Source organism: Quercus lobata, chromosome 6 (assembly GCF_001633185.2).
Source record: "Quercus lobata isolate SW786 chromosome 6, ValleyOak3.0 Primary Assembly, whole genome shotgun sequence".
NCBI classification, from domain to species: Eukaryota; Viridiplantae; Streptophyta; class Magnoliopsida; order Fagales; family Fagaceae; genus Quercus; species Quercus lobata.
The window spans coordinates 11887799-11959887 of record NC_044909.1 but is presented as its reverse complement, the minus strand read 5'-3'; the positions used below and the strand labels follow the sequence as shown (position 1 = coordinate 11959887).

The 72089-nt window shown below is 36.5% G+C and overlaps 4 protein-coding genes across 9 annotated transcripts; 3 read left to right on the top strand and 1 right to left on the bottom strand.

Moving 5' to 3' along the window:
* Positions 1–16554: 16554 nt before the first annotated feature.
* Positions 16555–21855, top strand: LOC115993732 (peptidyl-prolyl cis-trans isomerase CYP21-4). Of its 4 annotated transcripts, none has more exons than XM_031117698.1 (10): positions 16555–16806; positions 16894–16940; positions 17463–17515; positions 17631–17835; positions 17978–18017; positions 18142–18198; positions 19827–19912; positions 20942–21079; positions 21163–21313; positions 21430–21855. In XM_031117698.1, the coding sequence occupies exons 4-10, from the start codon at positions 17684–17686 to the stop codon at positions 21514–21516; spliced, it is 711 nt and encodes a 236-aa protein (XP_030973558.1). In that variant the 5' UTR covers positions 16555–16806; positions 16894–16940; positions 17463–17515; positions 17631–17683; the 3' UTR covers positions 21517–21855. The 4 variants fall into 4 exon arrangements, with proteins under 4 accessions (XP_030973558.1, XP_030973557.1, XP_030973556.1 ...); XM_031117697.1 differs by having other exon boundaries at positions 17439–17515; XM_031117696.1 differs by lacking the exon at positions 16894–16940.
* A 985-nt stretch (positions 21856–22840) lies between these two features.
* LOC115993826 lies at positions 22841–33089 on the top strand. Of its 2 annotated transcripts, XR_004093086.1 has the most exons (14): positions 22841–23327; positions 23947–24133; positions 24297–24369; positions 26972–27119; positions 27322–27431; positions 27617–27757; positions 27831–27972; positions 28043–28186; positions 29657–29817; positions 29919–29993; positions 30155–30293; positions 31523–31792; positions 32473–32797; positions 32920–33089. XR_004093086.1 is itself a non-coding variant. In XM_031117804.1 (13 exons), exons 1-13 carry the CDS (start codon positions 23073–23075, stop codon positions 32626–32628), a joined length of 2001 nt encoding a protein of 666 aa, XP_030973664.1. In that variant the 5' UTR covers positions 22841–23072; the 3' UTR covers positions 32629–32808. The 2 variants fall into 2 exon arrangements, 1 of the variants encoding a protein (XP_030973664.1); XM_031117804.1 differs by lacking the exon at positions 32920–33089 and having other exon boundaries at positions 32473–32808.
* A 467-nt stretch (positions 33090–33556) lies between these two features.
* On the bottom strand, positions 33557–41016 carry LOC115995087 (aldehyde dehydrogenase 22A1). 2 transcript variants are annotated; one of them, XM_031119514.1, is made up of 15 exons: positions 40790–41016; positions 40651–40694; positions 39721–39825; positions 38746–38873; positions 38520–38642; positions 38022–38175; positions 37584–37687; positions 37421–37499; positions 36839–36934; positions 36526–36663; positions 35626–35841; positions 35002–35193; positions 34273–34416; positions 34015–34150; positions 33557–33818 (listed from the first exon to the last, which is right to left on the bottom strand). In XM_031119514.1, the coding sequence occupies exons 1-15, from the start codon at positions 40899–40901 to the stop codon at positions 33808–33810; spliced, it is 1782 nt and encodes a 593-aa protein (XP_030975374.1). In that variant the 5' UTR covers positions 40902–41016; the 3' UTR covers positions 33557–33807. The 2 variants fall into 2 exon arrangements, with proteins under 2 accessions (XP_030975374.1, XP_030975373.1); XM_031119513.1 differs by having other exon boundaries at positions 33557–34150.
* Positions 41017–47410: 6394 nt separating this feature from the next.
* LOC115993655 (UPF0481 protein At3g47200-like) lies at positions 47411–49824 on the top strand. Its single transcript, XM_031117600.1, has 2 exons — positions 47411–47539; positions 48371–49824. The coding sequence occupies exon 2, from the start codon at positions 48435–48437 to the stop codon at positions 49755–49757; it is 1323 nt and encodes a 440-aa protein (XP_030973460.1). The 5' UTR covers positions 47411–47539; positions 48371–48434; the 3' UTR covers positions 49758–49824.
* The last annotated feature ends 22265 nt before the right edge of the window (positions 49825–72089 follow it).

Here is a 72089-nt window from a genome sequence, read left to right as displayed (position 1 = left end):
TCCAATTTTACTTTCCAAAACTTCTGAATATGGTTCATCGTTGCAAGTGTAACAAGAATGATAACCCTTTGTCCTCCACCTAGACACATTACCAAATCCAGGATAGTCATGTATTGTCCACAACAAAGTTGCACACATTTAAAAATGCTCTTTACTATAAGCATCATAAGTTTCTATACCTTCTTCCCACAACTCCTTCAACTCGTCAACCAGTAGTTTCAAGTAAATATCAATCTCATTTCTTGGTTGATAAGGACCAGGAATAAGTAAGGACAACATAAAATATGACTCCTTCATAATCAACCAAGGTGGTAAGTTATAAGAGATAAGTATGATAGGCCACATACTATAGTTGTTGTTCATATTCTCAAAAGGGTTAAAGCTATTTGTAGCCAACCCAACCTTACATTGCAAGGTTTAAGGACAAAATGAGGATGTTACAAATCAAACTCCTTCCACTCCTTGCTATCAGCCGGATGCCTCATTATCCTATCATCCACACGTTTATCTATATACCATATCAGGTTCTTAACTCTTTGGCCTGACATGTACAATCTCCTCAGTCTCGGTGTCAACGGGAAGTAACGCAATACCTTATAAGAAATCTTCTTACCTTGGGCACGTGTATTCTTGTACCTAGGCACCTCACATACTGGACATTTATCAATGTTTTCATTTTCCTTCCAAAATAGTGCACAATTATTTTTACATGCATCTATATGATCGTATGACATGCCTAAGTCACGTAATATCTTATTTGGAACCAAGTTACCTTTCAGTAAAACCTTTGTCAACAATTCTAGCATCATATCAAGTTCCTTATTACTCAAGTTGGTCATTATCTTTACATTTAACATCTCAATAACAAACTTCAAAATACTATAATCTATGCAATCCGGATACAACTCACGCTTTGCATCTTCCTCAAGTTTGTCAAAATTACACACTTCCTCATCTTCAGTTACATTTCTTGATTCTCCTCTAATTCGGCCACCTACCAAAACATCGATACCATCTATATGATCATCATCCGACATTTCATTATCATGAATGTTCTCGTTTAATACACGGGGTTCTCCATGATTATACCAATTAATGTAAGATTGCATAATCCCTTAATGAAGCAAATGAATACGCACGGTATAAAGAAATTGTTGATAGCAATTCACACAGTGAATAAACGGGTATAGAATATTATCACTCAAGTCCACAACCGCTCTTGCAAAATTAATAAATGCATTGACCCTTTTAATATATAGATGACTTAATCTGTCATCAGGTGTCTTACCCATTGTCATCTAACTTTTATCCATATTTGACAGAATACATCTAAGTTTATAAGCTACTTAAATAAAGTTTTATCCCATTCATGAATTTACAAGTCTATATTAATATTTAAACAAATATACATTGCACAAGTATAGAGTGTTTATAAGTATTAAAATCAATTAAAGTACTATTCATCACATCTAATCAACAAGGTCCATTCACATTTGCAAGAAATTAAAAACACTTTCAATATGAATTTAAACCACCTTATAACACCATGCAAGCTACAAACTTGCTCCAACACAATAACCCACCACAAAACCATTTACAAACATCACAAGTACAATGCTTACAAGTATTGAAATCAAATAAAGTAATATTCACCACATTTAATTAACAAGTTCTATTTATATTTGCAAGAAACTAAAAACACTTCCAATATGAATTTAAACCACCTTATAATACCATGCAAACCACTCGCTTGCTTCAACACAACAACCCACTCGCTTGCTTCAACACAACAACCCACCACAAAACCAATCACAAACATCACAAGTATAGAGTGTTTACAAGTATTGAAATCAATTAAAATACTATTCATCACATCTAATCAACAAGGTCCATTCACATTTGCAAGAAATTAAAAACACTCTCAATATGAATTTAAACCAACTTATAACACCATGTAAGTCACCTGCTTACTTCAACACAACAATCCACCACAAAACCAATCACAAATATCACAAGTACAATGCTTACAAATATTAAAATCGAATAAAGTAATATTCATCACATCTAATTAACAAGTTCCATTCACATTTACAAGAAACTAAAAACACTTCCAATATGAATTTAAACCACCTTATAATACCATGCAAGCCACCCACTTGCTTCAACACAACAACTCACCATAAAACCAATCACAAACATCATAAGTATAGAGTGTTTACAAGTATTGAAATTAATTAAAGTACTATTCATCCCATTTAATCAACAATGTCCACTCACATTTGCAAGAAATTAAAAACACTCTCAATTTAAATTTAAACCACCTTATAACACCATGCAAGCCATCCGCTTGCTCCAGCATAACAACCTACCACAAAACCAATCACAAATATCACAAGTATAGAATTTTATATATATTTAAACAGATCTTACTTACTATGATCAAGCTAAGCGTATAAGTCTGATTTGTTGGCTAAGCTTTGGTCTTTGAATTTCATAGATCTAAACCTCTTTCTATTCCCCCAGAGCAACCCTAACAATCACTAACCTTGTTATCACATTCAACCAAAAACCATTAAATTTCTTCTACAATACATAAATAAAAAAACACAGTCCAATTATGGCTTAGTTAATACTTGGTTATGAAGCTAGAATTATTAAATATATCATAAAGCTTTAGCCTTTTTGTTCTATCAAACACTCCTAATTAGTATTTACTTTTGATCAATCAACTTTTTATTTGTGAGTATTCAAGATTTTTGGAACACTTGATTAATCTTTTGAATGTGTATAGTCTCTATCCAATCAAATGATTGATTAATCTATATTGAATAATGGTTGCAAATTTAGATAACTGGCTTGATGGGATTTTTAAGACCTAAATATGGGTGTACTACACTTCTATTATACATTACTCCTATAATCATATAGAGATAGGTTCAAGTTACACTTGGTGTAACTCTAAAAAGTTACACATTTTTTAAACCATTGAATTTAAGTAGATCCAACGGTAAAAAAAAGACCCTCATTAATATTAATATTCTAATTGATCTCATTTATTATCCCTTATTTAATACATTTCATACTTGTTTTTAAAGCCAAAAAAATTTATACGGTTCTCTCTCCACTGCAAGTCTCTCTCTCTCTTTCTCTTTGCACGACTCTTCCTCTATCTCCTCCATGGCCAGGTCCTTGGCAACAATACAAAATAAAAAGCACAGCCTGCCATAATTTTGCTTTTTCTACTAAGAACCTTAGCTATTAGTAGCAGTGTAGCCATAATTTTGGTTACAATTATTCATTTGCTTTTGCTTTAATTTTTGCATTCCTTTTGGCATCTCACTTATACCGCTTCCACTAACTTCAAGATAAAACAAGTTCTCAATATTCGACGTGTTTTCTGGCAATTTAGTAAGAGAATGACAATTTGACAATATCAATGATTGTAAATTGTAGAGTTCACAAACTGATTCAGGTAATCTCTTAATTGTAGTGTGAGAGAGATCAATGTACCGTAAAGGCTTCAAATTGCCAATTGAATCAGGCATCTCAGTGATATGGTAATGAGATAAAGATGGCACTTGTAAAAATTGTAGTTTAGACAACAAATTCTGCAGTTCAGTATCACATAAATGACATGATTCATGATCAAGTGCCAAAAAAGTTCTTAAAAACTTGGTTCTATCAATGGCCTCAAATATCACCAAATTTTCATATTTGCCTCCGACAAGTGACAAATACCTAGTATTTAAAGGGATATGAGAAGGATGATTGTCCTCTAATTTGAAACATTACCTCATAGACACATGAGCAGCCAAGTTATTCATACGCATCAGGAAACTTGACTCATTGTGACTTGATTCTTGAAAAAAAGACTTCAATTCATCAAAACTCTTACTAGCGTCTTCCATCAAACCATAGTGTTCATGCCGTTCCAAAAAACCTTCTGCTATCCATAAGAGGAGTAACTTATCTTTCACAAATTCATAATCTTGGGGAAATATAGAACAATATACAAGGCAAATGAGTAATTGTAACCAAAATTATGGCTGCACTGCTACTAATAGCTAAGGTTCTTAGTAGAAAAAAAAAATTTATGGCAGGCTGTGCTTTTTATTTTGTATTGCTGCCAGCAACTTGGCCATGGAGGAGATAGAGGAAGAGCCATGCAAAGAGAAAGAGAGAGAGAGAGACTTGCAGTGGAGAGAGAACGTAAAAAATTTTTTGGGTTTAAAAACAAGTATGGAATGTATTAAATAAGGGATAATAAATGAGATCAATTAAAATATTAACATTAATGAGGGTCTTTTTTTACTGTTGGATTTACTTAAATCCAATTATTTAAAAAAAGTGTAACTCTTTAGAGTTACACCAGGTGTAACTTGAACCCATCTCAATCATATAACTTTACATCTATTAATCATAAATTCTTGATTATATATATATATATATATATATCTTTATATTTATATTTATATTTATAGAAGTTTTGGCATTATTACACAAATGGTGTGTCCACTACACCTACCTAATGCACACTATTTAGAATTCTTAGCTTGAACTTAAAAGATGTGATGTATGGACAATACCAATTCCTTAATTCTTAAGACATATATGTTTGTTTTTTACCTGACAAAGTTGAAAGATTCACTCTTTAAACCTAACAATAGGCAAGGTACAATGTATCATATAGCATATTAGAAAAAAGTAAAATAAAATAAAAGATGCAAATTGTCATGAGTCATACTCTTTTTCTAAAACTTCTATATAAAGTCAATTTAGCATTATGAAAAACTCCAAAGGGTTGGTGACATGTTTTCAAGACTCATGATCAATAAGGTTAGTTTAAGTCTCTTAATCAAAATACCTTTGGATCACTTAAAAGAAATTCATTCTTATAATTATGTTTTTGAGATAATCCTTATAATAATTTAGTGTGAATGAAATGGAGATTATATTTATGAGCAGTGAACACTTCTATTAAAAAAAAGCATTATAAAATTCACATTAAAAAAAAGCTATAAAAACACTCCTAATAATATGAATTTAAACCACCTTATAACTCCATGGAAGGCACCTGCTTACTCCAACACAACAACCCACCACAAAAACAATAATCAACATCACGATATATAATGCTTATAAGTATTAAAAACAATTAAATAGTATCCATCACATATAAATCAACAATATTCATTCATAATTCAAAAAAAAAAAAAAACACTCCTAATATAAATTTAAACCACCTTATAACTCCATGCAAGTCACCCGCTTGCTCCAACACAATAACCCACCACAAAAACAATAATCAACATCATGAAATATAATGCTTACAAATATTAAAAACAATTACATAGTATCCATCACATATAAATCAACAATATTCATTCACAATTCCAAAAAATAAGACACTCCCAATATAAATTTAAACCACCATACAAGCCACCCACTTGCTCCAATACAACAATCCACCACAAAACCAATCATCAACATCACAAGTATAGAGTTTTTTAAGTATTTTAAAAAAATTTACTTACTATGCTCAAGCCAAGTGTACACCTTTAAGAAAATATCCAAAATTATTACAAATAAAAAAAATTTAACCTGTAAAAGAAAAGTCTAATTTATAAAGAGTTTATCAATATATACACTTACTAGCTATTATAGCATAATGCTCAACATCTCAAAAAAAAAAAAACAAAAAAAAAATATATATATATATATATATATATATGACCAAGAACTGCTAAAATCAAAGAATCCCAAGAAAAAATAAAATTACACACACCCAAAAGCTTAAAATTATAATGTTTAGAAGCTTCACTACCACAAAACAAAAACAAACAAAAATATACCTGCCAAGAACAATTAGAATCAAAGAATCCCCAAGAGAAAACCACTCTTTATCATCATCCAAACCCGACAAAACCAACAATAGAGAACTTAAATTTACAAAATTTAACAGATGCACTCTAAAATCACACAAAAACCAATTACAAGTAACTAACACAAAAATTCATTACAAGTAACTAACACAGCCCATTAATTCAGCACTCTAAAATCACACAAAAACCAATTACAAATACTAACACAAAAATCCATTACAAGTAACTAACACAAAACCCATTAACTCATACTCACACTTACAAGAAAAAAACTCAAAACCCATATCATTTAATCAAATACAAACCAAATATTACCCAAAAAAAAAAACTTTCAATGCTGAAATCAGTGGAAGGAGATGATAAGGGAAGGAGGGAGACAAAGGGAAGGAAGAGGGGAGGTAGTGGAGGAAAAGGGGGAGGGAAAGAAAGGAGAGAGGGAGGGTGAAGGAGATAATAAGGCGGCGGTGGCGATGGGGGGTTGGGTCAGCATCACCGATGAGGGGCTAGGTTTGCGTTGACATTGGCGTCGGCGGGTTGTGCTGTGAGGGAGAGATTGAATGAGAGAGAATCGACTGTGAAGTGAAAAAAAAAAATAGCTGAAAGTGTGAAGTGAAAAAAAAGAGCTAAAAGTGTGATATATATATATATATACATACTCTTTAGTGACGACTTGGATTTCGTCACTGTTGTATGTCTTTAGCGACGAACTCGGATTCGTCGCAAATAATAAAACTAATGCCCAAAGTTTTCCTTTCAGCAACAACTTATTTTCATCGCTAATTGTCACATTTAGCAACGAAACAAGTTTCGTCACTAATAGCATGACCAACACCACCTTTAGCGATGAACAAATTCATCGTTGTAGATCAATTTGGTTTTGCGCCTACGCTTTTGTTTGGCGCCCTTAATTCATCACAACCTATAGTGACGAAATCTAAGTTTCATCGCTAAATGTTACTAATTTTTGTTATAAATAGCGACGAAATATAAATTTTGTCACTATATGGTACTTTTTTGTGACGCAAAAATGTTTGTCACTATAGTTACATTTTGTTGTAGTGAATACCCAAACCTAAATCACCAAATCAGTAAATGTAAGAGAGAGAGAGAGAGGACTCACAAGCTACAATGAGAGATAGAAAGAGAGCTTTAATTCCTACAATGAGAGATAGAGAGAGCTTACCGTATGTGGGAGGCTGAAGGGCGTGAGAATGGAGGTTGAAGAGGTGTGAGACTAAGAAAGTGCTAGGTTTGGTTCTTTTACATAAATTTAAAAAAAAAATGCGAGTACTAAAAAAAATGAATATGTGCCTAAAATTTGGCATGGTGTGCTAGTATTTGTGTAACGAAAAATTATTTCGTCACCACAAACACTTAAATTTTAATGTTAGTTGACGGATTTATACTTTCATCACCTCTAGTAATTCTTTAGTGACGCAAATATTTCGTCAACCTAGATCTAAACTTTTGAGACGAAATATTTCATCACCGTAGACACCCTTAGGCCTAGTGACTTTTTTTTTCATCCCCTATAGTGACAAAAAATATATTTTGTCACCAATTTGAACATCTTTAGAGACGAAATATTGATTTCGTCACAATTTTAAATTTGCATAATATTTGCATAATATTTTTAGATTTTGTCACTAAATGTAGTCTTTTCCCTTTCTGAGTTAGTAGTCGGCATCATTGAGTTGGCGTGGTCAACGTTCTTGGCTGGGGTTGAGATCAGAGAGGCTGGGCCGCTGGGGTGGTGGTTATTTTTGTGGCTGGGGTGGGTTTTGGGTGTAGAAATTGATCTGGAGAATGGAAGAAGAAGGGAAGGAGCATCACATGTGGTGGCCACTTGAGCTGAATCCTAAAAACACATGCGTGATGGTAGTGGTTGGTGTTGCTCAATGGGTCTTGGTGTTGTTGCTTGATGGGTCTCACTAGGTTATTGGGTAACAATGGTGGGTTAGGTGGTTGGTGTGCCGTGGGTTGAGGCCAAGAGAGGATGAGAGGGAGAAAGCAATGGTTGTGCCATGGGTTGTACTGTGAGTTGAGGTTAGTTGTGTCGGTGGGTTAAGGTCGTTGGTTGTGTGGGTTTGTGGTGGCTTGGGTGGTGACATTAAGTGGGTGTTGAGAATAAAAAAGAATTAAAAATGATAAATTATAATGCCAAAATCATCAGCTACTATGTTCATCTAGACGAAATGCGTTGTTGGTATGTCAGGAATCCTGCACAAGATTAGAGATGGGACTTTGCTCGATTGGTCATCGGTGTGGTACCGGCCACCGAACCTTCGATGATAAAGTCAAATGGTGATGGGATAGAATGAGCAAAATAATGATAGTATGTAGGTTTTTAGGTATCTGAGTATGTGTGTTCCTTTTCTTGAAACTTGGTGCAGTTTATATAGGGTTTTACCCTCCTAGCCATTGGCGACATTCAATGGTGGCTTGAATGCCTTCTTGTGACGTTTTTCTGGTGATTTAATGAGGTATCATGAAGGCTCCTCCCAAAAGTCATGTCTTTCGTTTTTATTCGTTTGTAATGGCTTTGCATTAAATGCTCGTTTTATGGTGCTTATGGTCATCCATCATCATTGTCTAGACAATGAGAATTATTTGGACAAACAATAAATAAATAATATTTTAATGAAGTGGTTAAAAAAAAAAAAAAAAACCTTTGATGTTGGGTGTATTATAAAATGAAGTGTTAAAATAGATAAAATAATGTTTTAAGATGCTAATCTCAAATCTTTGCTAAAGGGTTAAGCATTTTCGAGTCTATAGTGGAGGGTGATGCTGAAGTAATTATGAAAGCTCTTTTGATTAAAGATGGAAGTCACCCAGAGTATGGGCATGTGCTCAATGATGCTTTGTCTTCAGCTGTAGAATTTCGTTTTTGTATGTTCACTCATGTTAAGCGTTTAGGCAACTTAATTGTCCATTTTCTGGCCAGATGTGCTAAGTCTAGCAACGAGCTTCAAGTTTGGATTAAATTAATCCTTGATGATATAGCTCCTCCTGTATCATGTAACTGTGTGTAATTTTTTTTTTCTTTATGGAATAAAGAGAAATGATATGACATTTTTACAACAAATCCTAAGTGGCAGGTTGTTATTGGTTGTTATTGCTGGGGCAAAAAAGTAATCTTAGTGTTAGTTTCAAATTTGAACTAATAACAACTAACCACCTGTGATTTGTTGTAAAAATCATTGTTATTAATACCGTTCCGTTCCGACTGGAACGGCCGAAATTTTTTGTACCGGTATGCAAACCGGTACTGGAAACCCCCCGGTTCCACCTCGGGTCAGATTTCGGGCAGTTTCGGTCCATTCCAATCGTTCTGGTAAATTTCGGCCGGTACAGGATTTGGTCTATTATTAAAAAAAAAAAAAAAAAAAAAAAAAAAAAACTGTAAAGGTCCAAACGACATCGTTTTGGACTTTACTAAAAGACCTAATCTCAGATTCTTTTCTTTCATTCTTTCACTTTCACTCTCAAATCCCTCACTCACTGCCGTCGTGCTCGTGCTCACTGCTGTCATGCTCAGTGTGCTCACTGCTAGTGCTAATCCTTCACTGCTGTGCTCTCTCAATCTCTCGACTCTCTCATACTCATCTGTCTCTGACTCTCTCACAGCCTCACTCTCTCGGATTGAACAGCCAAATCAGGTATTCTTTCTCTACTCTCACTCTTTTGGATTCAAGCTTCAGCCAAATCATAATTTTTTTTTCTTATGATTTGTTTTGTGGTTAAGATTTAAGAACTTACTAAGATATTAGATATATGATTTGTTTGTTAAGATATGTGATTGAACAAATCAAGTAAACTTCATAAATTTTACTCTCACTCTCTCGGATTCAAGCTTCAGCCAAACCGTGTTTAGTTTTTTTCTTAACTTGATGTGTTAGTTCATTTACTGTATATGGCTGTTCATGCATTTGATTGAATTTCATTTCATTGAACAGTAAATTATGGCTCATCATAGTTCAGGGTATCCTGCATGGGCTCATGCCTATGCAGGTACTTCCTCTGCTTTTGTGGCCTCTGCCCCTGCAAGATCAAATGATCCCACATGGGCTCATGCCCGTGTAGTGCCTAATGCAAAAAATAACACTATATGTTTGCATTGTAATAAGTTGATTAAAGGGGGTGGTATTACTAGACTTAAGTATCATCTTGCTGGGATTAGGGGTCAAGTTGAACCATGTAAAAAGGTTTCATCTGATATTAGGTTTCAAATGAAACAAATGATTGAAGACTTGAAAAAATCTAAACAAACTAAAAAAAGGATTCAATTAGAAATTGGGAACCCATATGATGTTGATGAGGAGGAGGATGAGGTTAGGGTTGTTGAAAAGAGTCCCCCTCAAACATTAGGTAAACAAAAATCTAGGGGAAAGGATGTTGACACTGATATGGGTCAAATAAGAGGAAAGAAGAAAATTAAGAGTTATTTTGCTCCTAGAACAACCCTCGATAATGCAAAAATGAATGTGGCAAGATGGTGGTATCATTCTAATGTACCCTTTTATGCATCTCAATCACCCTATTATCAACCTATGATAGATTCCATTGCTGCTATTGGGCTGAGATTTAAGGGGCCTTCTTTTTATGAGTTGAGGGGACCCCTTTTGAAAAATGTTGTCCATGAAGTTAATGATTTTTTGTTAGATATAAAAAATGATTGGAAAGTATATGGCTGTTCAGTGATGTCTAATGGGTGGACAAATCAAAACAACAACCAATAATGAATTTTTTGGTGTATTGTCCAAGGGGAGCCATGTTCTTGAAATCTATTGACACTTCAGGCCTTACAAAGGATTCTGAAACTTTGTTCAATATATTTGATTATGTTGTTCAAGAAATTGGTGTGGAATATATTGTGCAATTGATTACAGATAATGCTTCTGCCTATAAAAAAGCTGGAAAAAAATTACAACAGAAGTATGGTACTTTATTTTGGTCTCCTTGTGCAGCTCATTGCATAGACTTGATGTTGGAGAATATTGCTAATCCTAGGTGGTTCCCTCTTGTTGATGAAGCAATTAAGAAGGCAAAAAAGATAATGAAGTTCATTTACAACCATGGAGTTGTTTTAGACTTGATGAGGCAAGATTTTACAAATGGAAGAAAGTTATGTCGTCCTGCAATTACAAGGTTTGCCACTAACTTCTTAAGTCTATAGAGCATGCTAAGGTTCAAAAAAGAGCTTAGACAAATGTTCACTTGTGATAAATGGCTTTCATGCCCCCATGCTAAGACTGTCGTTGGGAAGGAGATAAGTAAAATTGTTTTGGAAGATTATTTGTTTTAGTCTCAATGCAAGCATATAGTGAAAGTTAGTGAGCCTTTAGTTAGAGTACTTCGTCTTGTTGATGGGGATGAGAAACCTGCTATGGGGTACTTGTATGAAGCAATGGACAAAGCAATAGAGGAAATGAAAAGAAGGTTGAAGAACAAAGTTTCTTTGTATGGACATTATATTAGAGTTATTGATGCTAGATGGGACAAACAACTTCATAGTCCTCTACATGCAGCAGGTTGCTTTCTTAACCTTGCAATATACTTCAGGTCTTCATTTAAAAGGCAAAATGAAGTTCAAAGAGGGTTGCTAAGCACTCTAATGAGGTTGGTTCCCGATCTTGACATTCAAGACAAAATAAGTTCACAACTTAATGAGTACAAAAAATCAATTGGTGACTTTGGCACATCACTAGCAATCCGCCAACGAGAGAGACTAAATCCAGGTAAACATTAATAATTAATAGTATTTCCTTTCAATATGTCTATTTATCCTTTATAGTTGTTATTGTAAGATTACATGAGCAATGCTTTTTTTACATTTTTATTTGTTATTGTAGTTTCATGGTGGGAGCAATTTGGACTTGGAGCTCCAGACTTACAATCATTTGCCATTCGTGTGCTAAGTCAATGTTGTAGTGCAACTGGTTGTGAGAGAAATTGGAGCACATTTGAATATGTTCACTCAAAGAAGAGAAATAGATTGGAACATAAATGAGTAAATGATTTGGTCTTTGTCCATTATAATTTGAGGCTTCGAGAACGGTAAATTTATAATCGTTACTCATATGTAAATGAAATGTACTTTCAAATAATTATAATTTATAAAATGTTACTAATGTTTAATATTCTCATTGGTAGGAACATTCAAAGGAATAAGTATGCATTGGATCCTATAAGCTTGGATAACATTGACTTGATGGGAGATTGGGTGGCTGAAGAACCTGCACTTCTTAATCCAGATGACATAAATTGGGATTGTCTTAATGAACCAGCACCCCTAGTGAATGTGGAAGAGGATGCTGAACTTGAAACTATTGATGTTGATGACGATGATGATGATGACAACAACAATGAACATGTCTTGACAAATCTTCCAATGGGTGCTAGTAGTTCTTGTGGGAGTTCTTTTGATGATGAATTTGATCCTTTTCTCATGGATGATGATGAGGAGGAGGAGTAATATTATGTTAAATTAATGTTAAATGTTCTTATTGTGTGATGTTAAATTGATGTTTAAGACTTAAGAGTTAAGACTAAGTGATGTTAAATTGATGTTATATTGATGTTTAAGACTTAAGAGTTAAGACTAAGTGATTTGTATTATTTGATATTTAGTTATTTATTTATTAGAATTGACAATTTTATGTTCTACAAGAATATTATAAATTATTTTTTAGGAACCTCGAAACATCCTGAAACGGTATGCCGAAATCGACCGGTACCGAAATATTCCGTTCCACTGGACAAACCGAAACAGGCTCCGAAACGGTATTAATAACATTGGTAAAAATATTGTAAATGTAGCATTTCTCTGGAATAAAACTTGGCCAATTGGTCTGGATTCTCAAAAAAAAAAAAAAAAAAAAAAAAGTAACGCAAGATGTTTTGTTTTTTTTTTTTTGGTTAAAAGGAACTATTATTAAACAACTAAGCCAAAATGGCTAAGTTAGAGGCAACAAGCCTACATACACTTTCCCCATTAGTATCAAAATACACAAAATTTGCTATTACATTAGATGGGGGAATATCCCAAACTACAAAAGGATCTTGCATCGCTCCTCCTAGCTTAGCCATAGCATCTGTAACTCTATTCGCTTCCCTGAATGCGTGCTGCACCCTGTAGTGCTGAAGCTTGCCCAGAAGCAACCTACAGTCAGCCAGCAAGGAAGAGTAAAATGCATTAGAGGGAGAGTAGGACTGCATCAGCTCAACTACCACCTTGGCATCTAATTCAATCACAAGCTTCTGCACTCCCATCCGGACAGCCAGCAATAAACCATGCCTTAGAGCCCAAAATTCTACTGTAATGCTGGTTGTGAAGCCAATAAACCGAGCAAAGCCTCTCACCCATCTACCCTCACTATCTCTAATCACTCCCCCACCTCCTGCCCTTCCCGGATTCCCAAATGCAGCCCCATCAATATTTAATTTACACCATCCTAAGGGAGGTTTTTCCCACCCGACATTATGAATCACCATATTCTTCTGGCACCTAGCCTTACCCACACAGTAGTAATATTCCAAGGCCTGATTTTTACTAACACTATGTAAGTTTTCATTGACAATTCTATTATTGAACACCACACCATTTCTATGTTTCCACAAGTTCCAAACAGCAAAGGAAAACACATAAGACCACGACATAGAAGAGAAATGCAATATCTTACTTTGGCAATTAACTTTTAGCCATTCAAGCCAATCCAAACCAGCAAAGGAACTAACCATATCATGGGGGACTCTAAGTTTAAACCAGAAATTTTTAGCCACCACACACTCTTTCAATAAATGACTAATAGTTTCCGGAAAATTTTTACATAAAGGGCAGTAACTCTCCCTTGTTATTCCCCTCATAGCCAAAACCGATCTAACAGGAAGACTTTCATGCATACACAGCCAAAGAAAATTAATAATCCTTGGCAACATATCAATCTTCCATATCCACTTCCCTTGGAAATTAGTCTCCTCTTGTTGAGAACCATTCAGCCAAGCATAGGCAGAATTAGTAGAAAACTCTCCATCCTTAGTATGCTTCCACATGATCACATCTTCTCCTCTTCCAACCAGTTGCCTTGGAATAGCTATAATCCTTTCTTTAATAAAAACCAGCAACTCAAAGGATATAGCATCCCACTTTCACCCCTGCTCTGAATCCAAAAAAGCTCAGACAACTTCATCTCCATCTCTCTTGAAGTCAACGACCCTTCTATCATTTCTCTCAATGAGCATCCCCTTATCCAACTATCCTCCCAAATCTTAATTCTTTCTCCATTCCCCACCCCCCAACAAATACCCTCCGCGAAGGTCTGAAATCTAGCTTTAATTGCTCTCCAATTTGGAGAACAAGGCAACTTATCCGGATCTCTAGCTCTCCTCCTATCCGTTGAACAATACTTCTTCAAAATAACCTTTGCCCATAGACTATCTTTTCCTGATTCAGCCTCCAATTTAGCTTTGCTAATAAAGCCAAGTTCTTGAATTTCGCAGCTTGGATTCCAAGTCCTCCCTCTTCCTTTGGCCTAATTATCTTACTCCACCCTACCAAATGAAGTCTGCTCTTTTCACTCGTTAAACCCCATAAGAAGTCCCTATTAATTTTATCCAACTTGTCAAAAAGGTGAGCAGGCAGGGCAGTGGCCTGCATAACATAATTCGGAATAGTAGACATGGCTGATTTCACTAACACTGATCTGCCTGCAAAGGAAAAGAATCTAGTCTTCCAACCAGCCAGCTTGCTCATAACTCTCTCAACTATAAAGTTCATTCTATTCCTTGGAACCCCTTTATGTTTGATTGGGAATCCAAGATAATTCCCAATATTCACCGTGGCTTGAATACCCAACCTTGAGCAGACTCTGCTCTTAATTTCAGCTTGCACATTAGGGGAAAAATAGATTCTTGACTTCTCCATACTAACTTTTTGACCCGACTCCTCGCAAAATTCATCCAATACTTCCGATATAGCTTCACAACCATCCTCATCTACTTTAGCGAAAAGAAGTAAATCATCCGCAAAAAAGAGGTGGGAGATACCAATATTTTCTCTCGAGGCTTTCAAAGGCTTCCACACTCCCTCCATACATTTCTTCTCAATTAAGTGGCCTAAGTACTCCATACACAAAATAAAGAGATACGGCGATAAAGGATCTCCTTGTTGAAGCCCTCTTGAAGGATTAAAGGCTTCCAACTTTCCTCCATTAAACAAAATAGACACCTTAGTGGAAGTGACACAACTCATTATCACCTTAATCAAATTTTGAGGGAAGTGGAAAGCATGTAGAGCTTTATGTATAAAACACCACTCCATTCTATCATATGCTTTCTCCAAATCAACTTTAATGGCCATATACCCCTCCTTGCCTTTTTTATTATCCAAAGCATAGAATAACTCTTGAGCGACTAAAATGTTATCTACTCCTTTCCTTCCTTGCACAAAAGCTGTTTGGATAGGGGAAACGAGCTTACTAAGAAACAGTTTTATCCTCTCCACTAGAATCTTAGAAACAATTTTATAAACCGAGTTGCAAAGGCTAATCGGTCTATAATTATTCAGGGACTCAGGACATTTACATTTCGGAATTAATGTCACAAGAGTCTCATTAAGCTGGTCTGGAACTTTACCATCCCTGAAAATCTTTTTCACCTCCTCACAAACTGAATGCCCCACCTCATGCCAAAAATGCTGATAAAAGCCAGCATGGATCCCATCCGGCCCTGGTGCTTTAAACGGCTTCAAAGCCCACAAACAACTCCTCACATCTTCGTCCACCACTTCCCTTCCCATCCAACTCCTATCTGCTTCAGAAAGAAAACTACCAGAGAACTCAGAAACAACAGAGCTTCTATAGGACAACTCCAAACCCGTGGCATAAAGCTTCATAAACCCCTTTAAAACATGTTCCTTCACCGCCTTTTCCTCAACTATCCATTCTCCCATACCATCCTTCAAACACCTAATTTTATTCCTATGCCTCCTCACTACCGTATTCATATGAAAATAAGATGTGTTCCGGTCTCCAAATGCAACAGCATTAATCCTAGACTTAAGGGCCCAAAACTCCTCTTCTTGAAGCAAAATCGAGGAGTACTCTTCAATAAGTTGGTCTTCTAGTCTCAAAAGAGATTCAGAAGGATTATTTGCCAAAGCCTTTTGTGTGCCATTCAACCTGGCTAGCACTCTTTTTTTCTTCGCAAAAATATTACCAAACACCTCAAAATTCCATTTCTTCGCCTTCCTAATAAAATCAGTAGTGGCCACTTCTAAATTAGCACCTTCCGGCCAGGCTTCTCTAACGATCCTAAAGAAATCCGGATGATGTAACCACATAGTCTGGAAGCGGAAAGGCCGCTCCAAACCATTAGTATTTGGTTTCCATAATTCTATCAAGACAGGATGATGATCCGAGAAGGTTCTAGGGTTTTGTTGCTACGATTGAATAAGTTGTAAAGTCGGAAGTATTGACCTTATTTATTTATTTATTTTTTTTATTTTTTTGGAGAAACTCGAAAGTATTGACCTAATAAATAAATATTGTAAAAAAATGGGGGTAGCGTTACTAATGCTTTTATTGAGACGGAAGGTTGAGTTATAAAGTCGACCATCAACAAAGCGGGTGTGCATACACTATCCAGTTTTAAAACATTACGTTTTTGTTTTTGAACACTCCCCATCGTACGATTCTAATCTCAGACAAGATCACAACCGTCCATACGCCAAAAAAGTCTTATGTGGGACCTACTCTTTTGAAACGACGAGTCCAAGAAGTACCAAACTACCAAACGAGAAAGTTCAAAAATCAGTACCTGATCTTATTCCGACAGTTGTTTGAGTTTTATATTCCTTCCCAACATAGAAACATTATTACTCCTATTATTATCTTCGCCGATTGAGTCAAAGAAAAGATTTAAGGTACATACTTTCTTGTGTTTGAATTGGTCACAGATCCATGGAGTTTTCTATGAATTAACCTTTTTTTTTTTTTTTTTGGTTTTTTAGAAGCCTGAATTTGATGGGTTGGTTTGTATTCGATTTTGGTGAAATGGGTTTGTATTAGATTCGCTTATTTTTCTTTCTATAATTATTGCTTGGTGCACTTTGCGTAGGGGACCATGTGAAATTGTAGAAAATTATGCCTTTGAATTTTTGCTGCCTAATTCAATTGGATTTATATTAAGTACCCACTCAAGAAAGTACTAAAATTTGATTATGAAAACTTGCTGATGGAGCTTGTGAAAATCTTTATTTTAAAATGAATCATGAAGTTTTTTTTTTTTTTTTGGATAGATTTCAAGGTTTTAGTCTATCAAGGATCATAGCAACCCTATAGTTTTGGGACTAATTTTCTGTTGTTGCTGTATATAATTTTTTAGAAAATATGGTACTTAAAGTTCACGTTTGGTTTTTAAGTTTCACTTAACATTGAACTAAACTTTTGAAGGTCCAAATTTGAAGTATTTATGTAAAGATTATAGAATTCTCGATGTGCTATTCATTTTTTCTGTCATCCTATAACTCATTTCTTTTTTGGTATCCTTTTTCAGCTGTTAACCTCTTTGCCTGTTCAGGTGATGAAACAAGGCTATGCAATAATTGAATCTTTATAATCAGTGAAATCCAGGTGGGTTTTTTTTTTTTTTTTTTTTTTTTTTTGATCTAAATTAAGTTTTAGTGCTTATTTTTATCTTGATAAATATGCTTTGCATGAGTGTTGAGCATGATTTCATAATTTGCAGGCAGTTGTTTTTGAAAAGAGTGTCTGCAAAAACTATAGTTGAAGTCACACCTAATGGCTAGGATAAAACCTCAGGCTCTACTACTCCAAAGCAAAAAGAAGAAGGGTCCTACTCGTATCGGTGCCAGCACAATAGTATTATGCAACTTAGTTGTTGCCTTGATTGTATTGTCCATAATGGCAACTTATCGGCACTGGTATAAAAGGTTTGTCTTTCTTCCTTGGTTATTTATACATTTGGTTTTTTGATGATATGTCATCTCTAGTTTCATATGGATTTGTCTGTGTCTTTCAATTATGCCAATGACTTATTCTATCATTTGATGAGTTGGTGCTAATTCGGTGTAGGTCAATGGACCAAACAGAGGATGGGAAGTCAACTTTTGAGGTATTTATTAGAAATGGAAACATGGGCACTCTCTCTCTCTTCTATCATGTGAAAGTCAGGAATTCCTCTCTTTCGGTTCTTAGTAAATGGATAAGTTGCTAACTTATTAATTTCTGTGGTCTAGGGCACTGACGTTCGCACGTTTGTAGATTTGAAGAAGTATGATCTTCCTGGTTATGCTGTAAGTTGCTTGGGACATTAGTTGCAAGAACCATTATAACCTACTTCCATGTTTAATAGTCTTTTGTGAATGTGCTTGTCACCATTGATAGATTTCAAGTATTGTGTTATTATCTACCAAAAGAAAAAGGGGGGGGGGGGGTGCATTGCTTTGATTGGAGGGTTTTTCTTTTTCCAACCTTATCCAAGCTTGTTGGGTTGAAAAACCCATTACATGCTTAAAAACCAACTCAACCAAACCCACATGGGTTTGGTTAGGTCGGTGGGTTGTGCTTGCATGTTTCATGCCTTGTAAAAAAAATTGACTTCATTAAAATTTAATTAATTTTTAAAATAAACTATTTGATGCAGGACAAAATAAAAGTAACAAGAAAAGTAAAGATAAACTTAAGAATCAGCACTTGAGTCGCTTGGAAATAGCACAAAGAAAAACTTAGGCATCAGCACTTAAGGTGTCAGGAATTAGCACCCAACTATTGGAAAATCTCCAATCTGATTATCATCAATTAATCAATCGTCTATTTTCGAAAATACAAATAAACCACACTCTTATATACAACTAGAGCTTCAAGAAATAAAGATAAAAGATAACAACTAATGAAAACAATCTGAACTGAACTCGAATACTAATCCGTATCTAATCTCAAATCTAATCCCTATCTGAATAAAAGTCTACAATTATCCAACTTCCTATGAGATAAATACAAAATATGAAAATATAAATTCTCAAATAAATTTGGTTTTGCTCCTGCATTATACTCCCCTTGTTGGAGAAAACTTGATCTCGAGTTTTAAAGCTTTGAAGGATAAAAACTCTAGCACATAACACTTGAGGAATCGTCTTTGGGAGCATTGAAAATGGATAAACCTTGTATTCCACCTCATGAAACTCTTTTGGAATCGCAAACTCATTTGCAACCCAACTCACCAACTCATAAAAACTAACTCGAGGCATTAGGCTGGGTTGGTTTCGTTGGGTTGGTGGGTTGGATGCACTCCTCTAAGGGGGAGGGGGGAATGTTAGTTGATGTAAGTTGGCTGTAAGCCTAGTGGCAGTTCAGTTAAAGAAATGGTTTTGATTATTCAATTGTAATGACTAGAATGAGTGAGGTGCCAAGAGCCTTGTAGCTCAATTGGTTGGCACCTCTTGGTGTTTCTAATGGAGACATTCAGGGTCCAAATTGCCCCTCCCCCTATTGTAACTATTGAATTATTTTATAAAAAAAAAAGAAAAAAGAAAAAAAGAGTGAGTGAGGTGAGAATTGTACATTGTGTATGATGGAATTTATCTTTTCCTTTTATAAACACAAAGCAAATAAGCCACCTGATATAATAAGAAATGAATCTTTTAGATGTTTATCTTTGATAAGGAACAGTTCTAGCAGTGAATTTAAGCAAGGGTTTGATGATTGCTTTTTGCATGCTTAGTTCTTATTTGTAATGTTGGCTTTGGTGATGCAGAAAGTTAGTAATGAATGATTTTCAATAAGTAATCTTAGAATAATTTACTCCATTTCTCTTCTTCTTCTTCTTCTTCTTTTAATTATTTTGTCTGGTAATAAGGTACGTCACACATGCTGATTGTTAGTTCTTAATCTTATTTTAAGCTGCTTTTTTCTTTTTGTGTAGATTTTGAATACATCAAAAGGTTATATTACGATAGAACTTTACAAGGAAAGCTCCCCTGAGATTGTTGACAGATTCCTTGACTTATGGTGAGCATTGACTTTCTATATTCTGCCTGCTGCATCATTTGATGCTGATGATTGGTGGTTGATGAAGCTAATATTGTTAATTAGCAAGAATAGAGAAAATGGGCTAGTGTCTTAGTGATTGTGCTTCCACATTACACATGGTTGAATACTTTTTTATTATTTTTTTTTTCTGGGTACCAAAAAAGAAATCTATTTGAAAGAAAACTCTAATATATGATTTTTTTATTAAGGAAAAATAATTTAATTCAAAGGGGGAGATAGTTCAAATAAACAATACGTGGATTGAACCACTTCTAAGTAATTACAGTATGAGATTTAAAAGATCTAAAATTTCCAAAAGGAAGATGAAAGCTTTGTTAAGATCCTTGTGTGATTGAATGCTCTAATTAAAAAGGATGTACCTAGTGCACAAAACTCCCACTTTCACTAGGGTTGGGAGAAGTGGTTGGTAGGTAGCCTTACCCCTAATATTTTTTCGGAGGGCCTATTCCCAAACTCGAACTAGGGACCTGTTGCTTTTGGTGGAAGGCACTTGCCATCGCATCTAGCCCCAAGACCCGACCTCTTTTGAATGCTCTGATTAATGATTGACAATCGTAAATTCCTATATTTTAGTTGAATAGATCTCTTCCCTCATTTTTTTTTTTTTTTTTGTTTGTTTCTCCCCATAGAATGAGAAGGGGCAGGTGTGTTGGGTGATTTTATTTTGGTTGGGGTGGGGTGGGGTGGTGGTGGGGGCTAAATCTGCACCAGTTCTTCATTGCCTTGATCATTCTAGGAAGAATTAGTTTTATGAGTTATGAGTTACTTATTTAGCTGTTTTCTCATTTTCTGATTGATTTTCATTTATCTCTCATTGTCATTCCTCTAGGTGTTATTTATGTGTTGATAAAATAATATTGCTTGATAGTTGCATGATATTGTCTTCGCGTTTGCATTTACAGGATAAATGACCCTCTTTGATTGCAGTTCATCTTATAATATCTGTTATCTTTAACTTTATTCTTGAACACCTAACTGATTTTGCAGCCAAAAAGGGTACTTCAAAGGGATGCCTTTTAATCATGTGATCAAAAACTATGTGATTCAAGGAGGCGAATACCAGGGGCTTGGGGCTGCTGAAGAGTTGATATCACATGCAAAGCTCCATCTTCAACTCGGCACAAGGTTCTCTTTCAATCTTGTCTAATACTGGTGGTAACTGGTCTTTCTTTTACTAAAAATGTGATTCTTACTTTTTTTGCACACAGTCCAAAACATGAGGCATTTATGCTGGGAACTTCAAAAACTAGGCTAGATAGCAAAGGATTTGATCTTTTCATTACAACTGCACCAATACCAGATATGAATGATAAACTTACAGTGTTTGGACGGGTCATCAAGGGAGAAGATGTGGTGCAGGTAACCATATTTGTGGTTCATGACTAAGCTGATGTCTGATTGCCTGGACTTGAACCTTTTTTTTTTTTAAATATATTTATAAATTTTGGACTTCTGTGCTGCAATGTGTCATTCAGGAAATTGAAGAGGTGGATACTGATGAACACTACCGGCCTAAATCTTCTGTAGGAATCATCAATGTTGCTCTGAAACGTGAAATTTGAGTGCTAAGTCAATCTAATGTTAAGTACTTCTAAATGGCGTGGTTCTCTCTTGACTAATTTGCTTGCTGATATTTGTCGCAAAGTTTGCTATTTTGCATAATTTTTCATTCAATTTTTTCATAATCCCCATGCTGCTAGTTTCTTTATGCTTTTTTTGTACATTGAGTATTGTTTTTTCTCTCTTTGGAAGCAGCGGCAATTTTTTTTATTGGGGTATATGTAACATAAAGGTTGATAGGAGTTCGTGAAGTAACAGTATTTGGTTAAATTTCATATGCTTGATAGAAAATTCTTTGCCTTTTAATGTGGTTGAAACAGTAGAAAATTGTATGTCGTTTATGTCATTTAAGTGCCATGAAACCGCATTCTATTTTTAGACTAAAACAACACACACAGTCAATCACAAACCATATTACTCATCAAATTGTTAGTCGAATTGGCAATTCTAATTATGCTGACCACAATTTTTTTACAATCAACTCAACTTCTAAATTCTTAATTACCAGATTTATAACTAGTTATTAAAAGGCCATCGAGAAGAGGCCATAATTTCAGCCACTATGTTGATTTATTATCAGTACTTATTATGAAAATCAAAAGCATGAATCAAGTTCCCACTAGTATTAAGTTTTTATTTCGTCCATGTATTAATTTTGTTCCAATTTCGTTATGCAAATTCTAAAATCAAGTTCCCATACATTTAGTTTCTCAAAAAAAAAAAAAAAAAAAAGAAAAAAAAAAAAAAAAAAAAAGAAAAAGTTCCCATACATTTAATTGAATTAGTTTTGTTCCAATTTCATTATTATACTTTTAAATCAAGTTAAATTTATCCTTAATCATGACAATTTCTAAAGATAGAATTGTATTAATTTTTGAAAGTTATGGACGAATTTGACTTTATTTTAAAAGTTGAGATATGAAATTGGTACAAGGACCTTTGATTTGAAACTTAAAGGATGAATTGACACAAATAAAATTTAATCTGTAACAAATTTATAGGACCAAATTAGTAGAATTGACTTGATTTTAAAAGTTAAAAGATGAAATCAATTAAAATTTGAAAGTTAGAAGGAATGGAATTGATACAATCAATTACGTGAGTTGAAGGAGGAAATTTGACATGGTAAAAAGCTGAAGTATGAAATTTGACATAATTAAGCATTAGTTTGTGCAAAAATTCCTATTTATTTTAGCATAATAATCTACTTTTTCTTATTTTACACACTCATTTTCAAAACACTTCACATTATCTATTTTACAATATATTTCATTAAAATATCAATTTTTATAAGTTGGATTTAAAAAAAAGAAAAAAGAAAAAAGAAAACCTTGGCCCAACTTGGATTTTGATTTGGGTTGAGTCTTTGAGAGGATAGTTGAAGAAACAAAACCAAGGTCTAGAATCTCTAGATATAAAACAACAGAGATTCCCTGTTTAAAAAGCGCGCCAAAACCTCAAATTTGTATATTTCCCTCCCCATTATAAATACAAAAACCCGCTTCTAATACTAAATACACCGAGTCTGCTAGGGTTTTTGAATACGAAGAGAGAGAAAATGAATGGCTCAGCCTCAGCTATGGAATTAGATCAACCACAAGAAGAGGAAGATCGTTTCCTTGCGTTCGTCGATTACGCGAGGTCTGTGCTCTCGCTTGAATCCGAAGAAGAAGATCGAGATCGAGATCCGAATGGAAACGGATCCGAGACCTCAGGGCCTGGTTGGAGCTGGATCGCGTCTCGGATCCTCAAGACTTGCGTTGCCTATTCCAGTGGCGTCACCACCGCGATTCTACTCTCTGATCTCTCTCAGGTTAGTCTTCTTTTTGCGCTCCGTTTGGTTGCTAAGAAAATGTGCGGGAAAATAAACTGTCATTTAAGATCTCATTTCACTACGAGTGTGTTTGTACTTTTGGTGTGTTCATTTTGATTGTGCTGTGCCTGTACCTAGCAAAATTAACCTAAAAAATGAACTGAGCCAAGCTCACACTAAACAAAAAAGTGTTACTAGCTTTAATTTATTTTTTATGCGCTCCGTTTGGTTGCTAAGAAAAATTAGGAAAAGAAACTTTCATTTAAGTTTTAAGATCTCATTTCAGTAAATTAATAGTTTTAATTGATTTTAAACGACGTGATACAGCTTTAGATGGAAAATGGAGCTATTTCCATTGAATAAAATAATATTCACTTTGATCTTTGTAGGTACCTCCTAAGTTGAAATATTAATTAATTTTATCCTCCGTTTGGTTGCTAAGAAAATGCAGGAAAAGAAACTGTCATTTAAAATCTCATTTTACTAAATAAGAAATTATAATTGATTTTGAATTATGTAACAATTTATACATCTAGATCTTCACTGTAAAAATGTCCAACGTCATTTTTGGTGTTTTTATTTTTATTTATTTTATTTTTTAGCTTTTGTCTTTTTGAAGGCATGGAATGAGCAACACAGGGCCAGGGCTCCGAGGAAAAGGCTGGAATGTATAAATCAATTGAAAAAGAAACATAGGAGAACAAAGCTTCCAAACACCGTTACAATTGACTCTATATATGAGAGAAATTTTCTATCCTTAGGTGGTGTATTGGAAGTTGTGATCGTCGATGCCTTCTCTCTCCCAGGTACTTTATATTTAGAAGTTTATATGATTATATATTATTGTCTTTTTTCTTTTCCTTAAAGCAGCTAATCAATTATTCTTCTTGGGAATGTTGTCATGAAACTTGATTTCTGATTTTTTTTCCTAATTAGCTATTGTTTTTGTTGTTGTATGATTTATTTCAGGTACAAATATCTACATGCTTACTTTGGGGGATTTTTGGAGCTCCAATACCATCGATCTTTATCTCCACCGAAGGTAAAACTACTGAATTCCATTGCATCTACCTTTATTCATGCACTTATTTTGTTGCTAATAAAAGAGGATGTGTGATCTCTCGGCCATTTGCTTTTCTATCAGAAATGTAGTAATGGGAGTACTTTGAGTTCCTGTTGTTCAGAGATTGTCTTTACTCTGCTGTCCTCTCTGAACTTTGGGTCACACAGTTGATAGCTTTTGCTCTAACAATGTTCTTCTATTCATTTTCATTTGGGTTTTCCCTTCTTACTGATTCCACATGGATTTGGTGGTAATGCAGCTGAATCGTTGGCATGTCAAGCCTTTAAGTGGGGAGTTGATGTTAGGTAGTCTCTAGATGCACCAGATTCACCCTGTACGTTAGAGTTTTTTGGTGCAATGATAAGGAGGGAAAAGAAGGGAGTCACAGTGTAAAAATATTACAAGTTCCCCATTTGGACTGATCAAGCATTTCCCAGTCATAATTGGTTAGATTTGGAAGGGAACTTTCTGGTGAAAGGTTAGGTCAACATTTTTAACAAGATAGAAGTACTTTATGATGGCTCAAAGACTTTCATCATTATGGGTGTGCTTGTTTGGAAGTGAAACAGGATGGATGAAAAACTTTGAAGTGAAAATGGGAAAGAACTTTTTTGGAATGTGTTTGGTTGGGTGGGGAGGAAGGAAAATAAATGGTGGGGCCTAGGTGTTTTCTCCTTGAGCCGACCAAAAAGTTTTCTCCCTAAAATGGAGAGAAAATTGAGTAGGGATGAATTTTTTCTTGATTGACAAAAATGCCCATATGCATGTGCACATAGGCTTCTTCAAGTTGCCTTTATTTTTTATTTTCTCTCTGGCAGTAACATTGCCTTATTGCCTTTTTTTTTTTTTTTTTTTTTTTTTTTTGATTTTCTAGAATTTGGGTGGTTGCTCTTTTTTTGTGGTTATTTGTCACTTTTTTGTTTTAATTGGGCATCATTCTTTAATAAGGGTATATGAGTAAATATATTCAAACTCATTTTTTCCATTTCTTCACTTTTTCATTCTTAACCAAATAAATAGGAGAGAAAATAAAATCTTTTCTATCCTTCCACTTTTTCATCGTCCCACCATTTTCTTTCTTCCCACTTTTCCACTCCTCCAACCAAACGGACCCATGTTCCACTTCTTTCTCTAATAGAAAACAAGTGAATCTTCTCTTGGGTTCAATCTAAGAATTTCAGATTTATTGCTGGGATAATCCAGACTATATTTTGCATTGACTAGGGGAGAAGTCTTCTGGTGATGGAAGTTTAAAGTTGATGAGTTACTGCTGAAATTAGTTGGGGGTAGTACTCATGGAATATTCTGATAAGAACACAATTGTACCGTTGTGGATTGGTATGGAAATTCAAGTAGAATCTTGAATAGGAAAGTTGAGAACTTAGGGTTTCTTGGACCTTGGTTTGGGTATGGGTGAATGTGGAAGTATGGATGTGAGTACATGATGGTTTGAGTGCTACGTTCAGATGTTTAAGACTAGGGGAATTCGGGTATGGCTTTGGGCAGGGGGTGGATGAAGTGTTTGGTGATGGTTCTTGAAGGAAACTGCACTAGAGTGGAAGGAAATGCAATTACAGTTTTGGAATTGGAAATGTGAGATTGATGGATGATGGATTTAATGGATTCAATGCATGAATGATTTGAGTGATAGAAAAGGTTGTGACTTCTTCAAGAGAGTCACCTTCTCCAATTAAGACTTCTTCTAGGGAGCTTGTTGGAATATTCATGTGTGAATAGTGTGATTGGTTAAATTGTGAAGTTCCAAATTGGATACTAATGAGAAGAGTGAATGGTTAATATAGCATAGCTGAGCTCATATCCATTGGGCTTAGGCCTGTTTTGTATGCTATATGTTATATTAACTACTCAATTGGAGTCTCTCCAAGGTGTTTCTCTCCCAAATAGAGACTACCTCCAAGCAAGACTATTCTCAAGTCTAAGAACACAAAAGAGTATACCTTATTCAATGAGAGAAATGGGAGTTACAAGCCCTTATTTATACAACAGTAGAACTAATCTAATTGGCCTATATGGCTCAATATTATTGGCTCTCATTCTCCATCTGGTCTTACTAATTCAGCATGTGTTTACAAGAATTAACACGTGATTAATGTACTTGAACCCTAACTAACTCTAGTTTATCTATCTAGTAACTAAATATCCCAATCTTGCGCAACCCTTGAAATTTTGTCCAACTGAGCTCCAAGCTACCCCCTCAAGGTTGAATCATGTGAATGGAAGCGAGGAAGCTGCCACCTGAGTGTCAGATCAATTAAGCAAGGGAGTGCTGATCGGCACTTAAGGAAGTGAGGAAGTGCTGATTGGCCTCTTCTAAAATTAGGTTTTTGTTTGTTTGTTTGTGTTTAGAGCCTTCTCATGCATTTCTAACATATTCATGAATTGGATGAAACATATTTCTCACCATTATTATGCAGGTCATGATATGCATGGATCTAGTTTTCTCTAGCACTATCAACTGTTACGTTGCCTTCGCTTTCATTTATGTTTGTTTGCATCCATTTATGTTGTTAATATTAAAAGCTCCCATGCAACTAAAAGCATGATTTTTTTCCTGTAGCAGATACTATGATTTGGTGGATCCTCAGAATGGGATTCTGAAGAAAGGAAGGGAGATTTTCCTCACAGGATGCTATCTTCGGACTGCCACTGAAGGATCTGGTTGTCCTCGACTTTTGCCAACAGAATATCTGGTGATATTGTTAGATGAGGTTGCTTTCAAATTCATTTCACCCATCATTTCCTCTTTTGGCTCCATTGAATTTTCCTAAATTAAAGTACGTCCAAAAATTTTGAAGGAGGCCCAGCTTGTGAAGACAAGTACTAGCTTTTGGCCTTTGTTTCATATAAGGAAAATTAGAAAATGGTCCAGGGATCTTTCTGGTTGTTACATTTTCATTATCTTTAATATAGGAGGAAGATGATGATGCAATGCTGCTAGGAGCTCAGTTTTGTTCAGATTCTTTCTCTTCCATTTCTCTTGATGCTGTCAACAAAGGGATTTCCTTTTCATTGTATGCCAGGTAAGATATAATTGTTCCATGCATTTTTTTCTTCTTCTTAGTGGGTCTTCTTTTGCAATGATTGAAAAATTTCAAAAACAAGGATAAGTCTATATCATGCTTTTGTGTGTTTACATCCTTCTCTGATAATGAGGTAAGTTATCTGTTTAGAAATTGCTTACTTTCTTTGGTTTTTTCATCTGTAGGATTGAATCTATTGGGTCACTGGAAATTCAGGGAAGGTTAAGTACCTTACAGGGGAAACAAATTACTCTTGTTGATAGCGATGGTGTCAAGTTAAATTTTCTACTCTGGGGTGAGCAGGTTATTCTTGCTAATCTTTGCAGGTTAGCTCTTGCACAGGATTTTGTTGGTATTGCCCTTTCCCAAAGTATGTTTATAACTGATTTTTTTTTTCAGTGTTGGAAGCATGCTTGCATTGGATAGACCATATATTGCAAGTTCCATAGAGAGTTCCATTGAAACAAGTGATGAGTTTTGCCTTGAATACGGCAGTGCAACACAATTATATTTGGTGCCTTTCATTCAACATGAGGAACAAGTAAGTCATCGACAATAATGTGACAAGATGTTATTATTTAGGATATTCAGTTAATTTTCATGTCACTCAGGTGTGTGTAACATTGACACAAAATCGGAACCAAGGACCTCGGCTGCTGAATACATTAGATTCTAGTCAGGAACCTAAAGTTTCTCAAGTTTCCTTGCCATGTGATTCTTTGGGTTCCATTGACTTCAGGGATTATCCTTTTCGAGTGAGTTCACCTTCCATTACTCTTCTAACTTACTCTTTTAGGTGCTTTTTAAATCGCATCTGTTTTCTCTTATTTATCTTCAAAAACTTTAATATGGTTGCATTTTTAAACTTTAAATGGAACTGGGACATTGACTTATGCTCTAGCTCTTCTACAATTGTCCAGTCTTACTCTACAAACCCAAAAAGGTTGAGGAAGAGTTGGAGGAAGGGTAATAGTTAGATAAGAAATAATGGGGAGAAGAAGAGTAAAAATAAAGGAAGGGGAATAGTTATGTAAAATTAAATGAATGGATTGCTAAAGTTGCTTATGGTTGGATTTGTAAAGTTAGTAACCAAATAGTTTCTAAAGGTAAATGATTGGATTTGCAAAGTTAATATTTTAAATCATTCTTTATATTTAATATTGGTTAAAAAATAAAACAAAAATTGATAGAAGAAAAAGAGGATGATGAGGTGGTGGAACAGGAGCTTCACAATTAAATGCAATGCTTTCATTATTATATATAGTGTAGAATTGTAGATGTAGTGCCGGCTCAATGGGTGAGCCAAATAGGCAACCGCCTAAGGCCCCCAATGAAAAAAGGCCCCTAAATTTTTACCAATAGAGATATTCTTGTACCAATAGAAGTATTAATTAAGCCCTAAATATTCACCAATAAAAAAAAATTGTTGTTTTTTATCAAAAAAAAACTAGTTAAAGATAAATATTTTCATTGGATGGGTCAATCATTTAATCTCTCACACATAAATGTTAAAAGAACTCATTAATCTTACACTAGTAAATAAACTTATACTGAAATTCTATTTAGAAATATCAAATATATAAATTTATTAAAATTTTCATTCATAATTTTTTACTATTTGGTTACTTCATTCAATAAATAGTGTTTATTTTAGTTGTATAGTCATTGAATAATGTGATGGGTTTGTTTTAATTTGTAATTTTTTTCTAAAAAAATAGATTTTAAATTAAAAAAAAAAAACCAAAAGTTAAATAAATATTTTATTAATATTCAAAGTATAAAAATAGACCTTACTTAATGTTGTTGCCTTAGGTCTCACAATACCTTGAGTCAGCCCTATGTAGATGTTTCTGGCTGCTCAATGTCTTTCCATTCCTTCTTCTGTAGACTTCATAATTGTCAATATCTGTTTGAATTTACTTCCATTTCTTATTTTCCAGCAAGCCTTTAGCATGCCAATCTAAGTACTGGAGCATCTTAGGTTCATCAAAGTTGCATTCTATTGGGATAAATAAAAAGGAAGCCCCTTATGCAATCATCTGAATCTTATCCTAGTTGTATCTATTTTCTAAGCAAACATATAAGTGTACATTAAATCGGCTACCTTTATCTTTCGTCTTGGTGGTATAGTTTAAGGTTGAATCTTGTGCTAGACTGCTAGTATTTTCCTTTCCATCTTTCTGTAATTTATAATTAACATTTTATACTTGTGTAAAGTTTTGCAGTCGTTTGTTATAGACCTTCGTGACAAGATGACTGGAATCAGCCTATATGGTGTTGTTACAGATATTATTAAAGAAAAACATGCTGAAGAAGCTATTTTCTCGCTTAGAATTGAAGATACCACTGGAGTAATATGGGCAAAGCTACATTTTGCAAAATCTTGGTAATCCTATTTCGTAAAACCATCATACATCCAGTTTCTTACCAGATTGTAAATCTTACATGTTCCAATTGTTTATTTCCCTCAATTCATGTCTTTCTTAGGTCACTGGGAAGAGTAAACCTTGGTCACACAGTGTATATTTCTGGTTTGACATGCTCTATGTCGAAGCGAAATTGGTGAGCCCAACCTTGGCAATCATCATTTGTAGTTACCGTTAACACAATATGTAGTTATTTTCTAGATTCTTGTGGTTTTCTAGCTTGATTTGATATTTATTGTATTTCTGACGAGTTTCATTAAAGCATCTAATCATGTGGTCGATTTATTTGCTTGACAGCCTGGAAGCATTATGGTTGGAGAATAATGTTGGATCTTCTTTCTTCAATCTCAGTTGCTTGCCCGCATTGCTAAACTCTTCTTGTCTTCATAAATTATCAAGCCTTTGTGATCTATCCAGCCAGACTAGCAGTACACAGGTATGGGCTTCTTGTGAATTTTGGTTTGGTTAGTAATTCATGAATTAACATATTATAAGTTTGTTTAAAAAGCGCTATATATTACTTTCGTATTTGTATGTTCTAATAAGTATTACTGTTTCCTTAAAAAAAAAACTTTCCATGTCTATTGTATTGTGTGCAGTGACTTTGTTATGCTGTTAATATATTATGTTTTTCACCTCTCCTGGTCAATCATGAACAGTGGTTAGCCGTTATGACGTGACCTTGTGCTTCATAATATTAATTAGAACTTTAGAAGAGATAGAGGCCTGAGTGTGCCCTGTACTAAATATTTTAGTTATATTAGCTCACTGAGTCTATTAACACACATCCAGCGACCAACATGCACTCTGCAAAGTGCAAACTAAGCCTGATTAGTGACTTGTATGTGCAAAAATCTGATGAATGGATTGCAAAAAAGGATTGATATCTGTTAGAGGTCTATTAGAAATTACTAAAGAAATAGAAGTGGATCAGTCTTTTTAGTGGGTTGGTGATCCTAAGTGCATAGAGTTTCATCTACATGCTTGATTTTGAAAATAAAGTATAGGAATTACTGCAGTAATTGGATAAGAATGGTGGAGATCAAACTTTATGTTGTGTTTATATATGTGGTGTTTTTATAAATCAAATTACATATGGGTAAAGTGGGTCCAAGTGGCTAAAGGATTAAGTTTCTTCAAATTGAATCTCTAGTAATTTGAAGATCAAGTCTTTCAGAAGTCTGTATATGTATGTATCCGTGTATGTGGTATGTACTGTAAGTATTGTTGGATAACGAAATTTCAAATTTTGATATATTCTTTTGTTTCCCTCCTATTTATTCCTTAAGGCCTTCTATTTTGAGCCCATGCTTCTGGATTTGAGCCAACTTGTTGAAAATGCAGATCATCTACGCAGTTTTGGCTTTTGAGCCCATTGTTTATGGATCCTTACTAAAGCTACATCACTCGCCTACACACAGTAGAAAATAATTTGTTAAACTACTGTAGGTTTATGCCACAGAGGCACTCGATCTTCCCACTACACTCCTTTTTTGTTACTTATTATTAAAACAATGATTTTGATTTGGCTCTTTCATTTATAGGTGTATAGCATTGTGTACATCTTCATTACTGTATATAGTTTCATTTTCAAGCATTTATCCTCAAAACATGATCTTTTATCAACTAATTTTTTTGTTTATTTCGTTCCAAACATTTGAACAGATATGTCGAGTGTGGCTTGATCAAGTTGCAAATTGTCACGTTAATACGAAATATTCACATGCTCTCTGCGGTCATTTTGTTAACAAGACACCAAGTGGGGTTATGGTATGCAGCTTCTGTCATCACAATTGTGATGCTGAAGTTACGCGCACTTTCCACCTGAAAATCACTCTTGCAGATGAGAGTGCGAAAGTTTTTGCATGGTGTACTGGTCAAACAGCTGCAGAGTTGCTGCAAATATCACCTGACGAATTCTATGAACTACCTGAGGTAATAACTGAAATCATGACCCTTAATAACTCAAATTGGTAACTAAGAGTGACAAGTTGTTTCCAAAAGAATGTAGTAATTAAAACTTGATAAATCAACGTTGACAAGCAGTAAAAATAAAATCATATACATTTTCTTTTTGCTTTTTTTACTTCTTGAGTTTTCCGAAGACATACACTATCTAAGAGGAGGGTATTGAAAAGCATACATGTTTCATAACTGATTCACAACAAACAAGGAGCAAAGTCAATTTCGGATTCTTGTAGCAGATTCCAATTTGTTGATTTGAGTCATGCTGACAGGGAGAGACAGATATGTCTGAAATTTTTTTGGTTAGGAAAGAGACTATTTGGAGTTCTATATATAATTTCTTTGAAAGAATTGCACCTTCATAAATAATTATGTCTCTATTAGATTATGGTATTCCAAGTATGAATAGACTTTTCAATTTATTTTGCATTAGCATAAGTATCTACTGTTAATATTTAATATGGATGTGAAATACAAAGCTTAAATATTGTAGCCTTGCAACGGTCTGATTATGAGGAACCCTCTTAAGCTGGATGAAATTTTTTCTAATCTTAAGAAATTGATTTTCTAGAATAGAAACTGCCTTTATTTTCTTTTTTTCTTATTATTATTATTATTTTTTTTAATTTTAAATATGGCTCTTTTAACAGGAAGAACAGGTGATGTATCCTTCTTCGCTAGAGAATGAGAGGTTTATGGTTGCATTAGTTAATTGCAAGAAGCAGGGTTATGGAGTCAGTGGTGGTCTTATCCAAGAAAATGATGATGTGTCATGGGAGATAACTCGTGCATTGAAGTTTGAATAATGTTATGTATGCGAAATTTTAGTTGTTTTTGACTAATCACCTTCACTTGAAAAAAAGGTGTAACAGGAATTCCATTCAGCACGACGACGATAAAGTTAGACGCTGGCCTCGTTTAAGTGTCATGTTGGGATGCAACATAAATTTGTAGCAAGGTAAGATATGTAACAAGGTTTTTTTTTTTTTTTTTTCTTTTCTGGGTAATTGTTTATTCGGGGGATCGAACCCTCAAAGCTTGAGGTTACTTGAGGAACCAGGTACCACTTGGACAACTAGGCCCGATGGTGTAACAAGGTTAATAATTATGCAAACTTAATTTGAAACCTTAAATACTCGTAAGCCTAAAACCTAAATCCATAGTTTGAGTATTCTATTCGGGAAGTGAAGTAGATAATTGAAGTCAATTTTACTTGATTAAAAAACTAGTACCAATTTTCATCGAAAAATGCGGTGCAAGATGCTATTTTATATCCCAGTTTCAATAGAAAATAAATAAATAAAATTCGTACATCATTATATATTGTGGCTTTATTATTATTATTATTATTATTTTGGGTACATCGTCTTAACTATCCTAGGCTTTTTTGCCTAGTATCAAATCGGCCATTTTGACAGTAATTTTATTTAATTTTGATAATTCGATAATTACCGTAAGAGATTTGAAACTTTGAACCCTTTACAATTGAGCTAAAAGACTATTAACAATAAATTTTGAATAATTACTAAATCATGTATGCCACAAGAAGTCTCAACAAGGGAAAAATTATTTCATATTCTTGGAACAATGTCTGAGACTCACGCTAATGGGGCATCAAAATTTTAATTAGTGGAATTTTTTATTACCTGAGAAGAGAGAACATTGCTTCTAGAATACTAATAATTACTTGTCAAAGTAAAATTGATTATCACGTCCAGACTCAACTTCCAAAAGTTATTACACGAACTAGCCATTTTATTTGGGGGAAGGAACATCTAAAGATGCCACAAACAACAGGTTAATTTACAAAATTGAAATTTAATGTGGTAAAAAAGCCTTAATCTTTTCTGATTAGCAGTCTTTACACCTTGCAATGTCAGAGCATGCAAACAGATTAACAGATGGGCAGGGATGTTTCATTCCAAACTTATAACCGCCTTTCTTTCTCTACTTTCCTTCAAGGATTTAACCACAGTATCAGCAGCTTAAGAACGTACTGCAGCATTTAATAGGGAAATGTCTCACACAAATTAAGAAAGAAAAGCATGAAAAGGTTAATTAAGATTACACCCAAAATTAACAGCGATAGACAGCAATGGGAAGTCAAAATTCCAAACATCCTAGGTCATAACTCAGTTAACCCATGAAAGTGTTTCCAGTACTCACACAACATGCTCAGTCATTTTTCTTACCCATAGCAGGAGAGTGTTGCTCAGTAAAGAACTTTATAACATTGACCAGTGCTCGCAAACGGTCCCAAATGTCCAGGCCATAGAACAATTCCACGAGTGACTCCTGAAACTCGAAACTATTCTCTGCGACAGGATACTATGGTTGGCAGAGAGAAAATAGTCAGTGTTTTTCCTTTGCTATACTATATATTCATGTGTGAGTGTGTGTTGTGGGGGGGGGGGGGGGGAGAAGTCATTATCAAAGTTTTCAAAGATGACCTGGATAGGCTTAGGTATCTTCGTTTTAATGAAAGGCCACCATCTATCCTCAACAACTGATTTTACAAGACAGCACGCTCTTAATCCTTCAACACCAGCAAATCGTCCAAATCCGCTGTCTTTTACACCTCCAAATGGCAGGGACTGGAAAAATAAACAAGGCATATTCTGTTCAGTATGAACTACCATAACTCAAGGCTGAGTCAGGCCAAAATAATAACTAAGGTTGACTCAGTTTAATCCTTAGATGGTTTGACATAGGGAAAGGTGACAAAATTCGAAACAAAAAAGTTTTAAAAGGGTAGGATTAGGGATGACCAACTCTTCCCAATTAAAACAATTACATCATTAAAATCAACGTTTAGTTCTGGCCCTAATGGATTCTCAAAAAAAATTAAATAAATATATGTAAAAACAATCCTCTAATGAAGGATGCTCATATCATATATACAATTCAAGTGGTATAGTTAATTATTTTATATGGAAACAAGATTCTTTTTATGTTCCTATAAGCTTCCTTCTTGATAATAACAGACCCTTTAAAACCAATGTTATGTACGTAAGTTTTGATCATTGAAGTAAACAATCTACTCAGTCACACCTTTAAATTTGAAGATAGTAAGATAAGTTTTTGATCTATTCTCTTAACCAGGAAACAAACTGTAGTCAACTCAAATTTAATCAACTCAGAATACAATATCAAACATCTAGCACTGAAATAATATTTACCTGACACAAGTAATTTGATGCGAAATCATTAATTGCAACAACTCCACAGTGTATCTGTGAAGCTATCTTTTTGGCACGGTGTTGACTGCCAGAAAAAACAGCACAGCCAAGCCCATATCTTGAGTCATTTGCAAGCCTCACGGCCTCTTCATCTGTGCTAAATTTCATTATTGGCAAGATTGGTCCAAATGCCTACATAACAGTAGCAAGCTGCTGTTCAAGTAACTAATAGAATATAAAGCATACTTTACATACATTTGTAATAAATTTTACATTGTTTTCCCAACCATATACGAAAAGCACAAATGCAACCTTGGTAATGGCATCAATGTAGAGAATAAAACCATCATCATAGAAAGTACATTAATTTAAACCCTTATTTCATGATTTTTATTTATTTATTTATTTTTTAAATTAGTAAGTTACAAACGCACTCAATGGGTTTTGAACCCACGACCTTACCATCCATCCCATTATTATGGGAGAAGGAACTGCCAAATGAGCTATAGCTCACTGCCCCATTTAATGATTATTTTAAAAGGGATACTCAACATCCATGACACAATGCACATTTTAAATGCAATGAGCTAAAGAGACCATAACAGAACATAATGAGTTTGCTACCTCCTCTTGCATCAACTTCATTGTGTGGTCCACATTTTCAATCACGGTGGGGGGGAAAAACTGATCCACTGCACCTTCACTTATATTGCCGAAACTTCCACGGACAACAATTTTTGCTCCTTTGTCTAAGGCATCATTTACAAGGGTCTCAAGCTTTTCAGAGTGCTCTTGTAAACATATGGCTCCCATATCATACTTTCCAGCAAGGGGTGGGCCCTGCAGAAATCATCAAATAATAATATGAATATGCTTAACATTCTTTATTATCAAAGAGCATAATCATGTACCCAAGAAACATACTAGGAAAAGTAGCATTTCACAACAGAGGTAAGGTAACAAAAAGATTGCAGGCCCTGCAATTTCAACGATTTACCTCAATGCCTCAGTAAGGCTGTAAACAGCTGGCTATTCCAGTTTAACAATGCTAGAGTTTGAGCTATAAATAATGGATTTCATCCCAACAATGCTTCATTAAGCCAAATAAATTTTAAAACCAGTGACTGGTCATTTAATGCACAGTCTGTCCATTGACTGGTCAAACAATTTCATAATGCCAATATGCAATTTGATGCAGATTTCACTAGTGTGTAAAATCCATGGATTTCATATCCAAGACCTCATGCGGACTTGCATAGGAAACAACAGAAGCAGACAAAGAAAAGGATTCATGACATGTACAAGGGTCCAAATATAGATATCTCAGTAATTGTACTTTTAAATTACAGTAAGGCTGTCAGACAATTCTTTCGAGTGCTGAATAGCAATCAAATGACCATTAAGTGCATGCAACTAGTAACTAATTAAAATCCAAAGTCAACACATTACATTACAACAACACAATTGCCAGACAACCAAAAGAATCATTTTACATATATAATGTGTAAGAAGGAATATACTTACAGCTGAAACGGATTTTACAATTTTGGCCACTTTACTGACAAATGAAGAATAAATATCCCTGTGTACATAAAATCTCTCAGCCCCAGCGCAGTTTTGTCCACTTGATTGGAGAGCAGCCCTCACAGCAATATGTGCAACCTTTATTGAATTAATCATCTCATGTCAGAACAAGTGTAAATTAAAGTCCAGCTCTCTCTATCTCCCTCTCTAAGTCAATTCCTATTTAAAAATATTATAATACACCAATTGGAGACTGGAGAGTCAACAAGAATGTCCAAGCCTGCTAGATATCAAATGTAAGGAGGAATCATACCCGATCCACATCTACATCTTCACACACGATAAATGCATCTTTTCCACCAAGCTCAAGCGTAACTGGTGTAAGTGTCTCAGAAGCATTTCTCATAATCTGCAGAAACAACCACCATGCCAACCTATAAGCAATTCAACAAATAAATTGAGTGTAGTGACTTCTTTATTATATTGACAGAAACAAGAACACAGGTACGCTTTCCTTCCAAGATTATACTATCCTAGAAAGAAAGGAAGAACTTACAAAAGTGTGGAAGAAATTTAAGTTCATCTCTAGAAAGTCATCTAAATATGAGACAACTCTTGTTGGTAAGAGGACTACCTCCAGAAAAATTTAACATCTTCTTCAGGTTGAGAAAATGAAGTATGAAATCACTGAATATAAATTAATGCCATCTATTTTTTTTTCCTTTTTTTAATGGTAACAACAAAATATAACCAATACTAATTGGTATTTGTTTTGAAGAACATCTATACATACTTAAGACATCAAGAGTTATTGCAAATGAAATAAAGTGACAATCCTCTTTAGAAATTGGAAATCAAAACCAAGTCCACACAACTGTCCAAAAAGATATCATACCATCTTACCCACACCGGGTGATCCAACAAAAATCATTTTGTCAACAGAAGACACCAATGCTTCTCCCGTTTCAGCAAACCTGGTGAGTAAGTCTGATTAATGATAATTAAAAAATAATAAAAGATCGTAAAGAGAGCAAAAGACCTAAACAAAAGATGCATACCCTGTTATAACTTCAACCAGATTTTCAGGAGCTCCAACTGCAGCAAGGGCTGATTGAATAATTTGAAAATAGAAACATCCAGACCAACTTGCATGTTCTGAGACCTATAATTACAATCATATGATTTTCTGTGATTGAAAATTAAACTTTAGTAAAAACACGTCATCCAAAAGAGAGATGCTATGTTTGAAGTAACCTCCTCAATTTTTAAGTTTGTTTGCCACAAAATATATCTAGTACCCTGTACCCCATAATATCATAAGAGCATTGCACAGGTAATATAACAATAAATAGCATGGAAATAGGACGTTAGAGATGCTTGAACTTAAATGCAACAGATAGTAATAGGTACAGAAACTGGTGAAGTGGTGTTGTTTTGTAAAAGTAAAATGCATCCAAGTGACAGAAAAGAAACGTAAGTAGTTGAACATTAGATACCTTAATCACAATGCTGTTTCCTGAAAATACTGCTGCTAGCATTGGATTAAAAATATTATGAAAAGGATAGTTCCACGAAACAATGGCACCAATAACACCAAGGGGGTGAAATTCCACTTTGGATTTCTTGTAAAACATTGATCTTCCAGAAGATCTACAAGTACAGTGATGAATTTATATAATTAAAGAATATATATATTACATACAACAATTAAGAAAGTGAATCCAGATAGCTTGCAGCTTACTTGAAAGATATTCAAAATTTTAAGAGTATAAAATGGCAAAATTGCAGTAGTAAAAGGTGCATCATGAATAACTGTGACGTCATACACTGTCAAAGAAAGAATATTTGAACAGGCAGATTTATGGAAAGAGTCCAAAGACTCAGATAAATCAAAGAACCTACACTTTAGGCTATAACAAGATGTACTCAGAATTCCAGTTGTGTCTTTAAGATCACATAAATTAAAATATTAATTAAAAGATGGAAAGAGATACCGGTATTCAGGCTTTAGCCACCGCTCACCCTCCGAAAGAAGCCAAGTAATCTTCTCACATGTTGTCATTATTTCTCCTAAAGAGGCATCTACCATTGTCTTTCCAGTATCACGTGAAGATGTCCTAATCAAAATGACAAATGAGTTAGGGATGCCAATCATTATCCAATACGATACAACAATAGTCAAAGTGATCCTCCTACTCCATGCAGGAATAGAGTCCTTACTCGCAAATAAGCTGTTGGTGCTTAACTATGTAGTTCAGAAGTATTCGCAAAAACTGGCGCCTTTGCTTGAAGCTGCTCTTTGCCCAGATTTTCTGTGCCTTCCTTGCTTGAGCCACACGCTCCTTAACCTGAGCATGTTAATTCAGGCAGTTGTTTTAATCGATAGTCACCTTCCTTCAATAAATGTATTTTTCACTAGGAAAGAAACTGGTAGTTGTGAAACACACATACAGAATAGTATGTATGTAGATTTGTTTATCTATTTAAGGATATATACTATGGATGAATGGAAAGATAGACATAATGGGTATTAACAACTTCAAGGAAGTGGCACTTTAAAATAATAATTATGCATACGTACACAAGGGAATATCGATAACTTGATCATCCAAACACAAATACATTCATATTTATGTATGTACAAAATGACGGATGTGTATATAATGACAAATACATTGTTGGACAGATAGACATCACATTTATCTCTACAAAATGCTATAAAAAACTACAGGTAAATGGCACTTTCATCAAAACAGCTATAAGCATCCATAAAATAATAGTTCACAACTAGTTAGCTCACTAATGGTTGAAAGTTAATTGCGTCCACAGGTACATACATTAGAAAAAAATAAATTGACTCCCTAACTTGCAAAATTAATTATAAAAACACCACAAACATATGCTCTCAAACACGTAGATATAACGATAATAAATTTTGAGAGGATAGCCAATCATTATTCATTACACTTCTTCAAATATACCGTTGATCTTAAAAGTAGGGGGAAAAGGAGAAAGATTCTCACCATCTCCATCCTCTCTCACTCTTCTCTAAATTTGATCCATAGTCCCTGTCTTTTTCTCTCGATATTTCCTATACTACCACTTTCCGAAGTGTGTGTACAAAGGCAGAGTAAACAAGCATAAAGCTACCTAGGCCCAACAAATCACATTCCCAACAATCATAACATCACTAACCTCTACAGGTGTCAATGCCGGGTAATACCCCAAGTATTTCATCGTCGCGGGCTCGTAACACTGAACTTTCCTATCCGCCTGCTGTGTCCTTCCCCTTGGAGGAATCTGCAACCGAATCACCAACAAAAGGTAAGCAACAGTTCAAGTACTCTCCTGCAAGCTTATTTCCTCTCTTGAATATCAGAAATGTACATTCCAAAAAATTAGTACTTACATTCTACAATCTTTGCTTTACGAAGCAAAAATTGCACATTAATTTTAGCTCTAACATAGCAATATAAACTACTTTAAAATTTTCATTTTAAACAATGGACCACCACTACAGTAAAACAATTCATGCGTTGTTGTCCAAATTTTACATCAATATTTCGAGTACATATTTGCGAACTCGTTCCCGTTACAGAAGTACATTACAGTGAATTCGTACTTCATTCTACCATTTTTTTGCTTTTCGAAACAAAAATTGCACATCGATTTTAACTCTTACAAGCAGTATAAACTACTTCGAAATTTCCATTTAAACAATGGACTAACACTAAAGTAAAAAAAATTTGCACATCATTATCCAATTTCACATCAACAATATAAACTACTTCAATTCTGAAATTAGTACTTTCATTCTACAATCTTTGCCTTTTGAACAAAAATTGCACATAAATCTTACCACAGATCAGATTAATATTTCAAAAATAATTTATGCGCATTGTCGTATTTGTGATCTCAACTTGAAACTAATCAGAAAGTGAGAGACCGATATGACAGTAAAATCGAACAGATATATCATTATCAATTCAAATACAAGACAAATTTACACACACACACACACACAAATCTAAGAAGTACAAAAAGAAAAACTCAAATAAATCACAAACCTGATCAAAATTAACCAAATTACAAAAAAAAAAAAAAAAAAAAAAAAAAAAAACTCACATATATGAAGCTGTTCTCCTGAGCCTGATTCCCATCGTCCAACACTGCAATTTTCAAAATCACACCAAAATTTTCACCAGGTTATATTTACAAAAATAAAATAAAATAAATGCACAGTGAGAGAGAGAGAGAGAGAGACCGTCAGAGGCGTCAACGTCGATGGAAGGAACATTGGGAGGAATGAGCATGAAAAGGAATCTACAAATGGCGTATGCGAATGCCAGAACAATCAAAGGCCACAAAAACGCCATTTTTTTCTCTTTTTTTTACCAACAAGATACAGATACTACTTTCTCTCTCTCTCTGTATCTCTCTGCGAATAAAGAAAAAAAATGAAAGAAGCAAAATGCAACGGAATCTTTTGATTTTTTTTTTTTTTTGAGAATCGAATCTTTGATATTTTTAAAGCTCGCTTTGCTTTACTTTACTTCTTTAAATTAAATGCGTCGTCTATGCTTTTTTTTGGGTTTCCTCCTTTGATTACAATTTTTCTGGGGGATTTAAACAGGTCCGGCCCAATATATTTAGAGGCCCAAGGCCCAATATTATACGCTATCCATCTAAGAGGCGAAAGGGCACGAGGGAGGGATGGATACCTCTTTTTTTTTTTTAATTATTTAATTACTTAATTAGTACTTATTTAAATTTGTTTTAATTTATTTAATAAGAAGAGTGACAAATAAAGACATGTACTCTGATGAGTCTTTGTGAATATCTATTTGGTAAATAGACGTTTTTGTTTTTGTTTTTGTTTTTTGTTTTTTTTTGGAGAATCAGGACCACGCCTACAAAGAAACTTTATTAACAACTTGGGTAATCTGCAGAAATAAAAGAGTCAATATCAGACGAAGCATCCTTCATCTAGACTAATAAAGGAAAAGATAAACAGGCTATCTGGGCTAAGGTATGTGCCACAACATTGCCTTGCCTTACAATATAAGAGAGAAAAATCCAAAAAAGAATTAACGATAGTTAAAGTGTCTCTAACTAAATGACCAAAAGGTGGAGATGACATATCCCCTATTTTAAGAGCCCTTTATGATAGTTTTTGAATCACCCTCGAAGTGACATTTTTGTAAACCAATCTCTTGTGCAAAAATCACCGCTCTTCTCGCTGCCATCATCTCTAAACAGTCCATGGAATGAGGCTTTTTTATTTTTTCAGCTAGTGCAGCAAGCACCTGACCCGAGGAGTCCCTCACAACCACTCCAATCCCTGCTTCCTCGCTTTCATTAAACCATGCTCCATCAAAGTTAGCTTTGAACTTTGTTGTTGCCAGAGGGAACCACTTACGCCTAAGTGGTTGTTTTACCACACTTCGAACCTCATGGACCTCACGAACAGCCTTCACTTGCTGCAGAAATTTTTTTGCAGCTTCTCCAATACTACTCAATGGCATAGTCTTCTCCCTCAACCTGACTTTGTTTCGATGAGTCCAAATGAGCCAAGCAGTGATCCCAAACAATTCACTTGCACCTGGTTTTGTCAAACACAGCTCCGCAAGATCAAGGAACGACCCGTAAGCTGTCATGCCTTCGGTCACCCAACTGAAGTCCACGCACCAGACCCTCTTCACAGCCTCACAACTCCACAATGCGTGCTTTTTATCTTCAAGCAGCCTTCCACACAGCTCTCAATGAGAATCATCCACGATTCTTCTTTTCATGAGATTTACCTTAGTAGGTAAACAATCTGCACAAGCCTTCCACAGAAAATGAAGTATCTTGCCAGGTACCTTCAATTTCCAAATCCTAGACCATAGCTAAACCATTCCTTCTCTACTTGAAACCGAAGCATCTTCCCTCCTTTCCTCTTCACAAAGCAACTTATAACCCAACTTCATAGAATAAATTCCATTCTTTTCTGCACTCCAATAGAGATAATCAGATTGAGGCACCAAACACAAGGGAATTGCTTTTATTTGTTGAGCTTCACGAGGGAGGAATAAAGAATCAACCAGCTGCTTATTCCAGCAAGCCTTATCCGATGACATCAATGCAACCACTTTCAGATTTCCATCCAAACCTGACTAAACAGAAGCTACTTTTCCACCTGAAAGACCTGGTAGCCATTTATCTTCAAAAACCTTTATTGATTGTCCATCCCCCACCCTCTATTTTGCCCCCATTATAATCACCTTTCTTGCCCTCAAGATACTCTTCCATACATAAGAACCAGATTTTTGTTTGGCATAAAAAATGGTACCATTGGTAAATAGACGTTTTTTGATGAATAAACACTAGAAAATTAATTGTTTGACATACTCATTGATAGGAGTATAAATAAGAAACTAAAAATTCATTGCATTTATTATTATTACGCTCTTGTTGAGCCATATTATTGTAGTATTACAATCCATTTTAGTCCATTGCGATACACTTCGATCCATTTCAGTCCAGTATGGTCCATTTTGATCCATTGGATCCATTGCAGTCCACTTCAGTTAATTGTGGTCTATTTTGGTCCATTAGGTCCATTTCAGTCTACTTCAATCAATTGCAGTCTATTTGGTACATTGTAGTCCATTTCTGTCCACTTCAGTCCATGTCCCTCCACTTGGATCTAGTTGATCCACTTTAGTCCATTGTGGTCCACTTCGATCTATTTTAGTCCTTTTGATCTTTTCATGTTGTTCCATGTATGCAATGGTCACATAAATCGCACGTGACATTTTTTTTTTTTTGGTTCAAGTTAGTAGCCCAATAAATGGTAGAGTGCAAAGTGAAACACAGGTTATAGTTTAGGCTGGTAATCGTGCATTCTAAAAGTTCACTTCAGTCCATTAGGTCCATTTTGATCCCCTTTAATACATTAAGTCCTATTCGGTCCATTTTGGTCTATTTTGATCCATTTTGGTCTATTTTGGTCCATTTGGTTCATTGCAGTCCAATTTGATCCATTGCATTCTCATTCAGTCCACTTAGGTCTATTTCAGTTCATTCGGTCTTTTCACGTATGCATAGGTGACATGCTTTTTTGTCCAAGTAAATAGCCCAATTGATTGTATAGTGTAAAGTGAAACACAAGTTATAATTTAGGGTGGTAATCGTGCATTCTAAAAGTTCAAAATGGTAAATGTAAACAAGAGTTTAGGTTAGGTTGATAGTGTGTAATTACCCAAGATTGAAAATAGAATAATGGGAAGACAAAACTAACCCACAGTTGGTACAAAATGAATTTCACACAAATTTGTTCAGAAGAATGATGTAAAATGAAAACCCATCACGCATTTCACCTGAAATGTGACCAACACCAACTAATGCAGCAGACTTAAACATCGATTAGAACCAATAATCCAAGTAAGTTAATTTTGTTAACTGTAAATATCAATTTTGGAATGATATTACCAATATCCTGCCATAATGCACATTGAAAAAAATAAATGTAAAAAAATTGAGCTAATCTCCTTATCTTTCTTTTTTTTTTTGGGTATAAAAGGAATATATTAAAAACTAAACAGAAAACAAAGATACAGGACAGAGCCTGTTTACAGCCATACCACAGGCATCATCCTTAAGAACATGCATAAGGTCCACAGGCGGACTAGGAAACTCAACATAATCACTAACAATGGACGTACCTAATTTAGCTAAAAGGTCCGCACATCTGTTAGCTTCTCTATAAATATGCCTAACTCTCAATTGGGAAATTTGGGTAGCTAAGTGCCTGCAATCGTCCATAATAGAGGATATAACAGTATTGGAATAGCTTTGCATGTTAAAAGCATCAACAACGGCTTTTGCATCTAACTCAACACATACAGCTTGTGCTTGAATTTGTAAGCAAAGAAGAAGACCATCTCGAAGAGCCCAAAGTTCCGCCATGAAACTAGTAGTTGTCTCGATCTTTCTTGCAAAACCTATTACCCAATCCCCATTGCCATCTCTGATTAAACCTCCTCCTCCTACCATCCCAAAAGCTCCTGCTGCCGAGCCATCTACATTCAAAGTCAGCCACCCCTCCTTCGGCTTCTCCCAGCAAATACTCTTCAAGACCAGCCTTTTAGTAATTAATTGATTACAAGCACAGTAAAAATATTCTGATGCTCGGTCCAATATTTCTTTTGCCAGGTTTGGATTCAGATTTTTATTTCTAAAAACGAGCTGGTTCCTATCCTTCCAAATCAACCAGATAGTGAAGAGAAATACCTGGCACCACGAGATTTGTCTTGACCCAAACTGATGGCCAGATTTGGCATTCAACCTGAGCCATTCTCGTAGGTTCTGGTTGGAAAAGAAAGCATCTGTAGCTTGCCTCCCCAGCTGCTGCCAGATTCTCTTGCTAACAGGACAGTCACGCAGAGCATGAAAAATAGATTTAGGTTCTCTATGACAGCGGGGACAATTGGTTTCAACGTTAACACCTCTAGACATAAGGCATTGATTAACTCCTATGCTATAATGCATACATTTCCAAACAAAAGTTTGAATTCTCGGCATGGTCTTCAACTTCCAAATCCAATTTCCCATGAAAGGAACATCACCTCTAGAAGCAGTGGTTAATAAATAAGCACTCTTAAGATCAAACTCTCCTCTCGGAGAATACTTCCAAGCAAGTCTGTCATTCATACTAGTGGTTAGAGGGATTGGCGTAGCTTTAAGCTCACTGATGATTTCACTTGGGAGGGTCATCTGCAGAATATTCCAATTCCAAGTGCCTGCACAATCTACAACATCCTTAAACTTCAGCTCCGAAGCTTGCCTTGACAAAGGACCATGAATAATCTTCCTAAGTGGGCCAAGAGTAGACCAACTTTCTTCCTAAAAATCTAGCTTGCTCTCAGAGCCAGGCAGCCATCTAATTCCCTTTTCAAAAATATCTTCACCATGCTTTAAGCCTTTCCAAGTTCTGGAACTTGGCAGCCGGCTAACATTTCTGGAGCTTAATCTTTGATGGTTACAATATTTCAACCTAAGAACTTTAGCCCAAGGGGCCTTAGTTTCAGTGTGAAATCTCCAATTCAACTTAGCCAAGAGAGCTGTGTTTCTTCCTTTTGAGGTTTGTAAACCCAACCCCACTTCTGCCTTCGGTCTGGTTACCTTCTACCACCCCACCCAATGCATTTTTTCCTTGCTCTCATCTGAACCCCATAGAAAATTTCGGTTCACCCTATCAATGCCTTTCAAAACTTTTGCAGGCAGCTGGTTGCATTGCATCACATAGGCGGGTATCGTAGAAGATGATGCTTGGATTAGCACTACCCTTCCCGCCATGGATAAGAGATTGGCCTTCCACCCCGCCAACTTGTTCTTCACTCTATCCAACACAAAATTGAAGTCCTGGTTGCTGCCCCCTTTATGCTTGATGGGAAAGCCTAAGTATTTCCCAAAACAATCCGTTTGTTGAAAGCCAAGGATATCACTAAGAGCCTCTTTATCACTTGGGTCGATATTAATCTCCTTATCTTTCGAATACTCGGAGTTTACTACAAAAATCAAGTGAAAATGTAATGCCCTAAAGGACCAATAGGAGGCAAGAGCAACTGAAGTTAGGTTTTTTTCATTAATGTTTAGTCAATTTTTCCTACCATTCTATAACGCCATCAACGAACAAAAGCAATGATTAAACGCAGAAAGTTTTACGTCTTTTTAAGTTCTAACCACAAAATACAGATATAATTCCAAAAGGTACTGAGAGTGAGAATTTTATCTTGTACAGGATTGGAAAAGTAAAAGAAAGAGAGTAAGAGAGAATCAAATAAACACCACCAAAGTTTCACTTTTTGTGATACCAAATTACTAAATTTTTGGCACCACCAATGCTGATGCTCTAAGAGAATCAAATAAACACCAACTTCATATCAGAAGGATTTTTGTCATTGAAATCGCACTGTCCTTGGATACAAATGCTTCACTTTCTCCCTTGAACAGCAACCTGATAAACCTGATGTCTAAAACAAAATTGGGCAAAATAATTAAAAAAAAAAAAAAAAAACACAGAGAATTACCAACTTGAATTGGAGATGTAAGCCCCAGAAGTTCATGTGAATGCGTGTTGAGCAGTTGTGGTTATTTTAAATCTTACATTAAAATGTTGCCTTAGTTGTGTAGTTCAAATTACTGATTCTATGACTGTTGTAAGCCCAACATGTTACCGAAGATGAGGCAGTCAAGTCAGCCGAGTATGTGTAAGTTATTCTAATTCACTTTATTGGTTTCGGCTCTAAGAATATTGGACTGCCTTGTAGTTGTAGCTGATTCTTATATTCTCACGTTTTCCTGATGATCAGTGTGTTGAAAGTTGCATCTAATAGCTACACCTTGATATGTTTCTGAGCAAAGCCATATATAAATCTTGACTTCACCTGCAAGTTCAAGCAAATTTTGGTACATTAACCACATTCATGATACACATTGTCTCCACAAGGGTCGCTGAGGCTTGATCAAATTGTAACCTTGTGTAGAGCTAAAAGAAGCAGACATCAGAGTCACTTTCTTGATCCATATTTCAAGTACAGTCAGTTTTAGTTTTTTACTATATTTAATACTTGAATTAACTTTTAAGTAATCAATTTTAGCTTTACTTTGTGCAAAGCTATGCTTTCTGTCAGAGTTTCAAAATTCTATTCAGATGGTGGAGTCTAGGCTTTTCTTTGCAATGCAAAACTCATTTTCCCTGCTTTCTATTCATTGTATTGTTTATAGGTTTCTCTTACCAAACTCTGCAAGTCACCTTTGATTCCCATCAATTCTCAGGTTGTTTTATTAAGTGCCAAGTTTTCTGAAGATATATTGATTCTTGAGTTCCCAATAGCCTGAAGCGGCCAATAAATATGTTGTGACATTAGTGCGGATGGATGCAAATCATTGGTATTGACTTATCAACACCAATCAGGAAGGCTTATATCTCTTTCAGTGATTCTTTGGAACATCAAAGCCTCCAACAAAGGTATGGTGGCTCTAAATCCCATTTCTTTAAGATTTTACTTAAATAGTGTTTTGATGTGTTAGTCATGAATGAGGATGTTTCTCGATGAACATCAGCTACAATATTTAACCCAAGGAATATGAATTCTATGCCATGAGTGTCATAGTAGTTTATTGGTACTCAAATCACATGAACTCAGTTCTGCAGGAGCCAGGGCCCAGGATGGTAATGGTTGTGTTTTGCTTGCAGTCCCTCACTTAGATTTTGATTAGTCACATACTCACACAAGAATTAATATGGCCAAAACAGCCTAGTTCTCTATATATATATAAGATCTTCTACTGCCACAAGAAAATCTCAAAAAAAAAAAAAAAATTCAGAACAAGCTGGAGTGTCAGCTCACCATAAGTCAAAATAAAATAAGGTTACACCCAGAACCACCACAACTCAAAACAAAGCTGTTGTGAAAATATTTTTTCCATAGATTTTCTTTTTATATATAAGATCAGATGTCATTTCATGATTTCATCCCCTTTTTTTCCTTCCCAAAACTTGTAATGAAAATAATTTTATATACTCCAATGCTCCTTTTTTTAATAAGAAGGAAAAATAAAGGATATTGAGTATGAACTAGTCACATAACTTTATCAAGTATAACGACTTATGTCAAAACCTTTATTTGTTATCAAGTTTCCCATTTTAGTATCTTTGGTAGGTCTGAATCAAAAGTGATGAAATTGTTACAATAAAAATGATAAAATTAGTCATCTGTTCAGAGGTATACTGGTAATTTGAATAAAGCACAAGACAGTTCAGTATTATAATGACCTTATTAGAAAGATGCAATTGCAGGTTATTTTGACTTCGTTTTTGTGTGATCCAATTGAGCGCCTTTGAGACATCTCTCCAATAAAAGATGGAAATTTCACAATCCAGAGACCATGTTTCTGTTGAAATCCAAGAGGATTCTCTTGTGCCTCCTATTATAATCCAAGAGGATTCTCTTGTGTCTCCTATTAAAAAACAGATGGAAACAAAATCTACTTCTGCTTGTATCTTCAGGGTCTCCAGTCAATTTCATAAGGGAAATGACAACGCATATATCCCTGGTAAAGTTTCCATTGGCCCTTTCCATCATGGGAATGACGCTCTAAAAGTCATGGAAGACAATAAGTGGCGCTATGTGCATGCACTCCTCAATCGAAAACCAAACCTTGAGGCAAGCTTGGATGGATGTGTGAAAGCACTTAGAAAGTTGGAGCACAGAGCAAGAAGATGTTATTCAGAAGAGATTAGTTTCACAAGTAATGAATTTATTGAAATTATGTTAATTGATGGCTGTTTCATCATAGAGTTATTCTTTAAGTATGCCTTCAAGAGTCTAAGACGCCGGAGTGATCCTATATTTAGCACACCTGGGATGTTCTTTGACTTGAGGGGTGACATGATGTTAATAGGAAACCAGATTCCCTATTTCATTCTCCAAAGGTTGTTTCAAATTGTACCAATTCCTACACAATGTAGTCTGTGCCTCCATGAGCTTGCCTTTCGTTTCTTCAAATCAATGATACCAGGAGATCAAAAAGCTCTGTGGGAGAAGATTGACCAAGAAGGGAATCACTTACTTGACTTTATCTTCCACTGTTTCCTCCCAACATACACAAGAGTACCATCAAAAAATGGAACAAACCAAGGCTTAAACTGTGCAACACTTCTCCAACAAGCAGGAATTAGGTTCAAGAAGGCTGCTACCAAAAGCTTATTAGACGTAAAGTTTGTTAATGGAGTCCTTGAAATCCCACCTCTAACATTTCATAAACGTACAGAAGCACTTTTTTGCAACCTCATTGCACTTGAGCAGCGTTACTGTGATGGCGTGCAGCACATTGCATCCTATGCTTTTCTAATGAGCAGCCTTGTAAGATCTGAGAAAGATGTGAAGTTACTAGGCAGACAGGAAATTCTCATCCATGATAAGAACCAGGAGAAAGAGGTTCCTGAACTATTAAGGAAACTCTGTGGCGATGAGATAGTGCAGGACTTCTATTACAGTGGGCTTTCGGAACAAGTGAAAGAATACAGAAGAGCCGGTCTGCGTGTATGGTGGCAAGAATTTAAGCGCGATAGTCTAAAAACTCCAGCTTCACGTTTGGTGTTCATCTTGATTATTCTGATCCTTGTTCTCTCAGTTGTAGGAGCCTTTTTTTCTGTATTCTCATTCTGTCTCCACAAAATGTAGGAAAGAAGATGAGGTTCTCATTCTTAAACAAAGGATGACACAAATAAAAGGAGGATTTTTTTTCCCCTTTCCCTTGGACCAATTTTAAATTGACTCTATGGTATGCTAAAAGTATCTATCAAATGTTGATTACAATTAGCATTCCAATGTAGCAATGATCATCTTTAATGGAAGTTTGATTGGTTCCTAAAAAAGTTTCAAAAATTATTGTTCAGGCACTGCTGTATCTATAATATTTTTGCCAACATGAATCATCACCCCTTTATTATCTCCAACACTAGAACCTCCTTACATCTTATTAAGCTTACTCAATGGTGATAAGGGTACTCGAATAAAGTTGAAGTAAAAAATTCTTCTTTTTGTTGGGAAAAGAAATATGGAATGAGGTGTGCCGCCATGCGTTTAGATTATTATTTTTTTGCTGAAATTGGACAAAGTAAGTTTTACCTAAAAAGAAGTAAGGTTTTAAAAAATGGTACATTAACAAATAACTTAGTGTTGATATCCATTTTCGCGACACATTTTATACAAGCTTAATTCAACCAAGCCTGACTTCTTTGTAGGCTTAATTCGTGTATTATATTTTATTTCATTCTTTTAAGCATGGTTCAAGCCCATGCAACTTATTAGAGAAATTGAGGAAGTGTGGTTTGGAGGGTATGGGTCGGTTTCTTTCGGACCTTTTGCATGAGCCTAGACCAAGCATGCTACCAAGTGGGCAAGGGACACTGGTAGCACCTTAGGCTCATGGAGGAGGTCTTGTACCCAAAATTTCCACCTTAAAAGAAATTTTATGCTCTGGGTGACTATGTCCCTAATTTTTAGTCTAGCTCCATTTTCCACACCAAAACACAGTTAACTCTAAGAAAAAGGCTAAACAACCTAGCCCACTCAGCCACCCAAATGTAATTTTCCAAGGCCTGCAAAGACCAGAAACAGTAGCCATGAAGAGGAAACAGCTTTGTTTCCAAAATCATGTAAAAAGCAACCAAACCTTTCTCTAAGCATAAAACATAATACACTAAGTCATATAAATAGCATTTGAAAGGTCCAAGCCCTTCCTCCCAACTAAAAAACTGGTCACAAGCATCCCCTAGAGCTTGATATAAATATTCATCATCAGCCCACAAGGGAGGGGGGACATTCTACCCACATACTTGAAACTTCAGAGTAAAAACTCATTCAGCCAGTCAACATTTTCACAATTTTGAACCTTAGGGATGGAAATATGGGTATAGGGTGAACTTTCCCTCCCTCACAACCTCTCTCAATTTTCTCTTCTCGGTGACTGTGGGTTGAAGTTTCAGACCTGTTGAACCATGTTTTCCCCATAGAGCCGAAACATTAGAGCCAAAACCCACTGAGCCAGGAAACATTCTCACAATTTTGAACCTTAGGGGTGGAAATATGGATACAAGGAAACCTTTCCTCTCTTCCTCACAACCTCTCTCAATTTCCTCTTCTTGGTGACTATGGGTCGAAGTTTCAGACCTGTTATGTTTTTATGTTTTTTTTGCACTTTTATTATTAGCATTTTGATTCTCTCTTGTCAAAGCACCATTAGCCTTTGTTTTTTATACATTGTGAATTTTGAGCTTGATTCTCCACAAATAAATACTTCTAAAGAACCCAAGGGGATATTCGGGTCGTTTTCACATTTTTGGCCCTTGTTGCAAAAACATCCCCGACACTTAGTAAATGAAAAATGTTAATAAAAATGCACCATATGAGTAAATAAGGCTGCCTATAAAAGAGAGAAGATTTCAAATAAAATCCAACCTAATGTACTTTCAATCGGTATGAAATTTCTTTTTGAACTTCTCTGTTCTCTCACATGATGATATCTAATCGGAAAACCCTTTCAATCAAATGACAGTATGAATTAAAAATCATGATCTATTTAAAATGAGTTACAATTGCTTTTTTTCTCATTTATATACATTCCATTTATCTTTTTAAATTGATTTGCAACTCTCCAGTCTCCTCAGTCATCCACCAAAGTTGTCAATGGGACTGCAAGTTGGCATTAATCCGTCATTATGTAACACTTAATCAGGATTTTAAGGGATAGCGTACATAAAAGCTAATAGTTGCATGCTTTCATGGACTCTCTAGCCCCTTATAAAACCTGTTTGACCAGATGCAATTCTGTCTGGTAAAGATGATACAAATGTAAAAGGAATGAAAAATGTAAAGGGGTTGATGAAAAAAAAGATAAATATTTTTTGTTATAAACCTTTGTACGAGCTATAAAAAAGTCTTGAGAAAACAAAATATCTTGTATTAATTTTTTATTATATTCTTGAATTGAATTATCTTTAATATATTAAATAATAAGATTGTAAAATCACTTATATAATAAAAAAAATCACATGAAAGATTAAGAAGAGCAATGTTACAAACACAAATCTATATATTACTAAAAACTGAAACGTAGCGTTTAATGTTACTGTGCTCACGTTGAGCTACATCAGCATCCATGTTATTATCATTTTTCTTTCAATTTTCCTATAATTGTTTTTTAACATTTACTTTTTTTTAATAATTGCACTTTCTCCAACCTTTCTCATGTCATTACCTTTTCATCTCCCCACTACCTTCAACCTTAATATCACTTTTCATATTTCTTTATTTTGTCTCGTCATCTTTCCCTTCCTTACCTTTTCATCTTTTCACTACCCTCAACCTTAATATCACTATTCATCTTTCCATTCATTTTCCTTTATTTTGTCTCTTCATATTCACACCATCTTCTATAAATTTGTTATTCTCTCTTTCATTTTTTGCATAGTTTTCCATCACAGAAAGGTTGTTCCTCTCTCTCTTTCTCTCTCTCTCTCTCTCTCCCTCCCTCTCTCTCTCTCTCTCTTACACACACACACAATTATTTTTGGAGTATTTTTTTTTCTTGCATCTCTGCTTAAGTTGATAAATTTTTGTGTGTGTTATAACTCTACGTTGGGTTGGTACAATTTAGTTTTGTGTTTTAAGTTTTTTTTTTTCTTTGATTGTTAAATATTATACTATTGCGTTATAAAAAAAAATTTTAAAAAGATAATATATATAAGAATATAATATATATTATTCTATTACATAACATTATTTGAGTAATTTGGTGTTTATTGTTATATATTGATATATATATATATAAATTATATTTTTACTTTTTTAATCTTTTCATCTTATTTTATTCAATATTTAAACTCAGTCACATCCTCCATATAATTAAATTATTTATATTTTCTTTTTTTAATTAAACATATAATATTTTATTTAAATTTAAATAAATTAAATTGTACTCATTTTTTTTAACATTTACACTTTCTCCAACCTTTCTCTTTCTCTTTACATTTTCATCTCCTCACTATCCACTCTTTTAATATCACTCTTCATCTTTCCCTTTATTTTGTTTCTTCTTATTGTTATCCTTTTAGTATAAATTTGGCATTCTCTTTTCCATTATATGCATAATTTTTCTTCACAAAAAAATGTATTTCTCTCTCTTTCTCTCTCAATTTTTGGTGATATATATAAAATTTGCATCTTTGCTTTAGGTTGAGAAATTTTTGTGTTTTTTAGAACTCTACTTTAGGTTGATCCAATTTAATTGTGTTTTAAGTTTTTTTATTTTATTTTATTTTATTTTATTTTATTTTTTAATTTTTTAATTTTATCATATTGCATTGTAAAGAATTAAAGATAGTATATAAAATGCAATATTTTAATATTACATAATATGATTTAAATAATTTGGTATTTATTTAGAGATAATTAATTTGGTGTTTATTGTTATATCTTTTATTTTTATTTTTTTCTTCTCATGTTATTTTATTCAACATTATTATTATTATTGTTGTTGAATTAATATATTAGATTGTATATTTTTTAAAAGTCAATATATTAAGTTGAAAGAGAATGAAAAACCAACTATTAACCAATAATAACTAAAACAATAATATTATCACGCGCAACGCGCGGGTTTGCGACTAGTTTTTTTAAAAATAATTAAGTTAGCAAACTTTTATTGATTCTTAACTTATTATCTAGACTCACCTCTAATATTACTTTTTTTTACCTACCACTAATAATTCGACACATCAGTCGAGTGTGAAAGTTTTTTTTTTTAAAAAAAAAATATTTGTGTCTCTAAACTTCCTCGATTAAAAATGAGGGTTCATATAGAATGTCATCTCTCTCTTCATCTTCTTCTTCTTTTTTTTTTTTTTTTTTTTTCACTTTCCCACTTTACCCAATGAGAAAATATCAAGTATCAATTATCAACCCATCTTCTATTTCCTCTCAAACTTCTTTTATACTCTCACGCACACGCTTTCACTCAATCTAACACACTTGTAAGTAATTATATATGATTTGGTGGTCCGAAGATTTCTGTTTATCAATTTTTTTCTTTTAATTTAATATATTTTTTTATAAACAGTTTTTAAAACCTTATTTTTTATGTGGTATATCATACTTAATGATGCCAAAGATCGTCAATTAAATCCTTCATCCAAATGAATTGGAAGACTAAACACGACCCGTAGAATAGGATAAACTACTTTGATGATAACATTGGAGTGATGTTTGTCAAGGACCCTCCAATGACTAAGTTAGATTATGATGTAGGGAGTATGGGTGTGTTTTTTTTAGTAAAAGTATTGTGTTTGTGTTTATGTAAGGACGATGTGCTCATCAATACTTATAAATTATAAAGTTATAAGTAACCTTTTGTAAATACTAAATAAACAATAGGTAAAAAAAATAAATAAATAAAAGTTATATGTCGATCAATTTGTCAAAGAAGTCCCACAACAATTTGTCTTAGGCTTATAGATTTATTATCCGTAAACCTAAGACATAAAAAAAACAAAGATTTATTTATTTTTAGGTACATACATATATTTATATATAAATATATATATATATATATATTATTTATTTATTGTTTTTTTTTTTAATAAAACAAACAAATTTCATGACAGATATTTAATAACTAAAATAGGAAAATTTAGTTATCAAAAAAAATATATAAATAACGACAATTTAACTTTCCGTATTTATTAATGTAAGACAAATTATTTAGTGCAAATATTAAACAAGTATTGTGGGGACCGGCCCAAAATAATAGGCTGGCTGGGCCCTAGGCCCGTCTGAGAAAGAAACTCGTCCGATGAGACATCGTGGCCCAAGCAATCCTTATTTAGGCCCACTGGGGCAAAGAGAACATGTCCGAGGAGTAATTTCTCCTTGGGCACTGCAAAATCCAGATTAAAGGCACGTCCAAGCCATTACAGTCCATCTTCCAAATACGTAAAAAGGAAGAAAACCCGAGATATCTCAGCAAAGGCTACCACCACCACATTAAATGCATTACAACTACTCTCCTGGCCGCATTAATGAAGAGAAGACTCCTGAACAGTGCTACCTTGGCTACCGCAACTCACAAAGAATTGATAGGAGTGTCTGATGGGACAGGTGCTCAAGTAGGGGTTTGGATGATCAACAAGTGTAAAGCCTAGATGATATGAAAGGGCCTATATAATATGTAAAAAGTCCCCCACGAGAAGGGACGAAGAAAAAAAAGAGAGGAGAGAACACTGTAGAGAAATCTTATTGCATTAATCTGTGTCCATTAATCAAGTTTTATGCCTCATCATTTGTGAGGGACCTCTCTTTACGGTGGCGTTTTTCATCCTCATTTCTGTATTCCCTTAACCCATGCAACAAACCGTTTAAGCTAACTGAAACTAAGTTCTTTAGCCCATACTCTACAAAAAAATTCATTGTGTGGGACTTTTTGGGCCAAGACTTGACCGACAAGGATTGGGCCATCAAAATTGTGCCCCTACAATTGGCGCCGTCTGTGGGGAGAACTTAGGTGTCAGTAGGCACAACGGTTAAGCATGGCAGGACTAGGTCCACACCAGGAGAATCCTCACCAGGCTAACCCTCAACAGACAGAACCCATTGAGTCTCAGCGGCAAAATAATCCTGCCAACCCAGGCAACAGAAGGAATCATGAAGGAAGCGTACATACTATCCAGACGAGCCAAAGTCATACCCAAATAAGTAGTCACGTATCCCAAAGGCGAAACAATCATCAGACCATGCAGCGAGAGATGGATGACCTGAAAAGAAAGTTGCGACGTGCGTAACGAAAGCGATCTCCCTCCAGCTCAGATGCATCCTCTAACGAGAAGGACGTGAGTTATCGACGGAGGTCGAGAACACCCCCAAGTGAGACCTTTTCTTACGAGAAGGAGTCTCACCATGTGCGAAGGTATGAGAGCCCGTCCAGCAAGGGTTTGGGAAATGACGCTATGAACAAGGCATTAGATCAGATCTCCAGATCACCTTTCGCGCACAGAATCGAAGGGGCTAAGTTACCTCGACGCTTTAATCAACCAACGTTTGCCATCTATAACGGCCGAGCAGACCCGGTGGAGCACGTAAGCCAGTTTAACTAAAGAATGACCATCTACTCCCAAAATGAGGCTCTGATGTGCAAAGTTTTCCCGTCGAGCTTGGGGCCAATGGCGATGAGATGGTTCAACAGCCTAAAGACAAATTCCATAGACTCCTATAAGCAGCTCACTCAGACTTTTTGTTCTCGCTTTATTACAAATAGCAGGGTCCCTCGACCCCTAAGTTCGTTATTGTCTTTATCCATGCGCGAATGAGAGACCCTAAAGGCGTACTCGGATAGATATTGGGAGATGTATAACGAGCTGGATGAGAACCACGATGATGTCGCTATTAGCACATTCAAAAGCGGTCTCCCCACCAAGCATGGCTTAAGGAAATCTCTCACTGGTAAACCCGTTGCCAACGTTCATCAGTTGATGGATAGGATTGACAAGTACAAAAGGATGGAAGAAGATCAGCTACAAGGAAGGGGAAAGGAGAAGATCATTCCCCCCAAAGGGCATGATTTCAGGTTGGAACGATATAACCATAATTAGCCGAGGAGAGATTTTTCGAGACAGGTTGGACAAAGCAACATGCAGACGATTAATGCCATGTTCAGAGAGCCAGTACAACAAGTTCTGGAGAAAGTGAAGAACGAACCCTTCTTCAGATGGCCGGGAAAAATGGCTAAGGACCCTTCGAAACGCAACTAGAGCCTGTATTGTCACTATCATCAAGACCATGGGCATGCCACTGAGGATTGCAGGAATCTATGGAACCACCTAGATCAGTTGGTCCGAGAAGGAAGGTTACGTCACCTTTGCACCCCTCCAGCGGTCATCTGAGCCAGGCAATGCAAGAACCTCGAAAAGATGTGTCATTACGGCCTCCCACGGGAACGATACATGTCATCCTCGCCGCCCTAGGAAGAACCGGCTCATTTCCTTCCAAGGTGCTGTCCGTAGCGCGACTCTCTGTCGAGGACAGGGAAAGAGAGTGTAAAAGGTTTAAAAAGGGAAGCCCTTTAATATTAGGATTCTCGGATGAAGATAAGAAGGGAACTATCCAACCTCACGACGATGCCTTAGTAGTTACACTAAGGATCGGAGGTTTCGATGTGAAGAGGGTACTGGTAGACCCAGGCAGCGCGGTAGAGGTAATGTACCCCGATCTATACAAGGGGCTGAACTTAAGGCCGGAGGATTTGACGGCTTATGACTCTCCCCTTATCAGCTTCGAGGGAAAGACAGTTGTACCAAAAGGGCAGATCAGATTACCCATCCAAACCGGGTCAGAGGTAGTGGAGGTGGACTTTATCGTGGTCGATGCCTACTCGCCCTACACGGCGATAGTGGCCAGGCCATGGATCCATGCCCTAGAGGCCGTGTCTTCCACACTTCACCAAAAGGTGAAATACCCGTCCGGAGGCCGAGTGGAAGAGATTCGTGGAGATCAGGCCATGGCTAGGCAATGTATGGTGGCCGCCATCTCACGTCGGTCCAGGGCCGAGTCCTTGGCTCCTGAAAACTTATAGCAACCAGCCACCTCGGCGGGGCATATTAGCGGGCCAGCCGAGGAGATAAAGTGTGAAAGTTTGGAAAAGTTTATCGTTGACAAGGACCTAAAAAGATTTTTCCAGGTTGGCTCGGAGTTGCCTTCTCAAGAGAAAGAGGAGCTGGTCGGGTTTCTGAGGAGAAATGTTGATGTGTTTGCATGGGACACTTATGATGCCCCGAGGGTTGACCCTAATCTCATTTGTCACCACTTGAATGTGAACCCATCCTCCATTCCGACGAAGCAACCACCCCGACGTCCCTCAAAAGAACATGCCAGTGTCATTAGAAACGAAGTGACAAAGCTAAAAAGGGCAGGGGCTATCAAAGAAGTCTTTTACCCCGAATGAATGGCAAATACGGTGGTGGTAAGAAAGAAAACGGGGAAGTGGCGAGTCTGCGTGGACTTCACAGATTTGAACAAGGCATGCCCGAAAGACCCATTCCCGTTACCTCGAATTGATTGACTGGTAGATGCGACTGTAGGCCACCCTCGAATGAGCTTCCTGGACGCCTTCCAAGGCTATCATCAGATACCACTGGCATTAGAGGATCAGGAGAAAACGGCGTTCATGACACCCGTCGAAAATTATCACTATAAGGTGATGCCTTTTGGACTAAAGAACACAGGGTCAACCTACCAAAGGATGATGACATAGATGATATGGTGGTAAAAAGCAAGATGGTGTCCGAGCACGTGAAAGACCTGGAGATCATCTTTGGCATCTTAAGGGAGCATAAGTTGCGGCTCAATGCTTCCAAGTATTCATTTGGGGTCGGATCTGGGAAATTCCTAGGCTATATGGTAACTTACAGAGGGATAGAGGTAAGCCCAGATCAAATTAAAGCGATTAATAGCCTACAGGCTCCTCGGAATCCGAAAGAGGTGCAGAAACTCACTGGCATGATCGCGGCATTGAACCGATTCATATCACAATCTGCAGACCGATGCCGACCTTTCTACCTCTTAATGAATAAGTGGAAAAGGTTTGAGTGGTCGGAGGATTGTGTCTTGGCCTTCCAACAACTTAAAGAATACTTGTCGCGACCACCCATTATGTCTAGCCCTGAGGCGGACAAGGTACTGTTTGCATACATAGTGGTAGCCCCTCATGTTGTAAGCCTGGTACTGGTACGGGATGATAACGGAGTACAGCGATCAGTGTATTACGTAAGTAAGTCGTTACATGAGGCTGAAGTGTGTTACTTACCATTGGAGAAGGCAATTCTAGCAGTGGTGCATGCCACATGAAAACTCCCCCATTACTTTTAGGCACACACGATCATTGTTCTAACCCAGCTTCCCCTTTGATCAGTGCTTCGAAGCGCCGACTACACAGGAAGGATCGCCATGTGGAGTGCACTTTTGGGGGTCTTTGATATTAAATGCATGCCTAGGTCCTCTGTCAAGGGTCAAGTCCTCACAGACTTAGTTGCAGAATTCGCTGAACCCTCCGTAGAAACAATAACTGAGAAGGAAGACATGGATGGAAAATCGGTTGGCACAATCTCAGCACGTGAGATCTTGCGTTGGAAAGTCTACGTGGACGGCGCGGCTAACCAAAGAGGATCTGGAATTGGGTTAGTTCTAATATCGCCCGAGGGTATTGCCATTGAAAAATTGCTAAGACTCGGGTTCTCGGCTACAAACAACGAGGCCGAGTACGAAGCTTTACTTCAAGGAATGATGATGGTTCAAAAATTGGGCGGAAAGGCAATGGAAGCGTTCTCGGACTCCAAATTGGTCGTTGGCCAAGTGATGGGTGAGTTGGAAGCTGGAGATGCTAGAATGCAAGAATATCTCGGTCGAGTCAAACGCTTGCAGTCAGACTTTGAATCCTTTAACCTGACGCATATTCCTAGAAGTGGGAACACACATGCGGATTCACTGGCCACTCTTGCCACGTCCTCTGCACATGATCTGCCACGAATAATCCTTGTTGAGGACTTATGCTAGACAAGTTCAACCGGTAGAGAGACAACTCGGATCCATCAGATTAGAAAGAATCCCAGCTGGATGGATCCTATAGTGAATTTCCTCAAAGACGATACATTGCTAGAAGGAAACCTGGAAGCCGAGAAGATACGGAGGAATGCTCCTCGGTTTTGGTTATCAGAAGGCCGCAGGCTATACCGGCGCTCCTATTCTAGGCCGTACCTGTTATGTATACACCCAGAGGGATCCGAGTCCTTGCTTGAAGGGCTACATGAGGGGATTTGTGGAAGTCACACAGGAAGGAGATTGCTGGCGCACAAGGCTCTCACCCAAGGATATTGGTGGCCGGACATGCAAAGAGAGGCCCAAGAATATGCGAAGAAGTGTGATCAATGCCAGAGATTCGCCCCAAATATTCACCAACCAGGAGGAGTCCTTAACCCCTTCTCCAACCCCTGGCCGTTTGCTCAGTGGGGTCTTGATATTGTCGGTCCTTTCCCTAAAGCAGCAGGGAATAAGCGATACATAATAGTCGGCACCGACTATTTCACCAAGTGGGTAGAGGCTGAACCTTTGGCCAACATCAGGGACGTGGATGCCAAGAAATTCATTTGGAAAAACATTATTACGCGTTTCGAAACTCCTCACACCCTCATCTCGGACAACGGTCTTCAATTTGATAGTAAGAACTTCAGGGAATACTGCAACGAGTTTAGCATCACGAACCGATATTCCACTCCCACCTACCCTTAAGGAAATGGGCAAGTCGAGGCCGTGAACAAAGTCATAGTGAGCGGTCTGAAAAAGAGATTGGATGATGCAAAGGGGAGATGGGTGGAAGAGCTCCTGCATGTTTTATGGACCTATTGAACGACGCTGCGACGGTCAACGGGCGAAACTCCCTTTTCAATGACTTATGGGGCCGAAGTCGTACTCCCGATCGAGAACAGCTTCCCCACATTGAGGTCTAGCACTTTTACCCCAGAAAACAATGACGAGTTACTGGGGAGAAGTCTAGACTTAGCTGAGGAAAAAATGGAAAAAGCGATGATCCATATGGCCTATTATCATCAGAAGTTAAAGCAAGGATATGATGCTAATGTAAAGCTGCGACCTTTAAGTCCAGCATGGCTCCTCGGACCACGGACTTACGGGAAATTAACAAATTGGGACACTTGTGCAATTTTAAGGTACGTGCGTAGTTTAGTATAAGGGCATCTATCGTTCTAAGTTCGCCGCACGACATTGCCTTTTCTCATTCGTTTATATTTTTTTATATTGTTGTGACCATTAAATAGAGGAACTGTATTAGCTTTGAACAAAATAATGGAATTATATCAACATCAATCACAAGTACCAAAAGAGAATGGAAAAAAGAACATTCTATATCAATAAGCCGAAGTCAATACAAAGAGAGGTCTTTACAAAAGAACAAAAAATAAGACAACTCCCGTTCTAAAAAAAAAAAAAAAATGAAATATAGTAATTAAAAACCCTACAGGCTAAGCCTCAGCAGGAGGATTCTCTTTCTGCTCTGGTTGAGGAGGGGGAACCACTTTGGCTTGGGAATCTGCTCTGGTTGAGGAGGGGGAACCACTTTGGCTTGGGAATCTGCTCCAAGACCCTCGGAGACGGACTCCTTGGCAAGATCCTTAGCATTATCAAGCAAAAGGATGGCATCAGGGATAACCGGGGCCTGCTCAGAAGCTTCAGGGGCGCCGTCCGGGATCTCTCGGATCTCAGGAGGGAAGAAGACCTTCTCGGGCAACCTCAAGGCCGAGTCTGCAGGAACCCCTGCAGCATCAAGAGCATGAGCCCATGAGATGCTACAGTAATCCCTGCATACCTCTAGAATCTCCTCAGAGAGCTTGGCTTCAGTCTCCTCTGCCCCAAGCTGATAAGAGGTCTTCTTTTCAGCCTCGGCCACTTCCCGAATTAGTTGAGCCTCTTCTTTAGCCAGCCGGATCTCCTCCTCAGCTTTTTGTAGCGCGGCCTTGAGATCCAACACTGTTTGATTCTCAGTGGCAAGGCTGGTCTCGGTCACGAACAATTTTTGGCGTTGGTCCTTGGCTTGGGTTTCAGCATTCTTTAGCCCGGCCAGGGCATTCTTGCGGGCTTTCTCTGACTCTTTGAACTTCTCCGAGAGTTCAAAATTCTCTTGCTTGAGGGACCCTAAAGATTTCTCAACCTCGACACGAGACTGTGCCTCAGCTTCAGCTAAGTTGTGGTTGTTGCAGCAGTACTCCTCGGCCACAAACACCTGCTGAGTGATCTACCCACAAAACAACAAGACAATGTGTTAGAATGCAACAAGGTCTAATGATTTAATGGAAGGATAGAAGAGTCACTTACCATTGCAAGGTCCCTCTTGAGGGATAGAAAGAGCTCGGGCTGGGAGAATTGCCTGTAGGCCTCCATGTCCCAAGGAAGGAGCACTGGTTGCTCCAGGGCCTCAGCTATATATCCTGCTCGGCCCCTGTTGTATTCTCGGACCGAGGCAGTATAAGGGATAGCGACCCCGTCTACCTCCAGCTTCGAGCTCCAAGTGCGCGGATTAACACGCACTTCGACCCGGTTCTCTTCCTCTCGGCTTTCTACGGAGGAAGCCCTTTTATTCTTCTGCCCCCGGGTGGTTTTTTGCTGCTTGACCGGGCGGGGGACCACCTCGCCTTCCTTAGGGGTGTCAACCGGCCTTTTCTTCTTTAGGTCCGGGTTAACCTTAAGGCTGAGATCAGACGGGAGCTGAGGAGCGACCGGAGGAAGAACAGGGGTCTGCGACTGAGCTGGTGCCTTGGATGATTGACCCTTGCCTCCGGTGGCCATCAACTCTTTAAGGCTTTTTCCTTTGCCAGAGGCCATATTATCTACCTCTTCATCTAAGGAGTCTTCCGAGCAGGCTATAACTATTGGCGCGCCGACCACTGAATTTCGGTCCTGCTCTTCCTCGGGATCAGAAAGCTCAATCAGAGGAGCTTTGGGAATATCTTCTTCGAAGTAGAACTCGTCTATCTCCTCCTCTAGAGAAAGACGAGATGATTCAGCTTCTTCTTCAGGTTGTGCAGCAACCTCAAGATTGTCTAGTGGAGGCAATTCGGCAACTGGTGGAGGATTCCAAACGCCAGGTAACACGACAGGCTTGAGATCTTGTTGGGCCAAAAACTTGGGCTTGTATACGTCAATCCAAGCTAACCTTGGACTACCAGCTCTTATGGCGTGGCCAATGGCTTGGAAAGAGCGGGTTAGGGGTTGGTAGCCCAAAACCAAATGAGCCGCACGTAGCTGCCCGTCCTCGGTAACGTAGATCTTTGACCTCAACAGATAGTTCAAGGCCTGAACGTTTACGTGGCTCAGCTTAGGAGCAACTTGAGCTCTATCTGCAAAATAGCCGAGAAGGAAATTAGAGTTAAGTTATAAAATTTTTTGATTATCAAGCAAAAAAGGAATGAATCCAAAGAGCTAAGCCCCCTCCCTAAAGGATTGGCCCTAAAGGCACCGCACCTGGAATTCCTGCCCGAGTTGGACAATGAAAACCATCGCTCCACTCTCCTGAGGCAATGAGGAAATCATCCTTCATAGTCTTATTGGATATGGGGAGGCAGGAGATTAGCTTAACGACCTCGGATCGAAATTTAAGATAATACCCCCCCTTCTCGATGTAATGGCACTCGTACAAATGAACCACATTGTGCCAGGTAAGGCTTGGACCCATCCGCTCATTCAGAACATCTACGCAGCCTAATACCCTGAACATGTTTGGAGCACACTGATGCAGTGTCAACCTATGATGGTACAAGTAGTCTCGGGTAATCCTACGCATGGGAAATGTCATTCCCACTTCTATGAAAGCAATCATGGGAATGACAACTTGACCCACATCTCTATCTGTTAATATTCCTTCTGGGGGACAACACCGCAAAACCACACCCGGTGGGATATGATATTTTGCCCTAAAGGCCTCCATGGCAGCCGGGGTATCTACTAGATCCTTGAATCTACCCATCTAAGCTAAACTGGGGGGACAGAAAGAAAACCGAGATGAAAATTGAGAGCCGAGGAGAAATTCGAAGCAACGAAACGAGCAGAACTTACGAGTATCTTCACAAACGATCAGCAAGATGCTCGTAAATCTCTGGGCGCTGGAGTTCTTTGGAGTTCTCTGGACTTCTAATATGCAGATAAAAAAGAAAAATGAACCTCTTTAGGGCTTTTTATAGCTAGGTGGAAAAAAGGAAATCATTCCCGCTCAAGAATTTAGGGAAGAATGTCAGCCGTTAGATCTACGCCTCGCCGTTGGATAAGGGAGACACAAAGCCACCTGGAGTAAATAGCCACGCCTCGTAAATTGTAGCGTGTCAAAAGTAGTTGCCCCCACACACGTGAACCAGGATCTAATTAATTCCATTCTTTGTAATGTTAAAACCTCGCTTTTCTCCTCGGAAGGAGATCAAAAATCGGAGTTTTGAGGGGCTATTGTAGGGACCAGCCCAAAATAATAGGCTGGCTGGGCCCTAGGCCCGTCCGAGAACGAAGCCCGTCCAAGGAGACATCGTAGCCCAAGCAATCCTTATTTAGGCCCACTGGGGCAAAGAGAACATGTCCGAGGAGTAATTTCTCCTCGGACACTGCAAAATCCAGATAAAAGGCGCGTCCAAGCCATTACAGTCCATCTTCCAAATACGTAAAAAGGAAGGAAACCTGAGATATCTCAGCAAAAGCTGCCACCACCACATTAAATGTATTACAACTACTCTCATGGTCGCATTAATGAAGAGAAGACTCCTGAACAGTGCTACATTGGCTACCGCAACTCACAAAGAATTGATAGGGGTGTCTGATGGGACAGGTGCTCAAATAGGGGTTTGGATGATCAACAAGTGTAAAGCCTAGATGATATGAAATGGCCTATATAATATGTAAAAAGTCCCCCAAGAGAAGGGACGGAGAAAAAAAGAGAGAGGAGAGAACACTGTAGAGAAATCTTACTGCATTAATCTGTGTCCATTAATCAAGTTTTATGTCTCATCATTTGTGAGGGACCTCTCTTTACGGTGGCGTTTTTCGTCCTCATTTCTGTATTCCCTTAACCTATGCAACAAACCGTTTAAGCTAACTGAAACTAAGTTCTTTAGCCCATACTTTACAAAAAAATTCATTGTGTGGGACTTCTTGGGCCAAGACTTGACCGACAAGGATTGGGCCATCAAAATTGTGCCCCTACAAGTATATTTATTGCAATAATTTTTTTTTGATTGATATACGGCAATAAAATTAGTATATGAATATTGAAAATTTAATTTAGAAATACATATAATGTGTTAAGACATTTAATATGCAAGTGTATTTAATGTTAAATATTACAAAACACATTTGTTAATGAATGCCAAAAAAAAAAAAAAAAATTTGCACTATCTGCCATTGATGTTTACTAAAATTACATTGACCTCCCCTGTATTTCTAATTGTGAAAAGATCTCTATTTTTAAAATAAGCTACAATCACATTTCTTGCAACTTAAAACCATTAAATCAATTAAAGGAATTTTTTTTTTAAAATTCTTTGTATTTATGCATTTATCATCCTACAAATGAGAAACCAATTTTTGTAAGATTTAAAAACAAGAAGTTTTTTTTTTTTTTTTTTAAATCAATATTCAATAGAAAAACCAAAATATGAAAATGTATCAATATTACAAAACTCAATATATCCCATCAAATAAATATAAGATATTTATTAATATAAATTTTTTGATTCATATATGGCAACAAATTTAGTATATAAATATTGAAAATTTAATTTAGAAATACATTTAATATGTTAAGACATTTATAAGCAAGTGTATTTAATTTTGAATATTTAATGCAATAATTTTTTTTATTAATATATTGCAATAAATTTAGTATATAAATATTGAAAATTTAATTTAGAAATACATTTAATGTGGTTAGATATTTAATAAGCAATTGTATTTGATGTGGGATATTTATCGCAATAATTTTTTTTATTGATATATGGCAATAAAATTAGTATATAAATATTGAAAATTTAATTTAGAAATACATTTAATGTATTAAGACATTTAATATGCAAGTGTATTTGATCTTGGATATCACAAAGCACATTTGTTAAGCATTTTTTGATGAATGCAAAAAATGAAAAATGAACAAATTGCCATGTCCGCCATTAATGTTTACTAAAATTACATTGACCTCCCCAATATTTCTAACTATAAAAAGACCCACGATTTTAAAAAAAATAAACTACAATCACATTTCTTGCAACTTAAAACCGTTAAATCAATTAAAGGAATTTTAAATATAATTTAGAGTTTTTTTTTTTTTTAATTTCTGCATTTATCCTCCTATACAAATGAAAATGTATCAATATTGCAAGATTCAATATATCCCATCAAATAAATATGAGCTATTGCAATGATTTTTTTTACTGATATATGGCAATAAATTAGTATATAAATATTGAAAATTTAATTTAAAAATACATTTAATGTGTTAAGACATTTAATAATCAAGTGTATTTAATGTTGGATATTTATCAAAATAATTTTTTTATTGATATATGGCAATAAATTTTGAATATAAATATTGAAAATTTAATTTATAAATACAATTTGATGATGCAAAGAAAATCAGTAGGCTGAATGCTCCGGGCTTCAATGAGCTGGTGGTTGCTTGGAAGGCCTGAAAAGAAAGAAACACAAGATCAAAGGTGACCGAGGTGAATTGGCCAAGAACCCTCTAATGCTTAAGTTAGTTTTACTCTCTAGAACTCAAGAATTCCAACTTTAGAGATAGTGGAAACTTACCTTCATTTAACGTGGATGAGTCCTTATATAGTAAGCTTTGAAGTGGTTACTTGTTTAGTAAATTCTTCAATGTGTACGGAAGTTAGAAGATTTAGACTTAACTCCTATAACTGCTATAGAAGTTAGAAGGTTCAATCTTATCTTCTACAACTGCCATAAAAAGTTAAGAACTTAGCGAGAAGTTATAGCGTTGAACAAGGATTTTGTTCATACTTCTAAATGGCAAAACGTGGTCCAAATTGCAAGCTTTTGTGTGTGAATCTATTCTGAAAATTTTCTAAGTGTTGTGAGATCGTCTAGCTGCTTCCCTGATGGACGACTTTCATACCCATGGACGACCTCCCCACGGAGGATTAGACTTCCTATGTTGAATTAACCTTCTTGATCCTGGATGACTCTATGGACAAATTGGAGATGGTTCAATTTTTGGTTCACCATTAGTTGTCCCCTTGTCCAAGGGTTGTCCAGAACACTGTAGTATAACTATTGGTTTTTGACACGCGTCAACATTTTTATGGTCAATTGTTGTACCATATGTCATCCTTACTTTGGGTGAATTTTATTGTTCCAAATTGTGCCACATGTCATAATCTCATTAGTTGGCTAGTCCATGTTGCTTCGTTGACCACCTCTAGGTGCTGTAAATATTCACATTCTCTCTCTTTCCCTTTTATTGTTCTGATAATTTCCTTTCTGCCATTTCTTCCAAGAGCCTCGCCTAGTCCTAGTCTTCTAGTCTCGTCAGGTACTTATTTTCCTTCATTCTTAGGTTTTCATCTTTGTTCATTCTTCTAACTATGTTTGCGTCTAGTAGTAGCCTAGAGAGAGAGATAGTCGAGTATCAGGACGGTAGTTATGAGAGTAGTGAGGGTAGTACAGGTTATAGTAGTGATAGTAGTTCCTCAGATGAGCATTATTTGTCTGGGGTTCCTGGTTTTTCTTTAGAGGAATTCCAGGAAATGCAATGTAGGATGGCTTCTGGGGTAAGGGCTAGCTCGTCCAGAAGATAGCCTAGTCCTCCTTAGGACAAAGAGGAGGAGGAAGAAGAAAATATAATTTATAGTTGTGCTTTTGAGGTAGCGTCTACTCTGGACGCGCCTAAGTTAAAAACCCTTGTAGGTAGATATCAAATTCCTAGTGAGTTTAGGCCTTGTCTACCTGAAGAGGGAGAATGGTGTTGTTCTCCTTTTTCTGGTTTTGGTGCATATGCCTCTTACCTTCTAGCAGGTCTTAGGTTTCCCTTAAACTCCTTTTGTAGAGACCTCTTCCATATGTTGGGTATTGGACCAAACCAGCTCAATCCCAACGGATGGAGGAAAATAGTTGCCATGCAAGTGCTATGGCGCGAGGCATTGGAAAGGAACCGTCCAATCACAGTCGACGAGTTCCTTTACTGTTATAAGCCCTCAGAGATAAAGCAATTTGCTGGTTTTACCAGTTTTCATCTAGTGGCCCTCAGTTTAGTTTGATAAAGGGTCGTAGTTCTTCTAACAGGCTTTGAAAGAAAAAATTCTTTTTTATTTCTGGAAATTGGGCCGGGGACCCAGTTGATGTAGATAGTGCCTTTTTCCCTCCTTTTACCATTCCCTTAGGTCGTCTTCGTCCTGAGGGTATGTCTTTCTTCCTTTCTTTTATTTATTTTATTTAACTTTTTTACTCGTCTAACCTTTTTTGGTATTGGTGCAGCTGTTACTCATCCACGTTTGGACAAATTTTATTTGGATCGTATTGACCAAGCACGTGCCTTCCCTGAGAGGTCATTCCACAATTTAGTGACTTTTAGTTGCCTGGCTGCTTAGGGGCTTGGTCCTGAGCCTACTACTTAGAACCTTACACACGAGGAGACTACTCGTCGAAGTAAGTATTGTCCATCATTTTTTTTTAACTAACTTTGTCCTCTTCAATATAGGGGTGGCCATTATGAAGGAAAATAAAGGGAAAGGTGTTGCAAGTGGAATTGAGGGTGAAGAGGATGTACAGGTCTTGGACGATGTCACTCCTGTGGTCGTCTAGAAGCCTGGTGTCTAGGCTGGAAAGAGGAAGGGTATATCCAGCTCTATGGACCTTGGTGACCTTCCTACTCGTCGAGGTTCTAAGAAACAGAAGTCTGACAAGACTCCTCCTCCCAAGGTTCCAAAGTTCCCTTCTGCAACGGTACACCTGGACGCCTCAGCAATGAACTTGGTATCCCAAACCACTCCATATGTCCAGACTACTCCACTTGTCCAGCCTGATGACCCTACTCCTCCTGCAGCCAAAACTCCTCACAGGGCCCACCCTTTAGAGAAAGGCAAACGTCCTCCTAACTTGGTATCAGATGAAGGTTATGCTTGGAACATGTTCAAAGGACTCAATACTAACAATGAGGTGAACTCATGTTACAACATGTTAGTAAGAGATTTTAAATGTTCTACCATCCATGACCTCTTCAAGGTATGTGGTTTTCATTATTTTCCTTTTGTTTTCTAAAAGATTCAAGGAAAATTTCTAACTCTCCTTCATCCATTCATAGGCCATGTCTAAGTTTTACACTGTGTCCACCCAAGCTAAGGACTTTTGCATTGTGGCTAAGGAAGCCAAGGAGAAGAACAAGGAGTTGAGCAATGAAGTTCTTCTAAAGAAGGGGGAGGTGATCAAATTAACTAAGGATCTCAATCGTCTATAGGAAATTAAGCAAAAACTAAAGAATAAAGTGGAGGAGCTCAAGGCAGACTCTATTGAGGAGGAAACTCGTATCACTCACCTCGAGGTGAAGGTTTAAGAGTTTACTTCGTCTATGGAGAAGGCTCAGAAGGAAGCTGTCACAGCCTTCATGAGGTCAACCGAGTTCAAGACTCGCCTAGATCGTCATTATGCTGCTGGCTATGAAGACTTCCGTGCTGATGCTAAGGAGGCCTACCCTGAGATGGATTTTGACTCCTTCATGATCCCCACTGCTACTGAGAGTTCCTTGCTTCCGACGAGCTCTGAGGACGTCAATGTTGAATATTTAAATAATGTGTAAAATACCTTGAACGTTTAGACCCCGAAATTACAAATTACCAATTCAAGCTTATTATCAAATAATGTATGTGCGGACTATGAAAATAAGCCAAAACAGAATTGATAAAATAATCTAAACCAAATAAAATCACAACCACAGTAGAAATTAAATAGCAAAAATTAAGGGAGAGAGATGCAAATACAAAGACAACACAGCAATGTGTTATCGAAGAAGAAACCGAAGTCCTCGGCGTAAAACCTCTCCACCACCTTCCAAACGGTTAATAATCCACTAGAGAATGAAGTTGGGATACATGAACAGCAGAAGACCCTCCAAGCCTAATCTACCCAGTGTACCTAAGCCCTTTAAGCTTCTTGCTCCAACAAGGTTATGCCGAACCTTTGTCTTCTCTAGCTTATCAGATTCCGCTATAGCCCATAGCATCAACCAATATCAATTGGTCCATTCCTAACTACTTCCCAAGCACCAAATAACCTTCTCATAGGTATGGGTATGGTGAGAAAATAATTTGGCTAAATGTACCTCTTAAGGATGTAACAATGGAGAGGGTGAGAGTAGAGGAATTTGGAGAATCAAAGGATGAAAATTGTGGATGAGTCAATCTTGTTTTTCTTTAGGGTTTCTCTCTCAAAATTCTCTCTCAAAATTCTCTTTGGAATCGCTCTACAATATGTGGGTATAACGGGTATTTATACTGGTGTGTGTTTGGAATGCCAAAGGTCAATTTTTCCTAAATAGAGTGGTCTGGCGACTTGACCTCGCGACTTGACTGAGTCGCGAGCTAACTACCTGGCAAGACTGGAAGTTTTGTCCTATAGTGCTCTAGCTAGCGCGACTCTTCAGCTCCTTTGCATGCTTCACACGTGTGCCTCCTTTGGCGACTTGCCAGTCGCGAGCCAGTTGCTTGATCCAGTCACAAGGCCTTGCTGAGTGCACACTCTTGAGCTTTTCTTCACACTCTCTCACATACTACTTTTACATGATTCCCTCCTAAATACAGAGTTTCTAAATGTTGAATTACAAGCAAATTGGACGGAATAAAGCCAACAAAATGGTTGATTAAATTCAACCTTATAAATGTAATGGACGATGCTTCGACTGAACCCGCCCAGGACGCCATTGATGTCAACAAAGACGATCTAAAGTCTGGGGGTAATGCCCCCAGTGGTTTATCCTAGTAAATTAATTTTTCCTTTAGAAAAAATTTATTATTTTTAGTTTATTGGAAATGCCTGTTGTTTTGGGCTTTACTCTTTTTAAAATTCATTCAAGTACAATTCTCTTGTCCAAGTTTATGGACGGGCAACAAATACAATTGCCATCATTGGCTTTAAAAACTCAAGGGTTTTTAGATGGTGGTTGTCTATCCTTTAATTTTATGAATGAATGTCTGCTTTTATTTTCATTTCTTACTTGGTGTTGAACATGTTATATGCTGTGTGAACGAATTTTATTTACATCGTCCATATTATTTTTATGGTTTTAAGTGTGGCCCATCCACTGATGAGAACATTTTATCTCGTTCTGACTATATGAATGAATTTTTATCTACATCGTCCATATTAAAATAAATTTTCCATGCTCAACACTTTTACCATTCTTTACATTTCACAAGTATGACTCGTCAATAAATGGTATCTTTTTTGCTAGCTTTATTTGTCCATGTATTTGACTTATAGCTGGCATCATCTTACGTCCTTAGGTTGGATGATCCTTTACTCGTCTTTTGTCAAGACGTTTCTAGTATTTACTCGTCCAAAGATTGGATTGTTTGGCTGGTTAAATTCATCCATGGACTTCGAAATATTCTTACGTGCACGTTTATCCTCATCCATTAATTAGATGAATATACCTTAGGTTTTACCTCGTCCACTGTTTAGACGAATATACCTTGTTTTATTTTTCTTTGTTATATCCTTATTTTAAGGAAAGCTTATAGACGTTACATCCCTGTGTCTAGAGATTTTACTCGTCTTGGGCTTTTAGCTTTCTTGTGGATTAGTTCAAATGATCACAAATTCGTCCATAGATAGCGTAGAAGTTAAAAACTAATGCACTTTTAGGGAATTAAAATATTTAAAAACATGCAGTATTAGTAATAAACATAAGTAAATACAAGGGAAACAACACATAACTTCAACTTAGTCCATGATACTCGTCCATAGTGATGCTCATCCAGGCTAACGCTTTATTGATAGTATCTTCTTAGATGCTCAATGTTCCAAAGGTGCTTTGGCTTCCGTCCATCTAGGGCTCCTAGGTAGTATGATCCTTGCCTTTTGCAGTTGATAATTCTATAAGGTCTTTCCCAATTAGGCTCTAGCTTTCCATGAGTCGAGTTTCTAGTTGCCAAGGAGACTCTTTTAAGGATGAGGTCCCCAATGTTGAAACGCCTAGGTTTCACCATTGCATCATACTGCCTAGCCATAAGACTTTTGTATCTTGCTCTCCTCTACTTTGCATCCATCCTTACCTTGTCAATAAGATCGAGGTTAAGACGAAGTTGTTCTTCATTATCCTCGTCTTGATATTTCATCACTCTGTGGTTAGCCATATGTACTTTAGCAAGTATGACTGCTTCACTTCATAGGCTAGTTTGAAAGGAGTTTCTC

Coding starts and splice junctions, on each gene's coding strand:
- LOC115995087 (XM_031119513.1), bottom strand. CDS start 40,901: ATGGCGTTTTTGTGGCCTTTGATTGTTCTGGCATTCGCATACGCCATT. Junction 37,688..38,021: donor GAAACAGCATTGTGATTAAG/GTATCTAATGTT, acceptor TTGTAATTATAG/GTCTCAGAACATGCAAGTTG. Junction 37,500..37,583: donor CTGGTTGAAGTTATAACAGG/GTATGCATCTTT, acceptor CTTACTCACCAG/GTTTGCTGAAACGGGAGAAG.
- LOC115993732 (XM_031117696.1), top strand. CDS start 17,684: ATGGCTAGGATAAAACCTCAGGCTCTACTACTCCAAAGCAAAAAGAAG. Junction 18,018..18,141: donor ATGGGAAGTCAACTTTTGAG/GTATTTATTAGA, acceptor TCTGTGGTCTAG/GGCACTGACGTTCGCACGTT. Junction 21,314..21,429: donor AGGGAGAAGATGTGGTGCAG/GTAACCATATTT, acceptor TGTGTCATTCAG/GAAATTGAAGAGGTGGATAC.
- LOC115993655 (XM_031117600.1), top strand. CDS start 48,435: ATGGAAATTTCACAATCCAGAGACCATGTTTCTGTTGAAATCCAAGAG.
- LOC115993826 (XM_031117804.1), top strand. CDS start 23,073: ATGAATGGCTCAGCCTCAGCTATGGAATTAGATCAACCACAAGAAGAG. Junction 27,120..27,321: donor TGGTGATATTGTTAGATGAG/GTTGCTTTCAAA, acceptor TCTTTAATATAG/GAGGAAGATGATGATGCAAT. Junction 29,994..30,154: donor TCTATGTCGAAGCGAAATTG/GTGAGCCCAACC, acceptor TTTGCTTGACAG/CCTGGAAGCATTATGGTTGG.